The sequence below is a fragment of the Megalobrama amblycephala genome, linkage group LG20, assembly GCF_018812025.1.
Source record: "Megalobrama amblycephala isolate DHTTF-2021 linkage group LG20, ASM1881202v1, whole genome shotgun sequence".
NCBI classification, from domain to species: domain Eukaryota; kingdom Metazoa; phylum Chordata; class Actinopteri; order Cypriniformes; family Xenocyprididae; genus Megalobrama; species Megalobrama amblycephala.
The window spans coordinates 9,673,089-9,744,923 of NC_063063.1; the positions used below are offsets into that span (position 1 = coordinate 9,673,089).

Consider the following 71,835-nt stretch of genomic DNA (forward strand, 5'->3'; position numbering starts at 1 on the left):
AATTGAATCACTCCACATCGACCTTAAAGAGGGGGGTGGGGGAATGAGGTGGATCACACACAGTTTCTGCCAATCTCATGTTAATCTTGAGTACATCTAGAGTAACAATACATCCTTCATATCTCCGAAAAGTCTTTAGTTTTATCATATTTATAAAACATACCTGAAAACTAGTCACTTTTCAGCGAAACTCGTGATCTTTCCTGACGTTCTGTGGCGCGTGACAGTGACTCAGTTTAAGCAAAGCACACAAACCGATCATCTGTTCCACTTTACTAGTTACGACAACCTCTCAAGGTATGTTGAAAGATACAGTACAACTTAACGAAATCCGTATCATGTCTCATGTAGTCACTCAATGAGTGTTTCAACCGCGGAAAGATGTCAATAAAACAGATTGTAAAAAATGGCACATTTACCATCCCGTTTACCTCAGAAAATCCGTTCAGTGTCCAAAAACTCGTTAGTTAGCTTCAAAAATGAACTTGGAAAGGAACATCCCTTGTATTTGTACTTAACATGCTTCAATATTGAATGCATGTTTGAATAAATCTGTTTTATGACTGCTTTTAAATGTTTATATAGCCTAAAAAACGAGTAGAAACATAATTATGTCATAAAAAATGTATTATAGTGTTAGTATAACTACTTCTTTATGGGTAGCCTTATTTATATGCAAGTAGCATACAAATTGATTAATTTTTAACCTTTAATATTATAATGATGTACCAGCTATGGTTCCCTGTATAGTTTACAGCATTAGTTGAGAGAATTTTTTTTTTTTTTTTTTTTTTGAGGAAATTTGCCATGTACTTTACCTTATAGGCCCCAAATTAATCAATATTGAATTGAAGGTAATCAAATTAAAACTAAATTGCAATTGCAAAATCGTGAAATTTGTGTCAATGCCCAGCCCTATAGTGTCGAATAATTTTTTTAAATGTATTTATTTTTTTACTTGAAGCAAATGTTGTTTTTTCCATTTATTTTCTCGTTAGAGTGCACCAAAATGCTTCGTTTACATGTTAAAATCACAAAAATTTTCTTGGGAGGGATGATGCCTCCAGATCCCCCTACAATTATTTAGTTTGTCTCCTTTTTCACATCTTGTGTGTTTGCAGGTCTGATAAAAGATAGATACCCTAAACCGAGTCTTTCTGAAAAAAAGCAGAGCTCCTGGAGGCATGCCTGCCGTCAGTGCCGTGGGCGGAGCTAAAGAGTCACGAGCGCGCGCAGCTTTTGTGTAGAGATTGCATGCTAGCTGCGACATCATTATAAATACAAAGGGAACAAAAACGATTGTGTTGTTTACATTTTATGCACTTGTGTGTCGATTGCCAACAAAACACAGACATCTGAAGCAGTGTTTAGCATGAGAATGCAACTCTTTAACAATGTAAATAAGTCAGAATGCATGAAATAGCATTACACCCCCCCTTTAAAAATGCATTTAGTTGTTGACGACTGTGAAGTGAAACACTGTGATACTAAAACGGTTTAAAAACATTAACCTTCTTTAATTTTGTTTCTGAAATTGCCGTCTGACAAACACAGACACATAAACATTTACAGAAGAGAAGGTATTCAAAGATAATAGTCATCCTTTAACGGCCCACAATTCTTTTTCAAATATTGTCAAGTCTGAGATTTTAGTGTAAATATAAAAATAAAGAAAGCTGAATACAGACAACAAAATTTCATGATGCCTTGCTGATGTATACATAAGGACGAAATACAATGTCTGTCCCAAAACCTAGTGAGCTGCCTCTTCTATATAGGCATAACTTACTATATACTGTAGGCAGCTGCCTTCTAAGGTAGTATTATAACTGCCATGTAACCTCATACATGACCGAATCAGAACACATAGGCAGCAACTCTGCACGCAATACAAATGGGAAGCTCAACTGATTTCAAATGTTATCATATTGCTAAGCTATCGATTCTCAAAGGACGAAACAACACACAACCTACATTTTTCTTGTTCGAGAAGCCATTTGACTTGGATATACGTCACAATATGGAAGAAAATAGTCACAACTTCCATTTCATGATGACTTTAAAGACGTTTTCTTTCATTTTTGCGTGAGCTATCCCTTTAACATCTGACAGGAAGCGTTTTAGATACGTATTGCAGATTAAACCAGATGAAAATGCACACATAAAAAAGACGTCGCCATAATGTACGTGTGCCATTAGGGTAAGCATAAAAATACATTCCACAAGCAAATATTGTGTAAAACAGTTCTTTTTAATTACACTGAATTATTTTAGCAGATACTTTTCAGTAATGAATAAAACAAGATTATTTATAATTGACTTTTACTTGATTCATCCGCCATCTTGAATGGAATCATCCTGCTCAGCACAAAATCTGGCAGCTTACTAGGTTTTGGAACAGAGAAATTATATACATTTCAGATTGTCAGTGAACTACCCAGCACTAAATTCTCAAATCTATTTACAAAAGGCTCATTCTATCATGGTATATTGATGAATAAACAGAGAATGACTTCATATATGGGAAAAAGTGAGAAAAGACATTTCTTGGTCTAAGCTGAGAACAAGATTGGATGATGGGTTGGGTTTGAAAGTGTTCACTATGATTTCTAGAAAGAGTGTGGCTCCAGACACACACTCAGTAAAAGTCTGAGAACCAGCTCATGGGCGAGCATGAGGGAGGTCAAGGGTCAATCTCCTCTGGAATGATTGTGAGGATGACGTCTTCATTGCCGCGTCGTACCACCGCTCTCAGACTCGCGTCTCTCTTGATGGCCGTGCTGACGTCACTGGCTGACGTGATCCTCTGCCCGTTAATGCTGATTATGACATCGCTCTCCTTCAGACCGCCACTAGAAAACAAACAAGAAGAGGTTAAAATTGACCTAATTTTGAGTTGAAACTATCCTAATTGTTCTAACTGTGCTTTTATTGGCTTCACATTATTGGATTCCCATTACAAAACAGTATTAGGTTTTGTTACACTGTTTAAAAGAAGTGCTGGTCATTTAATTTGAATATCGTGAAAAAGTTCATTTTTTTATTGTAAATTATTTTTAAAAATGAAACTTTCATATATTCTAGATTCCCTACATGTAAAGTAAAACATTTCAAAAGTTTTTTTTTTTTTTTTTTTTTAATTTTGATGATTAGAGCGTACAGCTCATGAAAGTCCAAAATCCAGTATCTCCAAATATTAGAATATTTCCTAAGATCAATCAAAAAAATGGATTTTCAAAACAGAAAAGTTCAAGTTCTTTAAGGTATGTTCATTTGTACACTCAATACTTGGTCGGCAGCACGTATTACAGCAAATGACTTGCTCTAGCACAAATTACAGCATCAGTGAAGTGTGGCATGGAAGTGATCAGCCTGTTGGCACTGCTGAGGCACTATTGAGCCTTCAGATCATCTGTATATTGTTGGATCGACTGTTTCTCAACTTTCTCTTGAAAATATCCCATAGATTCAGGGGTCAGGCATGTTGGCTGGCCAATAAAGCACAGTAATATCATGGTCAGCAAACCACTTGGAAGTGGTTTTTTTGCACTGTGGGCAGGTGCTAAAATCCTGCTGGAAAAGGAAATCAGCATCTCCATAAAGCTTGTCAGCAGATGGAAGCATAAAGTGCTCCAAAATCTCCTGGAAGATGGCTGCATTGACTTCGCACTTGATAAAACACAATGGACCAACACCAGCAGACGTCACGGCCCCCCAAATCATTACTAACTTCAGAAACTTCCCACTAGACTTCAAGCAGCTTGGATTCTGTGCCTCTCCAGTCTTCCTTCAGACTCTGGGACCATGATTTCAACATGAAATGCAAAATTTACTTTTATCTGAAAAGAGGACTTTCGACCACTGTTCACTGTCCAGTTCTTTTTCTCCTTAGCCCAGGTAAGATGCTTCTGACGTTGTTTCTGTTTCAGAAGTGGCTTGGTAGTCCTTTTCCTGAAGATGTTTGAGTGTGGTGACTCTTGATGCGCTGACTCCGGCTTTACTCTACTCATTGTGAAGCTCTCCCAAGTGTTTGAATCGGCTTTACTTGACAGTATTCTCAAGCTTGCGGTCATCCCTGTTGCTTGTGCACCTTTGCCTACCCAATTTCTTCCTTCTAGTCAACTTTGCATTTAATATGCTTTGATACATCACTCTGTAAACAGCCACCACATTCACCTTCTGTGACTTACTCTCTTTGTGGAGGGTGTCAATGATTGTCTCCTGGACCATTGCCAAGTCAGCAGTCTTCCCCATCAGTGTGGTTTCAAAGAACAAGAGATACCCGAAATTTATACTGTAGGGATGGTCATTTAATGAAACTCAAATGTAAATATTCTAATATTTTGAGATACTGGATTTTGGACTTTCATGAGCTGTACGCTCTAATCATCAAAATTAAAAAAAAAAAAAAAAAAAAAACTTAAAATGTTTTACTTTACATGTAGGGAATCTAGAATATATGAAAGTTTCATTTTTTAAAATAATTTACAATAAAAAAATGAACTTTTTCACGATATTCTAATTATATGACCAGCACCTGTAGAATAATTTTTTAATTACCAATAATTCTACCTGGATTTACTCAGCTATCTATTCAAATTATATACAGTATACATTGAATATTAATCTGAATTTTGAAGGGTATGCGAATTTGTATGGTGATAATTGCCCTGGTACTTGTTGTGAAAATATGATTTCTTGAAAGTTCTGCAGTAACCTCAAATTTAATGGTATTTTTTAGTTTTTTCTTAGTTCTTCTCTTTAATCCCAAAATGTACCATTTCATGAGAATGGCATTTACACACTGTTTGTAATGGATCTTGTTGAAATTTGATATACATTTAACTGATCATGCTCTAATTCATGGTAATCTTCTGTAAATTCTCTAGCCACAAATTGTAACTCTGTGCATTTATAGAAAAATCCCAAATACTGCAGCATTCAACTCATTTTGCTCTAAACGGGCTACCCACAATGACAGGAAGTGGCCACTTATGCACTGTTCACATCATCTCATTTATGCTAAATTTGTGTGGAATCATATGGCTACTTGTGAGTGAATGTTCACCCACACACAATGAAATTCCAAAAGTTAATTTTAGTTACAAAAAACTTTGTCTAAGGCAAATAAAAAAAAGAGAAAAGACTGCTGCCGCAGCATGATTATGACATTGGGTACACATTTTGCACATGTTTTAGAAAGCCCAAAACTAATATTGGGCTTATATAACTATAACTCAGTAATATGTATTTAAATATGAAACTATTGGACATCATAAAATGGCCAAAATCTTTTATTGTGATCTGATTTGTATGGAAGCTCGTTTCCGCCACGGAATAACAATTACGAGAAAAAAAAAAAAGTCAAAATTGCGGGATATAAATGTACAATTCTGTGAAAAAAGTCAGAATTGAGAGTTTATCTCTGGACTTTTTCTTGCAGTTCCGAGTTTTATCTCACAATTTTGACAGTTTTTCTCAGAATTGTCAGATAAAAACAAGCAATTCTTTGTCCCCCTCACATTTGCGAGTTTATATCTCACACTTCTGACATTTTTTCCTCAGAATAGAAATATAAACGTGCAATTTGGAGAAAAAAAAAAGTAAAAAAATTGCAAGTATATCTCACAATTTTGACATTTTTCAGAATCTTTCAGAATTTTTCACAATTATGAGAAAAACAGAAGTCAGAATTATGTGATAAAATATGGAATCCCAAGTCTGCCAAAATTAAAAATAAATAAATAAACAGATATGGAAATAAATGAATAAATAAATAAATGTGGAAATAAATAAAAATCTAAATGAATCAATGTATAAATAAATAAAAGAAAAAATAACAAATGTAGAAAAAAAAGGTAACACTTTATTTTAGTGCCGTAGTTACACGTTACTACATGTACTTGCTATAGTAATAACAGTAAATTATGCATAATTACAAGTAACTAACCCTAGTAACTAACCCTAAACCTAACCCTGGCCCTAAGTGTAACTCTATAGTAAGTACATGTAGTTAATTAATAATACTCAGTACTTATTTGAGTAATTACAATGTAACTACGGCACTGTAAAATAAAGTGTAACCAATACATATATATACATATATAGGAAATATAATGTATAAATAATATATATTTTTTTTGCTTTTCTATGTTTATTTATTTATTTATTTATTTATTTATTTATACTTTTTTACATTTCTTTGTATATTTATTTAGGTTTTTTTTTTTTTTTTTTTTTTTTAATTTTGGCAGACTTGGGATTCCATAATAAAACATTGCAATTACCTTTTTTAATTCAAATAAGCTTTCATAGGTTTGATTGTCCACATTAATTAACTTTTTTTTTACTAATTGTAAAATTGATCAAATCCCTCCAATCACCTGACTTCATTCTTTCATGTGGCTAACTAGTACGATGGGCTACTTACACTTCAGCTGGTGTTTTTGGGATAACTTCAATGACGTACGCTCCAGAGGTGACATCTGGGAAATCATTCTGTCTCTCCTTCAGCTCCTTAGCAAGTCTATGAGTAACAGATTCATAGGTCAATGTAAAAGATTCATAAATGTCATGTTTGCTGGTATCCAGCTTTTGCTTATGTGTATGTATAATGGATAATACAAAATACAATTTGAAATGATTCATTTAGATGGCTGATTTATTTCATTTAAATGTTCCTCTAGAAACACACAACAGTATTCAGAAAGCACATGCACTGCATTTGTGACTCACATTGGGGTTAATGTCATCATTCTCACACCGATATACTTCTTTTTTGTGGCTGTTTTTCCTGAAAACAAATATTTATTGATTAATACTATGAATCTGAATCACATTTAGGAGTTGGTTAAATAGAGAATATGTTTTTGAATTAGCACATTTTAGTCTATTATTTTGCTCCTGACCTTTAGCCTGTCTATCATGAGACTCAGCCAAGAACTGTCGGATCTTGTCAGAAGGAATGGCGAAGGATATTCCTGCTGTCACCTTCAGCGTGTTGATTCCTATCACTTCACCATCCTACAGCAACAGACACAAGAGTGACACAAATGTAAATGTGAACTCACACAAACATACCGCATATCTGCATGCACAGATGTCTTCCTGTCACAATGTGATGCTTCCGACATTGATCACTTATGAATGCACGCATGTGTTTATGGTCACGGCTGACTTTCTGCCAACAACATATGTTTCCAGGCTCATAAAGACATGCTATAAACATCATCGACTGTGTAAACTTGGTCCTGGCTGCATTCTGCCCATTCCTGTTAATTCGCTATCACGTAAGACTCAAGCTTGATTCATTATTTACATATGAGGAGGACATAATAACAAAGTAAAAATCTTACCAGGTTCACCAGGGGCCCTCCTGAATTACCATACTGAAACACAGAAAGAGTTTGGGTTTAAGAAAAGTGTATGATTATTTTTTACTCTATATAGTAAAGAGCTCTTTGCCACTGTTGGGTCATGTTTATATATTTAAATCATGACAAATCTAGAAGTAGTTTTGGCATCTTAATGAATATGGCAATGTTAATGTATTTGGTCTTGGTGGACTAGATCCTGCTATGTTGCTGATGATTATTGCTGGTGCTCCTGCTGCAGAGCAAGTATGTACTTACTGCCACACTGTGTATTACTATAAATAAATCATAAAAAATGTCCAAAAAGGGAATAAAGTGTCCAATTAAACAGGGGATCTGGTGTCCTTGTCATCCTGGGGAATTGTAAAAGAGGGGCAGTGTTCTGGATGGGTCCAGGTAAGGGGGCAGGGTCTGGCGGACCGTGGGTATGGTGACTCAGTCCATATACCGGTGAGGGAATCTCTGCCATGCTCCCTTTCTTGGACGAAGGAGGACACTGGTGTGCATGCACGAGGTAAGAGACCGAGGAGAGGTGTGCTCTGCATTTAACAGTGGTGGTGAGGCTTCATTCGAATCAGGTGTGCCTCATCATGCGCCACCAGTCCTGCTTACACCTACTCCTGTCAGGAACCTGGTGAAGGGCGGCGACTTACGGGATGGGGTGGCGCTGATAAGGGGGAGGCAGCCGTTCTGTCACAACATACATAAATCTCATAGCAGATCTAGGCAGGTGGAGCTGGGGGAGGTGGAGGGTTTCAGAGGTTTCAGAACTCTGATAGGACACTACAGGACTAGTTTACAGTGAACACTGAACCAGACTATTGAAATGTTGAGCAAGCAAACTCATTGGCTGCAGAATAAGCAGAGGCCAATCAGCTTGTGCCATGTTGCAAATGGAGTGATTGCTTGCAGATTTCATTTAAAGACCTATCTGCGCCATCAAGAGTTACATGACTGAGCTAATAGATATTTCAATCATGACAACTCACAAAGTAGTTTTGGCATGCTAATGAATATGTAAATGTTAATGTATTTGAATTTGGTGGACTAGATATGATTCGCATGCTGTTGCTGCAAAGCAAGTAGATTTGCTACTGCCAACAGATACACAGACATGCCTGTCAGCATGCAGCAGTATTTAAGTCATTGTCTAATTAAAATGTTTCATGTCATTGACCCACTTAGCCAACAAAGACCGTTTATGTAATGTATGATAAAATGTAGTGTTTGAGCTCACATTGATGATGGCATCTGTCTGAATGTAGTCCATGTCAGAGTTACGCAGACCCAGCTCTTTGCCGCCTCTCTGGGTGGTGCTGACGATGCCTGTGGTCACTGTGTTCTGAAGGGAGAACGGACTGCCAATAGCAACCACAAACTCGCCTGGTCTCAGATCAGCTGATCTGCCCAACAACAGCACTGGGAGTTTCATCTGCAATATGAAATAAAATACAGCATGAGGCTTTGACACCATTGTCCTGGGCTATATTCAATCCTTGAATTCAAGTTATAGACAGAATAATTATGATAAGGCCTATAGATTTTCTGCAATTGTTAATTAACAAACACACACACACACACACATACACACATATATATATATATATATATATATATATATATATATATATATATATATATATATATATAGGTGCTATATATCACTAAAAGTGGTTCTTGGCTCGTAATCATAGGGGAACCACTTTTGGTGCTATGTAACACCATTTCTCTAAAGGTGCTCTATGGCAATTTTGTCAAATGCTGCTATGTAGAACCCACAAGAGGTGCCATATCGCATTTTATTTCTTCAGCAAAAATGGTGTTAAACAGCACCAACAGTGGTTCGTGAAGAACCTTTAAAGTGACTTAACGGGTGTTTTGCACGGCAGTGGTACTATATAGCACCTTAACCACCCCAAAGAACCACTGAAGAACCATACAGGGGCTTAACAGGTTCTGTATACAGTAAGGGTGCTATATAGCACCTCAGTCATCCCAAAGAACCGGTGAAGAACCACTGAAGCACCAAGATTTGGTGCTATACAGCACTTAAAGTGGTTCCCCTATAATTACGAGCCAAAGAACCACTTTTAGTACTAAACAGCACCATTTTTTTTAGAGTGTATATATATATATATATATATATATATATATATATATATATATATATATATATATATATATATATATATAAATATACACTCTAAAAAAAATGGTGCCATATATATATCCATATTTCATCCAAACATGGGTTGAAACAAGTTGTACAGCCTATAATTGGGGCACTTTAATATTTAGGCTTTCATTTGATTCTTTATTGTTTGCTTGTGTGTTTGGGTTAACAAAGTCTTTGTATGGTTCGGCTTTTTGATGGAATGCTTTCACATTTTCCTCAAGTGCTCTCTGATATGGCCAGCTGAGCTGACCCTAAGGCAGTAAAACACACCCATAATGCTTTCATCACTATACAAAGCTGGTATGGGGTTCTTCTGGTCAGTAGTTGTTTTACCCCAAACATGAAGCCTGACATTGTGGCTAAACAGCTCCTTTATCTCTACGTGCTAAATTTGATGATCTTGCAGATAATGAAAGGCCTCAAAGAGCCACATGAGGAAGCCACACACCTCAGCTGCTTAGACTAAAGCAGACCACAGCTTTCTGATGTTTACATGAGGATGTGTCCTACATGTTACTCCCTATTGTTAGCCAACTATGGTCTCAAGTTCCGTCTATACCAACATAGTTCAACGATTTGGCATTTCCCGAAACGATAGTTCCATCAGACATTCTCAATCAAACAGCATCGCAAACTTACGTGGTTGGAACAGCTTTCAAGCTGTTATTAGTTTCTGGTTAAATTACGTGGACTTAAATAGATTGTGCTTTTGGTCACAAAAAGCAAGCTAACATGCAGTACATTCTATTCTATATAGCCACATACTGCATGTTAGCGTAATTAAAAAAAAAAAAATACCGGCTTTCTGTTGTTGCTGTAAATCAACTAATAATATGACATGAATCAATTAATTAACAGAAGTTTTTAATATCTGCACATGATGTCATTAATGGCAGTCCTATATTGTACAACCGGTTCAAGTGACAGAGGTGCGATCGCGTTACTACAATTTCAGGAAACATTTGTGACTAGTTAGTTAGTTGAGATGCATCGTACTATGGTGGTTAAGCAGCGAGTTACATCATTGTATGGGAAACACACTCCTGAACATGAATCAGACTGTTGTATTACATTGGTTGTTGTCGATATCGTGGCCGTTCGTTCAGTGAGTCGCACAAACACATTGTACTACCTACAATAAACCCTATTTGAGGTCATAACATAGTATTATACAAGGAACCACATGAAATAAACCAATAATCTGTCCTCGTTATCCTAATTTTTATGAAAAAACTAAAGGTTATTGGTGTTTTACTGCCTCTAATGTTAATTTCAGCTGGAAACTGCAGTGAATTGTATGTGTGTATGTACATTTTTGTAGTTTTGCAGAAATGTAGGTAGAAAATGGACATTTGTGAATCCATTTACTTCTTTCAACTATTCCATCAGATACCATTTTTCCACTATCCACCAAAAAACATGCAAAAGATTGTGGTACTGTATATCATATAAGCAGCTAAGAATACATTGGCTGTATATATACACATTTAATTCAGATGCTTTGATGCCTTTCTACCTCCACATATTGTCTGTATTTTTGTAGATTTCAGACATGGCCTTGATAAAGTTTCACAGCTCTGTTTATTCAGCTGTTATGTTGTTATATTATAATACATGACTACTGCTGAAACAAACTAGCCAAAATCTTATCCCTTGGTTCTGTCAGTGAACAGTTTTTTTTTTCATGAACATTAGAAATAAGCAAATAACTGCAGCTATAGCTCATTCGTTTTTTGTGTGTGTGTGTGTAGTTGTGTGGAATCCTGCTTTTGGACTTTCGGTTGTTTGGAAAAAATAATAAATCAAAGTGCAATCAATGCCTGCGGTGGCCACAGCTGTATAGCTGATACCATTCTGAGTCAGATTAGAGCCTCCCTCTTTCACTCTTGAGATTTCAACACCATTCCCCTTCTGGCAACAGGAAGAGAGGAAATGAAGATAAAAGTTTAGTGAGAAAGCGAAAAGGCTGCTTATGTCATCAAGCTGGGCCTGAACAGAAACATATCTGCTGAAAGAACCGACTACAAACTCAGTTTTTTTTTTTTTTTTTTTGTAATCTGAAATAATAAAAAAAGAATACAAATGAATGAATGCCTGTATTTAAAATAAAAAAAGATCTCATCATTCTGTGCACAGTCTGTGTGTGCACTTGTGTGTTTGTTATGGTATGTACAGCTGTCAGGCTTGTAGCCTAAGGATAATTCCAGATGCTACAATAGAAATGATGGTATTCTTATTAAGGGGAGAATTTCAGAAAAAGCTGGAATGACATTTGGCACACATGTTATCTGTGTGCTAAGTCAAGCATTACTATTACTGTTGCTTAAACAGTTGAGCTCAAAAATTTACATACCCCTTGCAGAATATGCAAAAATGTTAATCATTTTAACAAAATAAGAAGGATCTTGAAAATTGCATGTTATTTTTTATTTAGTACTGTCCTGAATAAGATATTTCACATAACAGATGTTTATATATACTGTAGTCCACAAGACAAATAATAGCTGAATTTATAAAAATTGACCCAGTTCAAAAGTTTACATACCCTTCTTAAAGTGCCCCTATGAAAATTACCTTTCATGTAGTGTGTAACATAGTGAATGAAAACATCCTGCAAAGTTTTAAATCTGAAAGTGCAGTGTATATAAAGTTATTGTCTCTCAAATGTCTCAAGAGTCGACTCTGAGTCAATTAAACGAGTTGTTTGTAAAAACGAATCCCAAGCCGTTTTGTTGTGATGTCAAAACGAAACATTAGCATATTGCCCGCCCACTTATTGCGCACGCAGACACCAGGGAAAACTTGAAACCGCTCAAATACTGCCAATACGGGAAGAATCAGTGGTTAAAGTTCATCTTTACGATGATACCACAGAAGTAGAGCCCTAACCTTGTGCTGTGTTCCCGTCATTTTACTGACGACTGCTTCTTTAACCTAAATGCGTTCAATGAGGGATTTGCAAGCCGGTTGTTATTGAAGGGTGGGTCAGTACCCAGTTTATTTGGACCAGCTACTTCCTCCTCCGAATTACAACTTTGTAAGTATGATTAATAATAATTGCTGTTATGTTCTCTGTAACATGCGCAATACGTATTTAGTTGTGTGTTGTCACAGTAAAATCCCCAGAGTTAAATCAACTCTGTTCAGAGTACATATTGTCCCTCTCTAAATAGTGTTAAAGTAACACTGAAGCAGAGTTAAAGTTAATGAGATAATTAAGCAATTAATAAGGCTGTGACTGAAGTCAGTTGTAGTTCTTGTACTCTCTCTTGTACTCTTGTTTCTCTTTTCTTCAGTGATTCTGCTTGTTAACAGCAGGTGTTCATCACTAATGCACAATCAATTTTTACTCTATGTCCTGCAAATTCTTTGATCTTCCAGCATCTTCTGCATATTTGAACCCTTGCCAACAATGACTGTATGATTTTGAATCCATCTTTTCACACTGAGGACAACTGAGGGACTCAAACAAAACTATTAAAAAAATCTGCAAACATTCACTGATGGTCCAGAAAGAATATGCAGAAGATGCTGGAAAACTGAAGAATTTGCAGGACCTGGAGGATTTTTCTGAAGAACAGAGCTCAGAAAACCCCTTGCTCACAAATATTAAATGCAAATATTGCATAACCATGCCACGGCAGGCCAGACTAAAAACCAACCCAGCTTACCTTGTATGGCTGATGTCTGTAAACAAGTCAGATTCTGCTGGGTTTTGAATTTAAGATGTTGATAATATTGTTGTAATTGTAATTATCTGTTAGTTCTCTTTCAAAAGACAATAGTGTCAAGTTGTTACATCTTTGTCATTGATGCGTTTCTTGTCATAGATAGCAGTTTAGCCATTTTTTGTAATAACATAAAAAGGGCACTGCTAGTTGAAATACTATGGAAGTTTGTTTCCGCCACAGAATAATAAAAAAAGAAGTATAATTGCGACTTTTTATCTCACAATTCTGACTATTTTCCTCACAATTGTGAGTTTACATCTTGCAATTCAGATTTTTTCGAGTTATAAAGTCAGAATTGCGAGATATAAACTCACAATTGCGAGTTATAAAGTCAGAATTGCGAGTTATATTGTCAGAATTGCGAGATATAAACTCACAATTGCGAGTTATAAAGTCAGAATTGCGAGTTATATTGTCAGAATTGCGAGATATAAACTCACAATTGCGAGTTATAAAGTCAGAATTGCGAGTTATATTGTCAGAATTGCAAGATATAAACTCACAATTGTGAGTTATAAAGTCAGAATTGTGAGACTGTATAAAGTTCTGACTATTCTGAGTATATAAAGTTAAAATGTCAGAATTGCAAGACATAAACTCACAATTTTGAGTTATAAAGTCACAGTTGTGAGTTATAAAGTCAGAATTGCGAGACTGTATAAAGTTCTGACTATATAAAGTTATGTCAGAATTACAAGATATAAACTTACAATTGCGAGTTATAAAGTCAGAATTGCAAGTTATAAAGTCACAATTGTGAGTTATAAAGTCAGAATTGCGAGATATAAACTCACAATTGTGAGTTATAAAGTCAGAATTGCGAGACTGTATAAAGTTCTGACTATTCTGAGTATATAAAGTTAAAATGTCAGAATTGCAAGATATAAACTCACAATTTTGAGTTATAAACTCACAATTTTGAGTTATAAAGTCAGAATTGCGAGACTGTATAAAGTTCTGACTATATAAAGTTATGTCAGAATTGCAAGATACAAACTTACAATTGCGAGTTATAGTCAGAATTGCGAGTTATAAAGTCAGAATTGCGAGTTATAATTTCAGAATTGCAAGATATAAACTCACAATTGTGAGTTATAAAGTCAGAATTGCGAGACTGTATAAAGATTCTGACTATTCTGACTATATAAAGTTATGTCAGAATTGCAAGATATAAACTCACTATTGCGAGTTACAAAGTCAGAATTGCGAGTTATAGTCAGAATAGTGATATAAATTCGCAATTTTTCCTAAAAATTGGACTTTATAACTTACATTTGTGAGTTTATATCTTGCAATTGTGAGAAAAAAAGTCAGAATTACGAGATAAAAAGTCGCAATTACTTTTTTTATTTATTTTTTTTATTTAGTGGCAGAAACAAGCTTCCATAGAATCGGGATATTGGCGCGAAGAAGAACATAACATTACTACTTGTGTGACGTAACTGAATAGATGAATGAAGAGATGAATGAAGATTTAGCAGATCCTTATTAATATTAGGACAGAATTCTAATGCATACCAAAGCAAATCACATTTTAAATAATTATTAAATAATTGTTAAACATTAAGAAAATTTTAATTTTTATTTTATTTATTTATTTTTTTAATTTGTGTATGTATTTCCCTGGATCTGACAGGAAGGGCAAGCTGTCAATCTGGGTGGGCCCACAAAAAAGGTCTTAAGGGTTAATTGAAATCCTAACAGAGGGTACAGGAGGACAGATATAAAAAAAAGAAAGAAAAAACAAAACAAAAAAAAAAACAAGCCCATTATTTTTGGAGTGGAGGGAGTATGGGAAAATGCCTGTTAGCATTCCAGGCGGTCTTATTTGCAGATGCACAATCAATGCTTAGCTAAAGATAACAAGCTACTGTTCTACTCCTTCACTCACTCCCACAACCTCTGACTGCATCTGACAACCTACAATCATGCTCTTAAAGCCAACAGGCTGCGTCCTGCACCAGATCTAGCTTTGCTAAATTTAGTCTTCAAATTATATGTGCTTTTGTGTATAAAACAATATGTGATATACTGTATGTACCAACCATCCCTTCATAGTTTCTCTGACACTGCACCTGTTTGTATGGGATTGCAGAGACATGCATAAAGCATCATTTGTGCTCATCCTTTGACCTTCACTTTATTCCACTAGTGCAAAACACAAGAGACAGAAAGACAAATCAGTGGAATTGTCCCCTTCTCTTTAAATACAACTTGCCACGAACTGGCAAAAGTCTTGTAACAATGCTCATACTTCTGATACATCCTTAACTTTTAATACGAAATAGGTCAATGCAGGGGGAAAAAATGCATTCTTCAAATCATTTGATTGGTCTTTTTTTCTCCTCGTTGCTCTTACACAGTCAGGACTAAAAAGAGATGTTGAATTTCTGCATTTGCCTGAAATCTGATATTTTACCCTTGCTGACTATTACACAAAAACCATAGGACAATGACATTTTGTACTAACGGAAGTGCTGAACTGTGCAAACTGGTGAAAGCTGATCAGGTGTACAAACTTGAGTGGATGAGTGACAGTAAATAATTAGCAAGGGCTCCTTGTGAAATTCTGAGATTTGGAATGTTTCATTGACAGAATTTATAGGAATATATACAATACAGAATATATAGGATTATATTAGATATACTCACTGTAAATTATTGTGTAAATATATAGTATTTATTGTTATTATTTGTTTATTATTTTTCATTTATTGTATTGTTTTCATTATTTTTTTAAAATTCAGTATTTATATAGAATGTTAGACTGTATAGGCCTACAACTCTACATAGTTTTACACTAATATATTATTTGAATCAACAATGTTCCAAAATGTTCCTGTCACAGCTCTGGAATCATTCACATTTAGTTTCGTTTTCATGGGCTTTCAGTTTTGTTTTCATCAGTCACATGTGTTCCCACCAGACATCAGTAATCATGGACACTCATTAGATCATCACACCTGTTCGTCATCTCCTCATTATCACTGTGTATTTAAGTTCCTCACTGCCAATTTAACGATTTTGTCATTAGATTTAGCTACTTCCCTGCCCCTTTTGAGACTTTTTTCAAAAGCCTAGGGACAAATCTAGCAACTTCTTGGACAGATTCTTAGATTCCCTAGATTCCCTGACTCGCCCAGTGGACTCGCCAGTATGACACCATCTAGTGACATTTAGCGACCAGTTTTAGCTACTTTCAGCTGAAAGCAATTGGCAACACTGTTCCTCACCTACTGTACTCTCTGTGTTTGTCAGTCGTTATTTGTGTGTGCATGTGACACGCTGTTACTTTGTTCATCCTTGTGGATTATTTGAGTTTGTTTTCATTAAAGAACCCTTTTGTTTATTGAAACCATTTTGAACTCTCCTTCATCTTCATGATCTTCATCTGGTAACAGAACAACCGACCCAAACGATCGGTTGCAGCAAAGTAATTGTGATTGCACAGGAGGGCGTTTTTTTTACTTTTACTGAAAACTTTGTCATCTTACCATCACCGGACCCTTTGGATGACAAGACCCTGAAGTCATTGTCCTGGATCTATGTGATCTATCTACCACTATGGACTGTAATTTGGTTATTTCTTTGGAACCCTCATCGCTGTTTCTAGACAGCACAAAAAAAATTTTTTGACTCTGATTTGTCTGTTTGTTCAGATTTTTCACTTCTGTTTTTAGACAGCACTATAGACTATACTCTACCTTCGAGAGCAGAGTATAGTCTACCTTGAGTCTCCATCTGCCTCCGTCACCACCTTACTCATCTCCTGTGATGCCATGCTGTGACGTCAAGCCGCAAGTCGGGCAACCTCCATCAGCGACTAAGCAAGTGGATCTTGTGGCTCCGCCTCCGGCCTCTGATCACCTCCCTCTATCTCGGCTCAGCCTTGGCTCCTCCCACCTTCGGCTCCACCAGACACTCTCTGCCTCAGTCCTCGGGCACTGTGGCTTCTCCTCAGATGCTCGTCGCCACGGCATCGCCTAGGTCTCCTGTGCCAGCGATGTCGCTCTGTTTGATCGGCTCTCCATCTGCGCCCTGGGATCCATAGGCTCCGCCTTCGTCGGTCGTCCCCCAGTTGATGTCAGCCTCCACGCCACCATGTTTTTCCCCATAATAATACTCCCATAATACCTACAATTCTGCTTGGACTATTCAATTTATTATTGCTTATTCATTATTTTTGTTACATTTATAATATTTTATTAATTAAATAATTAATTATAATTATTTATTAATTATAATATTTTAATAATTAGATTATAAATATTTATAATTATTTAGAGTCGTAGGCCTATATAAAATTCTACATAAACATTATGTTAAATTTTATAAAGGCTTAGTACTCTAAATAGTTTGACACTGATATATTGTTTGAACAAACAATGAATGTTCATTCCTTACTACCATAATAATAGCTACAATTCTGTTAAGAGCATCCAATTTACTTTTTACATTTAATGTATTTTATTCATTTTCATATTTATATAGAATTTTATATAATATAGACAATAAAATTAAATGTTCTAAAAACATTTTTTTCATTCTAAAAATCGTTCTAAAACATTTTTCCATTCTAAAAATGCAAGATGTTTATTTTTCTTATCTCCTATAATAGCTACAATTCTGTCTGGGGTATTGAATTTATCATTGCTTATTTATTTACCTTTAATTTTTGCACATCTGTTTCCTGCAAGTGACTGAACTATACTTTTTTTTTTTTTTTTTTTAAATGTGCAGGATAAAAAAAGCACACTTTGAGCAATAGTGCAATGGGGATAGCACATTGCGTTTATACACAAATTAGATTAAAAATGCAAATACTAATTTTTATTTCAAGATAGTGGCAATGTGGCATATAGCGATATATAATATTTAATGTACATTATGCAGTAAGCAGTACTGTAGCATTCCATTCCAAACACAACTCCAGTTTACCTTATTTTAGAAGAAGCTCAAAGGGAACACAAATAAACAGGGCAGGTTTTGGAATCAACACATTTGAGCTGGTTGGCAAAGTATGGCAAGCAAGTACTGTTGTCTTATACTTCCCTCTAGTTTCTGTTTCCATCAATCAGCTAACAAAACATAATGTTCGTTGATAGTTCTACAGGGCGATTTAATCAGCTTATGTCGTCTGTTAGAGTGGAAGCGGATTTGACGACTATTTCATTAAATCCCTCTAATCTCTTTACAAGTGGATCATTGATGTGAATTTAGAAAGCTCTCTGAGAAGAGAAAATGAACTACCCGTGCCAGACCCGCAGAGATGAATTATCCCAACTGATGAGTCAGATTTTACAGGACCATTTCCACAGGGCAAAACAACTGGCCTGATTTCAGACAACTCAAGCTTGATGTAGGTCCAATCTGAACTGAAGTTTTGACTCTGTTTGTCTCTTGAGTCTTAAAGCTGAAACTTTAGCCTATGACTCAGTGTGTTCAACAACCTCAAGATGTTCCATCGTTCAAGGAAGGGGTTACTGGGAATTGCTAAATCCAAGACTGTTTTCTTTGTACCCTTGAATTATGTTAAAATTCTGGGTACGATCATTATATTATGTTTCAAATGGACCCTATTTGGAAACAATGCAATTTACCAAAAATCACTAAACCTTTAACTTTAATACCTCTCACAGATTAACAAAAAGGTTAACATGAGAACATTTGATTTTTATAACTGTGCTTCACAAGAGGACATTTAACCATTACATTTTTCAGTTAAATTTGCAGGCATGCCTAGTCATACAATTTCAATAAAATCATCCTAGGCTAACCTATATTTCCAACAATTCAAAAATTTGTTACGGGTCAAATTGACCTGGAACATAATATACAGTAAGGGCTAATCTAAGGGGGAATACCATATTGTTGAGCTAACCACTCACATGGATTGGGATTCTGTTAAAGAACAAACACTTTCCCAATTTCCTGTGAAAAACGCAAGTAATTATCTGACCCAAAGCTGAAGATATTTAATATATTTAATATGTTGATTATTAGATATGTAGATATGCTCTTAGCTAATCAAAACCGGTCATGGCTATTAACTATCGTTCTGTGAAACTCACAGGATTAACCCAAATCCCCTGAGAGCAGAACCAGTTACACTAACAGACTAAATGCCACAAAATGCTTGATTTTATGTAGTCCTTAAAGCTATTTACCCTAAACCTTCACTGTATGCTGTCTGAAAACATCCTGGGGATGTTATGTATAGCCTAAAATTTTAAAAACATATAAAACTACAGGAATTCTCTCAGCCCACCCATAAAGATGATGAGAAAAGCATTCACATTCTCCCTGTCTTAGCATGATCTGAGCATCTCAATGAGATTTTAGCATGCCCTCAATTGTTAATTGGTTAAAAATGGCAAAACAGAACTATGCAATATCCTATCCTGATCCAAACATCCATAAACATATCAGATGAGAAAGTTCTTCTGTAAATAATTCAATTGTTTTGAAACGGCTGTTGAGTCAAAGGGCACATGATATGAATACATGCGTGCGTAAAAACCCTAGCGCAAATCAATCCCAGCTGAGCCCTAAACATCCTCTCAAAAACTCTTGTGTTCTGCCAGAAAGAGCAGGAATCTTCGACTGGTTCTTCCTGTTTCGCAGCAACCGTAAATCAGATTCCATTGAGCTGGTGGTGCCAAAGTCACAGTCACCCTGGCGTAGGTCAAACTGACTGTTTATACATTTCTGACTTTGTCTCCATGAATATTGACAGACGGGGACTGTTTATGCCAAGCCTTAGCTTTTAGCATTATTTGTTTTACAACTTAAATCGCAAGGCAGGCAGCTCCCATCACTCTGATGCAGTAGATGTAAATGTCAGAACACAATTCCCTAAATAATCCCTACAGAAATTCATTGAGATATTTCAAAAACATGTCTCTAAATCATCCATTTATCGCTTTTTTTCACAGTTTTTGAACATATTTGTCTTTGCAATAAGGAGTCTGACCCAATTTTGGTGTCTTGCCCCATCATGGAAAAAGGCAATAAGACTGCTTTCTTGGAAGACAAGACCAAACCCTTTCAAATATGTGCTGAAACAACCCAGGATGAATGACGACTGCATGGCTGCCAGACTTCATCTCCTAAATACCCTGAAGAATGCCAAGACTCCTTGTATGTCTTTGAACTGGCATCGATCAGCTTCGAGTACAAAACTGCCAACATGAATGTTTGCGGACTAGTTTTGTGGTATGCATTAAGTATGTACATAAAACAAATTCAATGACAAATCCAGCTGTTGTTTACCCATTAAATATTTACCCTCATTTGTATGAGCAATTGAATGCCAGCAGTGAGACATTGAAGGCCTCTCTTTCTTTGCTCTGATGAGTCAGGAAGATGTGTCTGAGCAAGACTTCTGCATTACATGGACTTCAACCAAAAACAAGCTTAAAAACTGACCCAGTTTTTAGAAAATGTGACCTCAAAGTCAGATTTCCACTAATGGTGCCTGTTTAGAGCAAACTGTGAAGAACATGAGGCAAGTTAAGACAGTGCCAGGATAGCATGTTGGCATTGCAACTGAGCACAGATCATCTTCAAATTATTGTTTCAGTGCATCGACATGAATTCCTTGTTGTTGAGACAGGAATTTTGCCAGCAGGGCTTCCCAAATTACCTTTAAGGGGAATTCCAGACAGAAAAATTGGTCCCAAATTAGGTTGGATCCAGCCAACTAATGTAGACTCATTTTTTAGGCTGTGCATGTAAATGTGCAGTGGCCTCAAAAAAGTATTTAGACACTTTAAATGTCCAAATTTTGTTGTATTATATATCAAGTGACTGATGTCTGCAAACTATGCTAGAACTTCAGAAGTAACTTTTGTTTTCTGCATCATTTTTGCAATGACTTTTAAATAATAGTTGTGGCAGTGATTTTTTTTTTGGATGCATGAAGTCAGTTCATACATCAAACCTACATTGTATGAAATATTTTTCTTGAAAAATTAGCTTAAGTTGTTTGTTTAAAATGAATACATCTTGATTCTATATGATGTACTTAATGCAATCATGTTCAGATTTATAAGTGTCACTGCAAATATGTTTTTTTATGATTAAATCACATCAAACTCAAATGTAACCATACCTACTTAACCCTCTCTGAGAAGGATTTGAACGGGCGACTCTGGCATGGGAGGATTACTAAGAAGGATGCTAAAGACTGGATTCACTAGTGCGGCTCTTGAGGCCAGGGGAGTGAGGTTTACTTGCCACAGCTCTTATTAGCTTGCCTCCTTTACAATCACCCCCCTAAACCTCACTCCAGTCTGAGTCAAGGCACCAAATATAACCAGTCCTACTCAATGTGTTCCGAACAGGATTTGAACCGTCGTCTCCGGCATGAGAGGGGGGCGCGCTAACAAGGACGCTAAAGACAAACGCCAGTCACTAGCGTGCCTCTTCAGGCCAGGGGAGTGAGGTTTACTTGCACGGCTCTTACGAGCTTGCCTCCTTTACACTCACCCCCCTAAACTTCACTCCCATCCGGGTCACGGCACCAAATGTAACTGGTCCTACTCAACCCGCTCCAAGTGGGATTCAAACTGGCGTCTCCAGCATGTTAGGCGGGCACGCTAACAATGATGCTAAAGAAAATTGCCAGTCACTAGCGTACCTCTTGAGGCCAGGGGAGGGAGGTTTACTCACACAGCTCTTACTAGCTTGCCTCCTTTACACTCACCCCCTAAATCTCACTCCTATCCAGGTCATGAAACCAAATGTAACCTGTCCTTACTCAACCCACTCCGAGCGGGATTCGAACTGGCGTCTCCGTCATGGGAGGCAGGAGCGCTAAAGACAAGTGTCAGTCACTAGCTTGCCTCCTTTAAACTCTCCCCTAAGCTTCACTCCCATCCGGGTCACAGCAGGCTGTCATCAAACATCCCATCAGCGTTAAACACAACTGCAGAAGGCTGTACATCTCAGCTGCCGTTTTGGGACTCCTTAATGACAGGGGCTTTCCCAAGACTGTAGTAAATTAAAAAGCACAGAGTACTGTCAGGCTTGTTCTTCTGTTTATGTAGTCTTCTAATAACATGAAGCTACTAATAGCGAACATAACCCACATCAATGAACGCATCCCACAAACTCAAAAATCTGAAAAAACAAAAACAAAAAAAAACAAAGGGCCCAGATAAAAGAGACAAGATTGAACATAGCCTTCTGCTGTGGTCACCCATACATAGTACAAAGAAGAAATGAGTGACTTGTAGCTCAGGGTTTTACTCTAACATAAATACAAAATGTAGTCATTTGATAATTTACTTAATATACTTATATAAGATAATCTTATGAACATGTAAGTGTACTCAACTGTGCTATTTTGAGACATCATGAAATATGAACTAAAATGTGCTTTTAATATATTTTCCCTGTATTTAAAAAATGTATTTATTTACCACTTGTTACCACCATTTTTTTTAAAATACAGAGATAGTATGTTAAAAGCACATTTTAGTTTATATTTCATGGTGTCTCAAAATAGCACAGTTGAGTACACTTATATGTTCTTAAGATTATCTTAAGAAGTACTAAAGAAGAGTTTTTAGTATATTAAGTACAAAATTAGTGTGCGAAAATAGAGCATTTTAAATACATTATAGAAGTATACTTTTTTTCACCTGGGTTTTTATAAAGTAAAACATAAGAGTAACTTATTGTTAGTAATATTTCAGGACAAACATTTACTGGACTGAAGCAACTCAAGCAAGATTTACTTGATTATCTATATATCAATTTTTCTGAAAAATCATGTTAAAATGTGAGTATTTAATATGATACATCAGGCTTTTGAGGAATGTTTATTTATACATCTCTCCATCAGCATTGCTTTATGCCCCCAAAATAAAAGCGACAAAGCTTTGATTATAAAATTAAACATCTTACTAATACATATAGTATTGGGAGATAATTTATATGATTTATATTCATTTTAGTAAGTAGCTGTAAAAAAAAAAAAAAAATCAGAATTGCATCTTACTTTTTGGCCATACAAATATCAGCAACTGACCAAAATACCATATTTTTGCTCAGTTTAAATGAGATTTTTCTGACTATTATTTCATATGTCGGGTTTTACAGGGTTTACAATCTGATATGAAGTATCATTCATGTCCACAGCACAAATGTAGCATGTTTTGCACATAGTCGTGATTCTTGTGCAACCATGCACCTCTGATATTATAGAAATCTGTAAACCAGAACTTCCTGAATGTACATGACTTCACTAACAACCATCTAACAGATCTATTTCATCTTCGAGACAACGTTTTTGGCAGACAAAAGAACAGCTGTGGAAAAAAGACAGCTGTGTGTACTCAGTCCTAGAGTGGAAATACATACAGTACAGACACACAGACCCTCCTGCCAATGTTTGCGTTGTGACCCAGATCTTATAAACATTAGACATACACATGTTTTTAAACACCCACACACATACACTAATCTTTTAGAAGTACCATGACCCAGATTTAAATAATGATCCAGTGTTAGTCATCCTTACCAGTAATTTCTCCTCACCCCTCTTACCCTGATGTGGCCTGTCGAGACCTGTCTATAACATTTATGAGATACAAACTGGAACTCAAAGAGTAACATGCTCTAACATGCTCCACTGGCATCTGTTTTCCTCTGCATCTCTGCAGGGTATGCTTTTCTCATTGAAGGTTAGACCTGTTTCATACATACTGTATCTGTAGCACGGCCGAAATTCTTGGGCCCAGAACAAAACCTTCATCACAGACTCTCTAGCTTCACAAACCAGTCCAGTTGTCCAGTTGCCCCACCTTATGAGGCCCTGTGCTACAGCATGACATGGATGCACATATTATGTATGTGTGGCTGATATGATAATTATTTTTTAATGCTATGGCTGATAACTGATGTATAGTGATAAAAAAAAAAAGTTTCACTGTACTTTTCTAGTACTTTTGGCATAATAATAATTTCTTTTCAATATTTAAAGGTGACATAGAACGTGTTTTCAAAAGATGTAATATAAGTCTAAGGTGTCCCCTGAATGTGTCTGTGAAGTTTCAGCTCAAAATATCCCATAGATTTTTTTTTATTCATTTTTTTAACTGCCTATTTTGGGGCATCATTAAATATGTGGCGATTCAGGCTACGGCCCCTTTACGTTCTCGTGCTCCCCGCCGACGAGCTCACGATAGCCTTAAACATCATAAACAAAGTTCACACAGCTAATATAACCCCAAAAATGGATCTTTACAAAGTGTTCGTCATGCAGCATGTCTAATCGCGTAAGTACAGTATTTATTTGGATGTTTACATTTGATTCTGAATGAGTTTGAGGCTGTTCTCCGTGGCTAACGTGCTAATGCTACACTGTTGGAGAGATTTATAAAGAATGAAGATGTATTTATGAATTATACAGACTGCAAGTATTTAATAATGAAAATAACGACGGCTCTTGTCTCTGTGAATACAGTAAGAAACGATGGTAACTTTAACCAAATTTAACAGTACATTAGCAACATGCTAACGAAACATTTAAAAAGACAATTTACAAATATCACTAAAAATATCATGTTATCATGGATCATGTCAGTTATTATTGCTCCATCTGCCATTTTTCGCTATTGTTCTTGCTTGCTTACCTAGTCTGATGATTCAGCTGTGCACAGATCCAGACATTAATACTGGCTGCCCTTGTCTAATGCCTTAAACATGAGCTGGCATATGCAAATATTGGGGGTGTACATATTAATGATCCCGACTGTTACGTAACAGTCGGTGTTATGTTGAAATTCACCTTTTCTTCGGAGGTCTTTTAAACAAATCAAATTTACATAAGAAGGAGGAAACAATGGTGTTTGAGACTCACTGTATGTCATTTCCATGTACTGAACTCTTGTTATTCAACTATGCCAAGGTAAATTCAATTTTCCATTCTACGGCACCTTTAATGCAAGACACGATGTGTGAATATGGTAATAGGTAAAAATTTGAACAAACAGATATCATCAAACTTTCCCCAGAATATTAAGACAACTGTTTTGTATTAAAGTTTTCTGAAATCTTATGTTTGAAAATGCAAATGAGGTATTATCTAATTAAATATGCACTAATTTCCATACATTTCCAGAAAAGACGTCTGACCATTGGAAAAAGCCAGGTTCAAAAATCTTGTTTCATTTTGTTGTAATATTAGAGTATGACAACAGGCATATATATATATATATATATATACAAAGTAATTTATTCCTGTGATCAAAGCTGAATTTTCAGCATCGTTACTCCAGTCTTCAGTGTCACATGATCCTTCAGAAATCATTCTAATATGCTGATTTGCTGCTCAATAAACATTTATGATTATTTTCAATGTTGAAAACAGTTGTGTACTTTTTTTTTCAGGATTCCTTGATGAATAGAAAGTTCAAAAGAACAGCATTTATCTGAAATACAAAGCTTCTGTAGCATTATACACTACCGTTCAAACGTTTGGGGTCAGTAAGAATTTTTATTTTTATTTTTTTGAAAAGAAATTAAAGAAATGAATACTTTTATTCAGCAAGGATGCATTAAATCAATCAAAAGTGGCAGTAAAGACATTTATAATGTTACAAAAGTTTAGATTTCAGATAAACACTGTTCTTTTGAACTTTCTATTCATCAAATAATCCTGAAAAAAAATATTGTACACAAATATTTTTTGCAATTGTACACATTAAATGTTTCTTGAGCAGCAGATCAGCATATTAGAATGATTTCTGAAGGATCATGTGACACTGAAGACTGGAGTAATGATGCTGAAAATTCAGCTTTGCCATCACAGGAATAAATTATTTTGTGAAATATATTCAAATAGAAAACAGTTATTTTAAATTGTAATAATATTTCACAATATTACTGTTTTTTACTGTATTTTTAATTAAATAAATGTAGCCTTGGTGAGCAGACGAAACTTCTTTTAAAAACATTAAAAATCTTAGTGGTTCCAAACTTTTGGACTGTACTGTATATATATATATATATATATATATATATATATATATATATATATATATATATATATATATATATATATATATATATATATATATATATATATACAAAATTATCTGTCATGTTATGGACTCTTATTTTAAAATTCTGTTTTGTTTCCTTTAGTTCCTGTTTCCCCGCTCTATTTGGTTTCAGTTTTCTTAGTTACTGATTATGTCCTCCTGTGGTTGCTTATGAATTTCACCTGTCTTTCTTTATGTTCACCTTGTATGTATACTCCCTGTTCAGTTCAGTTCCTTGTCGGTTCTCGTTTCTACCGTATAACTGTGAAAACATGGATTGCCAGAAAATTCCATCAATGGCTGGGAAAGAGTTAAGTAGATATGAAGTATAATTCCTACAGGTATGTATACTTCCAGTGTACCAGTGTATCTGTTTGTAGTAACATATCTGTTTTTTATAAATCAAAATTTTCAAACAACGCAAGTTTATAAGACAGTATGCAAAACTGCGAAAAAAGTATTTTAATAGGTTACTCAATCAAAAGATTAAACAACTACAAGCCAAGTATAATTAGAATACTTAATTATACTTGATCAAATATTGATAAATCTCGATCAAAAGATTGAGTACAAGTATAGGCCAAATGTACTTTTCTGTCAGTATAAGTCAAGTGTAATTTTAAGTATATTTCTGAGAAGTACAAAGTACTGAGAAGTACATAAAAAAGTAGACTGAAAGTATACTTATTTTAAAATAAGTATACTAATAGCACACTTGAATAACATGAACTTCTTTTTGTAAGGGTTATAATAAAGACTGTCTACTGTGTGCGTACTTACCGCAATTGTGACAATCAGCTTACATTATTGACCTTCTCAGACTAATACTGACAGCAAAAAAAAAATGCTGATACCAATAAGAATACCGATACTGTGCATCACTCAGCAGTATGTATTTTCAACTAATTTAAACTAAATTTTTCAACTAATTAACTGCTATTTTCAAATAATTAAACTCTATACTTGCAATGCTGCTTTCTGTGATGCTGCTGCACAATGCTTACTGATAAAGCCTGAATGAATACTGTAACGTTAATATGAGCACATAGAAATAAACATTCTACCTATTACTACTTATAATGATGAACGAAATTGACTAATTAATTGAACTAATCGTGCCAATACACAGCACATATATATTAACTGACGTCAATCGCGTGTACTTCCATGTAAATAGTAATCCGCCATGGCGCGAGCGCATCTTGCTCTTAAAGGGAATGGGAGATGACACTCTGATTGGTTTATTGAATGTTACGCCCATTACTCATTAAGAGAATAGGGACAACCCATTTTAAAAATGCGCCCCCGCGCACGGACCGTTTTTCCGTCGTTAAAATAGCAAAAGTGGATTTGGACACGCCCTGAGTGCACCTGCGCCGTGCGCTTTACACTTTGCGTTTAGATCGTTAAAATAGGGCCCCATAACTTTTAAAATCATAAAAGAATGCGTTTTCCCATTTTTTTTGTAAAAAATAGAATCGCTAAAGACACAAGGTGTGTAACAGTGTTTTTTTGCTTTTGTTTTTTCACACAACAATAAGTGAATCTTTGATGACTGAATAAGTGCAATTCACCTTAAGGTGACAATGTCTGATACACAATGATGATGTGATGTTTCACTCATAGTTACAGCAGGCAGAAAACAAAAGAATAGGAAGTATCATCAGCAAAACTTGAAATGGTTCAGCGATTTACTGTAAAGCAAGTACTGAACTGTCATTTAATGGTGGATCTGGTGAAGAAGCTGTCAGTGATCAAAATATTGATTTTGAAGATGTTGTACATCATAGTTTTGAGAATATGTTTGAGATCGCGAACATGAGCCAAATGCTACTGGGAAATGAGCTCTGACAAGGACAGTGATGATGCTCCAAAAGGTAACAAAATATGCTTTATTTTATTCTTCTGTAATTGATACTCTAATATCAGGAGAGTTTTATATTATAGCGATAGGTAGAGATCCATCCGTGTTAGATGTAGATAAAGACCCGAATATGTAATAATAATAATTGGTGAAACATTCATGCATGTAAGGGTTAAAACAAGGTCAACAAGTCTGTTTGGGGGAAGTGAAATGATGTTGACGCAATATTCTCTCTGGTTTGAGGAATTGGCTAATTGGGTGGGAGTAAAAAAACAAGAATCAGATTAGATCAAGAAACACAGAATGAATCCCAGAGAAAGGACAGGTGCAAGTGCAAATAACTACGGCAGATTTGGTTTTCCAGAGAAGGGATCCATTGAGAGACATTGCAAATAATCTGTAATGAGTTTGGAAATGACTTCCGTCCAAAAATAACCAGGAAAACAAGGTGGTCACCGTAACAACCCTGCAGCATATTTAAAAACAGCTTGAATGTTTCCCATGTCTGTTCTGTCAAATCATTTTAAATATGAAGAGGAATTCTGATATGGAATTCTCACTGGCGACAGAAACATGAACCAATCAACTAAGTCTGGCATGAAACTCAAGCTGAAAAGAAAATGAGACTGTTACCCAATATAAATTATTCACAGTATGGGAGTGACTAAGCAGAATCTGAGCCAGAGAGGAAGGGGGAGTTATGCATGAGAATCCTGGGAGGAATGAGACAGAGACGTGGCACTGCTGTCTGCCAAAACAAGGGCCAGTAACTGTTACCAAACCATATCTAACCGTAACACCACTCATATTGTTAAGTAAGTTGAGTGTCACTTGCGGTCATTAGACACTTAAGTACACTTAAGTAGCCTTTAATTTGACTATGAATTTTAATACACTTTTTTAATAATGTCACATTAGAAGTACAAGGTAACACTTTATTTCAATAGGTCCACTTTAGACATTCTGCTAACTGGTATGGTAATGGTTTGCAACTGGTTTGCAACTGGTTTAATATGGTATGGTTTGCAACTACATGTCAGAAACTCTCATTAGAGTATTAGTAGACTGTATGCTTAATATCTGTTGAACACTTTATTTTGATGGTCCCCCAACAGACTTTCTACTGACTATAAGTAACTTTGGAATTACATATCAACTTATTCTACTAACCTGAACCCTAACACCTAACCCTAACCGAATAGTATACTAACAATCTAATGAGAGTTATTTGACATATACAAACCCGATTCCAAAAAAGTTGGTACACTGTACAAATTGTGAATTAAAAAAGGAATGCAATAATTTACAAATCTGATAAACTTATATTTTATTCACAGTAGAATATAGATAACATATCAAATGTTGAAAGTGAGACATTTTGAAATGTCATGCCAAATATTGGCTCATTTTGGATTTCATGAGAGCTACACATTCCAAAAAAGTTGGGACAGGTAGCAATAAGAGGCCGGAAAAGTTAAATGTACATATAAGGAACAGCTGGAGGACCAATTTGCAACTTATTAGGTCAACTTGGCAACATGATTGGGTATAAAAAGAGCCTCTCAGAGTGGCAGTGTCTCTCAGAAGTCAAGATGGGCAGAGGATCACCAATTCCCCCAAAGCTACGGCGAAAAATAGTGGAGCAATATCAGAAAGGAGTTTCTCAGAGAAAAATTGCAAAGATTTTGAAGTTATCATCATCTACAGTGCATAATATCATCCAAAGATTCAGAGAATCTGGAACAATCTCTGTGTGTAAGGGTCAAGGCCGGAAAACCATAGTGGATGCCTGTGATCTTCGGGCCCTTAGACGGCACTGCATCACATACAGGAATGCTACTGTAATGGAAATCACAACATGGGCTCAGGAATACTTCCAGAAAACATTGTTGGTGAACACAATGCACCGTGCCATTCGCCATTGCCGGCTAAAACTCTATAGGTCAAAAAAGAAGCCATATCTAAACATGATCCAGAAGCGCAGGCATTTTCAGGCATTTAAAATGGACTGTGGCAAAGTGGAAAACTGTTCTGTGGTCAGACGAATCAAAATTTGAAGTTCTTTTTTGGAAAACTGGGACGCCATGTCATCCGGACTAAAGAGGACAAGGACAACCCAAGTTGTTATCAGCGCTCAGTTCAGAAGCCTGCATGTCTGATGGTATGGGGTTGCATGAGTGCGTGTGGCATGGACAGCTTACACATCTGGAAAGGCACCATCAATGCTGAAAGGTATATCCAAGCTCTAGAACAACATATGCTCCCATCAAGACGTCGTCTCTTTCAGGGAAGACCTTGAATTTTCCAACATGACAATGCCAGACCACATACTGCATCAATTACAACATCATGGCTGCGTAGAAGAAGGATCCGGGTACTGAAATGGCCAGCCTGCAGTCCAGATCTTTCACCCACAGAAAACATTTGGCGACAAAGAAGACCTAAGTCAGTTGAGCAACTAGAAGCCTGTATTAGACAAGAATGGGACAACTTTCCTATTCCTAAACTTGAGCAACTTGTCTCCTCAGTCCCCAGACATTTGCAGACTGTTAGAAAAAGAAGAGGGGATGCCACACAGTGGTAAGCATGGCCTTGTCCCAACTTTTTTGAGATGTGTTGATGCCATTAAATTTAAAATCAACGTTATTTTTCCCTTAAAATGATACATTTTCTCAGTTTAAACATTTGATATGTCATCTATGTTGTATTCTGGATAAAATATTGAAATTTGAAACTTCCACATCATTGCATTCTGTTTTTATTCACAATTTGTACAGTGTCCCAACTTTTTTGGAATCGGGTTTGTATTTAATTGTAAATAACATGCAATTAAGTGTCTAAAAACATTATATTACATTCACTTCTATTGAAAGTATATTATTTCCATTACTCCATATTCTTTCAATTAAGGAGCTATTTCTACCTAATCTTACCCTTAAATTTACTTTTGTTGGTGTAACCTAATATATTCATGTTGCTTCAGTAATGTTACATAACATTTTTTATTTAAATAAAATAAATTAATTTAGATGTTACCAAATTAATCACATTTTTTAGGTTACCATTTTTTCTCAGTGTACTTTTTTCCTAAATAAATCCTAAGTGTACTTCACGAGGTACACCAAGGAAGGCCACTTAGTTTACATGTCAGATACTATAATTTCTAGTTGGAATGATGGCACTTCAAGAATGTTCTTTATAAAAATATGTATTTCAAAGAAAATTTGCATCCGTAATCATTATTGTGTAGAAGTACTTTTTGTAAAAGCATTAGGGTGCTTGAGACTGCACTGTATTGTAAATACAGCATTGTTGATGTTTTACAGTCAAATTGTAGTATAATCTTTTCACAAATTATATATTTTTTAATTACCAACACATTTATTATATGTTATCCTACTTACCTATTCAAGGTTATATCTCTAAGGAGTATAATGCATTATAACACATGATATACAACGCAAAATTGATGTTGTTCATATGCTGTAATGCACTATGTCTTTGAAGGGATAACCATAAAAAAAGTATTATTTTCTAAAGCATACAACTGATTATACTGTAAACATCTTTATGTGGCTTGTTTTGTAGTCTACTTATACAAACTTTTAGTAACATATTTTCTTTTGATGACAAATGTGCAAAAGCCCATTTTTTATGTTACGTCCCCCAACATAACGTGTTTATTGTGTTGTCAGTGTAATTTAATGTTATATGAGCAACTCTAATCAAATCCTTGTGTCTGGGGTTTAATTATTGTAAGTCAAAATGGTCCCTTCTTGTGTTTCCTGACTCTGCCTGGGTGTGGAGCCAGGCTAGTTTAGTGAACAGCTTATCTGGACCTGTCTCTTTTCCTGATACAGTAGTGCCTCTAAGCCAAGAAAAGCATATCTCTGCCCACTTCTATGCTGGGCAAAAATGGCATGAGATAATACTGATGTAGCCTCTGGTATCAGGTATGATTTTTTTTTTAGAATTCATTTCTGAAGATCCTTTCATCACGGAAACAATCTCAGATGCTAATTAAACAAGACTAGACATGTTATCCATATCTCGAAAGCAAATAACTGAGGCACCGTTCCAAAAGTAGTCCTCTGAGTTAGCATTCTACCTGAAATGGAAACTGTGACTGATCTGGAGTGCTCTACATAGGCAGCAACTGTGTATGTCACACAAATATGGTGTGTTCAAGTCGTGTTGGAAGGATTATATTTGTGATTTGAATGCACATGAATTAGAAAAAAATAGAAAATTTGTGAACGCAACAGATGCAGGATCTGTATTGATGGTAAATGTGTTTATATGAAATTTTATTTTTTTCATTTACAATAAAACTAGCTAAGTCGCATGTACAAAATACGGTAGTATTGCACAACTACGACATAATATATAATGATTCAATGTACAGCACCTTCATGAACTGAGTAAAAACATAAAAAAGCAAAAACATATGCACATTTTTCCCCATAATTTTGTAAGTAGAGTTAAAAAATTTAATTTTTTGTAGAAAAGGTACATCACCATCTTTCGTACCAACCAACCAAGTAACCTGGCATTGTAATTATGACTTCCCAACTTGTAAACATGAACTTTCCAGGAGAACTTGAACGCACCAACAGTCTTCTCACACAAAGCGCATGGTAGAATAGCAATTGATTTCAGTGGAGTCTGGCTTTAGCTTGTTGCTAAGCTACTTATTGTGATATCTTTAAGATTGTAGCACACACAAATATTGGGTAAAACTATCAATTGTTTGTAATAGACTGAACTATTTTAAGCAATATTTTCAGTATTGAATTCTTTTAAATTGACATTTTTTCTTGCGTCATGCACCATCTGAGTGGATTTTTCCACTGAGCTTGTTACCATGCATTATGGAAATGTTTTCTCCTTCTAATGCTGCCTTAGAATTTGGGCAAAAGAAGGTATCTTGCATTAAAGGTGCTACAGAGGATCTTTTCGTCGACTGAGAAACCAAAGACTGTTACTGAGTTTTTGAAATGAGCGCATGCGTAAGAACAACCCCCCTCCTTCACAGCTCATTTCAAGGGAACGCCTCCCAAAACTCGTGCACGAGTATTGGAACACATTCGCTATGTCGTGTTAGTGGATTCATTATGTCGGACTCACCGCAGGTAACTCATAATCTGCAGTTGTTACTCCTGTCTCCTGACAAAAACATTGCATGCGGCGCCTGTGGAGTGTGGAAAGTTACTGGAGCGTGCAGCCGCGCACGTCTCTACATGGAACGTAATGGCAGTGATTGACAAGCCAGAGGGCCAATCCGTGCACGTCTTTCGCAAGGAACGTAATGGCAGTGATTGACAAGGCAGAGGGCCAATCCGCGCACGTCTCTCACAAGGAACGTAATGGCAGTGATTGACAAGCCAGAGGGCCAATCGTTTACGCGATGATCGCGTAAACGATTGGCTGATGTTTTTAAGGCCCTACCTCGTGCACAGATGATGTATATTAATATTATTCCTTTCAGTGCACCTAATAAATAGTCTTTTATCAGTTAGTAAATTCAGTTTCAAGTAATATTGCAAAAATGTATAAAACGAAACATCCTCTGTAGCACCTTTAAGTATCTTCTTTAGCACAGGAAGCAATGCCATAAAATCCTACCTATTTAGGCAGCTCACTAGGTTTTGGAACAGACCGAGAGTCTTAATATATATGTGGTATCCAAAAGTCCTGAGTGTGACATACTATATGAGCAGGTATGGACAGGTACTCACCGGAGCGTCTATCTTGATGAGGGCAATATCTGCTTTCTCATCCACGTCTTTGATTTTGGCGTCATAGGTGGCGCCAGTCTTCAGCTCGACCTTCACCCGATGCTTGTTGGCTACCACGTGAGCATTGGTTACAATCAGACCATCTTCAGACACCACGAAACCAGAGCCGCTTGCCACCGCCACTTCCCGCTTGGAGAACACCATTCTAAAAAAAGAAAATTGAAGAGGTTTTTGAAGATCACTTTTGATGAGAATCCCTCTTATAGTATGTCCACTTTCCATAGAGTAACAGAAAAGAATGATGGTCAATCAACATCATTGATTTGACTGTTTTCCAGCTAGACTTGAGACCAAGGATGAATTTCCTCTGACAAATGATTTGTGGAAAACATGATGGTTGTTCTCCAGATTTTTCACCACAGTGCATGATTTCAGCAGCCTAAAATTGAGGTTGGCTGTATTCTACAGTCTTATGCAATGATGAAGATATCATTATGTTTAAGAAAGAGATCCAATCTGTCTACAATGAAGTGGAAAAAAAAAAAATCTAATCAGATACTTCTACAATAATATACAGAATAACAATGTTATTCAGTATATTGAGTATATATGATTTAGCCATGAGGAAAATTTTTCTGGAACAACATCCTTGTTAATTAATCTTAGGTCAACCCCCCAACCTACTCCACAAATAAGAGAGAAATAATTGGTTAATGAGAATGTTGTAATCACGCTTACTTGGAAAAAGTCATCTAATATTGATGATAGAGGGCTATCAAAAGACAAAAATAAAGAGGGAGTATCTATTTTTCCCAGTGTTGAATCATAAAGGCAGAGAAAGATTAAGAAGAGCCACAAAATTGCTCATGTTCAGTATTAAAAATAAAGGTTCCAAGAACCACTTCTGTTTTCCCCAAAGAACCTTTCAAAGAAACAAAAATAACCATTTTTCTTAGGGCGAAGAACATTTTAATAATCTAAAGAATCGTTTTCTACTATAAAGGACCTTTTGTGCAATGGAAAGTTTCTTCAATGATGAAAGGATCTTCATTGAGCCACAGATGCCAGTGAATAACCTTTGTGTTAAAGCAAGGGTGTCCAAACCCTGCCCTAGGGGGCCACTGTCCTGCTGAGTTCAGCTCCAACTTGCCTCAACACACCTGTCTGGAAGTTTCTAGTATGCTTAGTTGGACCTTGATTAGCTGGTTCAGGTGTGTTTAATTGGGGTTGGAGCTTAACTCTGCAGGACAGTGGCCCTCCAGGAGCAGGACTGGACAGCCCTGTGTTAAAGGGTGTGTTCACACTTGGCAGGTTTCGTTAAATTAAAACAAACTCTGGTGCAATTGCTTTGTTAGTGTGGTTTAATTAAACAAGTGTCCAAACTCTGGTGGCCACCAAAGAAGTGGCTTCCAAACGATCTCTGGTGTGGTTTGACTGAAATGTAAATGCAACACAGACCAAAGACATCTAAACAAAACAAAAACAGAATGTGATATCACAAGATGCGACATAGGCATTACCTGTTTTTTCTCATTAAAAGAGCTACATTGCCCATTACAGTTCAGAACAGGTGTTGGAAATGCCATCTTCTGGCAGCAGATCTTCATTTGTGTGTAATGGAGGATGTGTTGTTTTGACTCCTTTACACATTTTTATCATCTCTTTGTGATTTCTAAGCTGGTAAAATACCATCATGTATGTACATACAACGAGTGCATTTAGCCCAGCACACAGCATTGTGTTGGATGTTCAGTAAGATCCGTCGCAAAATATGCATCATAAAAGCTTTGTATCTTTAGGATCGGTGTTAAAATTGACAGCGTGAACTCTAAACGAACCACAACTAAATGTATCATTTTCTTTTTGATCAAAAGCACCAAGAAAATCAACTGCAAGTTTGAACAAAGATAGTCCTGATAAAGATGTCTTCTAGGAGACATGAGATCATTGATCAATGGAGTATGTGATTCAAGATACATACTTGCGGAAGAGCTCAATGTGAACCACGGCCGGAGCGATCTTCTCCACCACATCAGCGATGAAGTTATATTTGTGCCGGAGACTATCTGGATTGTCCTCGTGGCCTGGAGAACACATGGCAAACAAAGAGTCAGATTATACCAGTATGGTACATCAAATAAACTGTGTTAAATTTAACCCAATTATTTTTTTAATAGAATTCAAGATAATTCTAATTCTAATTCTAATCATTATTTATTCTATAAGACTGGATAATGGATTGGGCCAGTGGTGTCAGGAAGTTGTACACCAAGGTCCTCAGTGCACAGAGCTTCAGGGCGTACCTGGGGCATGGGGCAGGGCCAAGTGCAAGTTAGGGGAAGAGTATGGGGCAGAGTATGGGGTCCGTGGCCCATGCTTAAATTTGCACCACCCTAAGGATGGCACTGTGGAGCTATAATGTGCCTACCAAAACCACACGCTTTTTGCCAATTCTCCATTTTTTCTTCTTCAAGAAGCCGTTTCATTTGGATATTCATCACAATAGGGAAGAAAAGACTATCATAACTTCCATTTCATGCAACTTTCCATTTCAACACGACAGCGAATGGAAAAAAAGCAGATTTTGGTCATTCAAGTAGATAGGTTTATTAACATTTTTCACTTAATGATATGTTGTAAAACATACAGGCATCCTGTAATACCAGAAACACCGTCTGGCATTTCTGGCAACCACAGCTGCCAGCTTTTCACTGTAAATTAACGGGATATGTTTTACGGTGTACAGTATTTATACAATAATTAAATAAATGGATGTGAAATATTGATTTGAATTGAAATTGTTTCTTTATATAAGAGGAAAGAGAGATTAGTGTGCTGTGAAAAACATAAAACTAGCACAGCTATGTAGGAATGTCTTGCTAGGAGACAACAGTCAGTGTCATTATACAAAAATATTTGACCACAGACCTCAACAGATCTCAAACAGGAACTGGAGAGGACTATTAAACCAGAATTATTCCATAAAACACCAGCAGACCTAAAACTGCTTATAAAAAAGCAAAATGAATGAGATGAATGTGATTTTTTGGGAAACAGAGGTTGACTTGTCTAGGCAATGATGCATCCTTAAAGTCACAGGAAGTCAGCAAGTGCTTATAAAACTTGGGTCTGAGTCAAAACATTTTATAACTTTGCACATGTAACATTATCTTTTACCTTGTATAACCCTCCTTTCACAACATCTGCAGGCAAGCACATCTGCACTGCTCCCTTGTCCATGTTAGGTAGCGTGCTATTTGTTTCTTCCCTAAGGGTCTATGTACAGCTCTATGTATCCACTGTTTGAAATACTCAGTGATAAATAGCACCTTGACCCAAAACACCAAAACTTTTATGACCTTTTTTTTTTTCATTTCTGGGAGATGCTTTACTATTTGGGTTATAAAAGAGAGTAATTACTATAACGCAACACAGATGGGTAAAACACCATTGCACGCTTGCCAAATCAAACACCGTCTACAACATTAGTGTGGAATTAACAAATCATATATACTCTGTTGTCTTGTCTGCTATTATGAATTATATCAGATGCTAACCTCATGGGAAATGTATTTTCTTAATGATACTTGACAACCTCTGGGAGATTGAGTCTTTTAAGTTGAAAATTGGTTGTAAATAGGAATTACATTTTACTATTGTAGAAGCACGCTGCTAAAAAAAAAAAAAAAAAAAAAAAAAAAAATTTAGGCTTATATAACTGATTGCCATTCCCTGTAGCACATCCCATCATGACTCTGGAATCTTGATAATGGAATTGTTTTTCCTCCCTCATAATATGGCTCCACATCTGTAGAGGGTTTTAGCACGTTTAAAGCGAGAGAACATTTTGTTTGTTATGTCATAGCTGGCACAAAATGTAACATTTATGCAACCCACATAAGAGTCATGTTTTATGTGAAAAGTACAAAATAATGATTCTATATGCTTCAGGGACATGGGGAAAAAGGTCAGGAAATGTCCGCATGGACATCTGCTCTTTGTAAGTGACACATTAACAAACTGAAAAGAAAATATTGCAGCTTTCATAACATTTTATTAAAAGCCGGTAGTGGGCATTAGGAGTTCAAACTCTTTTACAAATTTGCTCTGTTCAAAATCCTCTCCTGTGGCCTCATGGGATATTAAAGTGTCCATCATATGCAATGCATATTTCAGAATCTCATCAGAAGTATAGTAGGTCAACCGGGTACTTTTTTTACCTACTCTTTTATGAGTACTGTGAATTCAGACATGCTGTCACATAATGTTTTTCGTCCACTATATAGTAGGGAAGTATGCAATTTCGGATGCAGCCAATGCATCTTAGAATGTGAAAATCATTGCCTTTTAATGCTGTTTACGTAGACGGCTCACTGTCACTATCATTGTAATGTATTTTATGCTGTTATATGATGTCTTTCCTTGTGAAAAAAAAAGTACACTTAAGCATACTTTTAAAAAGAGTACTTATTATGGAAAAAAAATAATAATTTAAAGGAACATGAATGTAAACTGAATGTTTTTGTATACTTAATTGCATGTTATTTACAGTTTCAAATAGTTGAACTTAAGAGTGTTTTTTAAGTACCCACTTAAGTAAGACTTATTTATGTAATTTCATAATTATCTCTATTTTGTCTTTGAAATATGGTTTAAAGTGTACTGTTGAATGTACTGACAATCGTTTATGATAAACTAAAATAGGCAAGTGTCATTTCTAATGAGACTTATCACGTATTTAAATATATTTTTAATTACACATTTGAAATTGTGAAGTTGCAATTTAGTACATTTAAAAACTTTTTTTAAATGTCATGTCAAATAACACATTACAGTTAAAATTATTATCATGTGTTATCATGTGCTTTAGTATGACACATCAAAATAAGAACTTGTAATTTTAAATGTAGGCTGCTTTTAAACGTTTCATTTGACATTATTACAAAGTGCAATTTAAGTGTACCTAAGTGTGTTAAAGGGATAGCTCACCCCAAAATGAAAATTCTGTCATCATTTACTCACCTTCAAGTTGTTCCAAACCTGTATGAATTTCTTTCATCTTCTGAACACAAAAGAAGATACTTTGAAGAAATACTATGGAAGTCCATACTATGGAAGTCATTGGGGCCCTGGGCTTGTTTGGTTACCCATATTCTTCAGAATATCTTCTTTTGTGTTCTTTTGTGTTCTTTTGTGTTCAGCAGAAGATAGAAACTCATACAGGTTTGGAACAACTTGAGGAATTTTAAGAATCTTTAAGAATCATAGTCATAAAAGTGTAATCTCCTTAAAGGATTAGTCCACTTTTAAATACACTTTTCCTGATAAATTTACTCACCCCCATGTCATCCAAGATGTTCATGTCTTTCTTTCGTCAGTCAAAAAGAAATGAAGTTTTTTGAGGAAAACATTCCAGGATTATTCTCCTTACAGTGGATTTCAATGGCTACCAACAGATTGAAGGTCAAAATTACAGTTTCAGTGCAGCTTCAAGGGCTTTAAACGATACCAGATGAGTACACAATATATCGCATTGAAAACAAAATATCGCACTGAACGTACTTTCCGCTTCCGTATTCTTCATAACGCTTACGCTGAATGTTCTACGCCTTCCCTATTCAAGTTACGGAAAAAAACGAAACTGGCGCCGCGTTCGTTCCGTAAGTAGAATAGGGAAGGCGTAGAACATTCAGCGTAAGTGTTATGAAGAATGCGGAAGCGGAAAATACATTCAATGCGATATTTTGTTTATAAAGCACAAACGGTTGTATTTTTTTCGAAAATGACCGATCGATTCGCTAGATAAGACCCTTATTACTCATCTGGTATCGTTTAAAGCCCTTGAAGCTGCACTGAAACTGTAATTTTGACCTTCAATCTGTTGGTAGCCATTGAAATCCACTGTAAGGAGAATAATCCTGGAATGTTTTCCTCAAAAACCTTCATTTCTTTTCGACTGACGAAAGAAAGACATGAACATCTTGGATGACATGGGGGTGAGTAAATTTATCAGGAAAAGTGTATTTAAAAGTGGACTAATCCTTTAAGTACACTTAAGTGTTTTTTTATTATTTCTTTAGTATTATATTACCTGCAAGTACAGTTTTTAAAATATACTTTTAAAATATACTTTTAAGATTTGAGTACACAACAAGTGCACATTCATTACAATTAATTGCATTTCTTTTTAACAAGGTGTATGCATTATGTGCCCTTCAAGTGGAGTCGGAAATATCATAATTCCAGGAATGAATGACCAAGAGAAGTTGTATTTACAAGTGGGAAACGAATTATGATACAAGAGTTGTGATGTTGGAAGGGGTGTGTTGACTTGAAACATGGTGGAAACACTGATCTAATATAGATAATATAATTAAATATTTCTACAATATTTATAAATGAGATCAGTGAGTGGAAAACAAATCTGTAGTGAATGAGGTAAAGTTAACATATGAAAACTTCTCAACCATCAGAGATAAATGCCTCCTGATCTCTCAATCTTCTGCTCTGTTGACCTTGATTACCCATCTAGAGGAAAACTTCTCATCTTGCATAAAAAAAGCATATTTTCCGGACACAGAGCCACAGAATTTCTGAAATGAAAATGACTGTGGGAATATCCGAAGAGACTCCTCTTTCAGTACACTATTGATTACACTGTTATGAAAACAGCTGGACGCATCTGTGCTACTAGATTTTCATATTATTTCAAAATGAAACATAATTTTGCATCGTAATGACATCATAATCCTCACAAATTTAACCTGTGTTATCTTGTTGTGAAAGAAGAGCTAGTATCCCGGCACAAATGTTTATTCTACATTTAGAAACTAATCCCAGTCGACTCTAGTTGAATTCAGTTATGTTATTATGTTTTGTTTGTCATATCATGATTGGTATATGATGGCTATCAGACTCTGTTTGAACATGTTTTTTAGATTACAGCTTGCAAGTTATGAATCATGTGGAAACTCAGAATTCAGATATTCCAGGTGAAATTTGGGCCAGTTCTTTATATGAATGGGAAAACTGTCATAGATGCACTATGCAAATGTCATTAGCCCTTATGTGAACTGCCTGTGCCTGTGTCATCACTGCCTGTGCCAGCTATAGTAGGAAGGCTTGCAAATAGACTTAGAGAGAGTTGTGATGTAATGTCGTTTATGTGCTATTAGTAGGTCACATCCTATTGGCTTAAACAGAGAGATGATTCCTTACCAGCAGGAGCATGAGTGCAGACACATCTTTCAAGAGCACAGTCTTAAAGATTATGATTATAAGTGAAATATTTCTAGAAGCTAATATGTTATGGGGGTGCAGAAGATGTCACGCATATGAGCCAAACCAGGACGTGCTAGGGGCCCCATTCACAACTTTAAATGAGTTTTTAATTAATTGTTCTTTTTTAAATGTAAAGGCACAGTATGTTTTTTTCACCACTAGGGGTCGCTAAACTCTTCAAAACAATAGAGTGCCCCAGGGATGACGCGTTTTTGTAGGCCAACCCGGAAGTTAGTGGCGCACAAGGTTCCCTCGGTTGAAAGCCTATGCATTTTTCCCATAGACTTTTGGAAAATCGTAGAAAATAAGCTCTGTGTTTAACAAAGGGTTATGACACTTACACGTTTTGTCTATCAAGATAATCTTTACAAGTTAACACAACATTTATAGATTTTGAAGCCTAAATAAAGTCATCAGATATAAAAGGCTAACAGTAGGCTATAAACGGACTACAGCCATAGACAGTAAAAGAAATGGACACAGCGACCCCATTGGAACTCAATTGAGACAAGTGAAGCCCATTTTTAGCGATTTTTAGCACTTCCGTTTCTGACGCGCAGACTCAAACTAAGCTTGATGACGTCAGCAACCTGTCTGACAGATGTAAATCTTCTAGTAGCTGTGCGTGCAAACTGCCATCGTTAATCTTGCAGAGACGGTGAGCTTGAGCGGGGAGTTCTTTGGCGTGAGTGAGCAGGAGTAAGTATTCTGATTAATTATTTTGTATAGTATTTTAAAATGTAACGCCAGTACGCCATATTAAGTTAATGCATACTATTGCCTGCGAGCTTCTCCTCCTGTCTGTACGGTAATTTCTCTACTGTGCGACAGAGAGTCGAGTGTTTATGACGCAATCGTTAGCCTATTTTTACAAAAACTGTTTCTACGGGGCCATAATGTAACATAGAAGGTAATGGAGCCCTTTATACATTGTCGTGTATCTTTAGAAATAAATAATGGACAAATGGAGTCTTTAAACGCCTCAGATGTAAAGTTATTCGCTGTCAAAGTGACGCCAAAATGAATGGGAGTCAATGTGATGCTAACGCAAGTGAAGTTCTGCTACAAGATGGCGGCACGCGGCCGACTTCAACTTCCGGTCGACTTCCTTGGGCACTGAGTACAGCACACCATAGTCGCGGATCAAACTTTATTTAGAAAACAACTTTATTTAAAAACATGCTCGCTGATTATGATCTGCGCTGTTATTATCCACTTTTTCATGAGAAATGCTGTCCAAATGTCCCATTTTTAATGATGACGTCTAAAGTCCCCGCCAAAGGAAGTAGCAATTTTAGCAATTTGTTAGCAACTGCCGATTTTAAGACACAGTAAAAGTTTAAAAAATCACAAGTGGGTTATAACTGGTGTGTTTTATGTCATAGATCAAAACGTGAAAGTAGCCTATTTAGAGGCTTTGTTAACCACAGACCTTATTTCAGGCGATTTAGCAAAAACCCATTCAAAAAACCCATAGACTTGATGGCGTTGGAACCGGAAGTCCTAAAATGCTAACTCGCTTCTGGATTTTGCCTACAAAAATGCATCATCCCTGAGGTACTCTATAACAAAGGCGTAGATTGATGACGCAGTGAATGAGCATGGACTCATGGAACATGTCGTCATTCCGATGGATCTAATAATGTTAATGAGGGAAATAATGTTTATGGATGAGTGAATGCATTCATGTTTTTAACATGACTGTGGTATAAAGCAGGGCGTGGCCGAGAATCACAGGTGCGATTGCTAATGAGAGACAGATATCAGTGCCACATGCGAGTCCCAGGGGATATAAAGGAATGAGGACATTTCATTCTACTGAACTACTCACAAAGCTGAAATATTTCTCATACAGTTCAGTTTATTTGACAAATTAAAATTGTGAGGTAACGCAGCACTGTTTCACTTGGTCTCACGTTAAGGCGGAACACACTAAGCCGACGCCAATGAACTAGTGGCGACGAAAGCAGACTGTGGGGTTGGCTCACGTCGGCAGCGTCTGTGTTCAAAGTTGCCCTGACACACCAAACCAATGCTAGACAGCCGATGGCCAAGTAGCACGTTAGTTCTGCGCCTGCGTGAGATGAAATGCCTTTCTGAACCAGCAGGTGGCAGTATCTGAACAGCCAATCAGAATTATCAGATGGCCAGACGGACCGACGAGCTCCGGACGCCGATTCAACATTTCGAATCGGCCGAAAAATGCCGACGAGGACCAACTTCAGCCGACGGTGCGGAACACACTGAGAAAACTTAGTCGGCCGACGTGTGCAGAAAGAAGTGGGAGAGTCTGGGACACATCTAAAGGAGAGGCCGTGCCCCTCTCATGACGCGAATTCGCGTCTGTTGTGAAGTGAATTTCACGTGCGAATGAAGCGAGTAAACTCAAAATGTTCAAGCGTCCAACTACGGGCGAATAGCACGATTTATTAGCGCGTTCCGGCCGGAAAGTGAATTTCTCTGAATTTACAAATTATTGGAAACATTTAGGGAAATGTAAGTAGCCTACACCACTGAATGAAATATATAACACTGTGCATGTGTTTTTTGGATATTTTAATATAAAAATCTTGCATATTGCGCCTTTAACAACTAATAATGTAGTAGAATAAAATTAAAATTAAATTAGAATAAAACAAGTGACATTAACAATGCTTTTAAGAACAAAGAGGCACTCGCCCAAAATCAAAAGTGGTGACACGAAGACCATGTTCGTTTTTGTTCTTCCAGCTATGTAAAGAATGAGGTTTGTCTAGATAGTGTGCAGTATATGCTTAAAATTGCAGCTCTGCAGCTATAAGTTATTTTATTATTATATAGTTATTATTTTAGTGCTTAGGAGTTTATTGCAAATGTATACATTATAATGTCTTCTTGAAAATAGGAAGGTTTTGCAGGAATATGGAATTGTTAAGATCACTAACCCTTAACACGAACAATAGCAATAGTGATGCTTGACTTAAATTGTCTTAACTTGGGGCATTGAATTTACTATGAAAGTGATTAAAGGCCCACTGAAGAGCAATGGAAAGCACAGCATTATTCATTGTGTTGACGTAATTTCAACTGAAACAGGAATACAGGGTGATATATTGAACAGCCAATAGCGTTTTATTCATGTTACAGCTCGGCCAGAGCCGTTAGACTCTGTAAAACCTCTGTTTCCTTCTAATCTCTAACCGTTTCTCCTCATAATGTCCTTTATATCGCTTATATACAGCATTCTATGCAGAATTCAAATGGGTCCGATACCTTTTGTAAAATTCTGTCATTTATTACTCACCCTCATGCCGTTCCACACCCGTAAAACCTTTGTTAATCTTCGGAACACAAATTAAGATATTTTGTTGATGGCTTTGTGAGGCCTCCATAGGGAGCAATGACATTTCCTCTCTCAAGATCCATAAAGGTACTAAAACAATATTTAAATCAGTTCATGTGAGTGCAGTGGTTCAATATTAATATTATAAAGCGACGAGAATATTTTTGGTGCACCAAAAAAAATAAAATAACGACTTATATAGTGATGACCGATTTCAAAACACTGCTTCATGAAGCTTCGGAGCGTTATGAATCAGCGTGTCGAAGTGTTTCGGAGCGCCAAAGTCACGTGATTTCAGCCGTTGGCGGTTTGACACGCGATCCGAATCATGATTCGACACAGAAGAATCATAACGCTCCAAAGCTTCCTGAAGCAGTGTTTTGAAAAAATCGGCCATCACTAAATAAGTCGTTATTTTGTTTTTTTGGTGCACCAAAAATATTCTCGTCGCTTTATAATATTAATATTGAACCACTGTACTCACATGAACTGATTTAAATATGTTTTTAGTACATTAATGGATCTTGAGAGAGGAAATGTCATTGCTGGCTATGGAGGCCTCACTGAGCCATCGGATTTCAACAAAAAATATCTTAATTTGTGTCTTCCGAAGATTAACGAAGGACTTACGGGTGTGGAACGGCATGAGGGTGAGTAATAAATGACATTATTTTCATTTTTGGGTGAACTAACCCTTTAAGGCTAACATATTCATACTAAAAGCTAAAAAACTTAAATTTTGATTTCAGGGGGACTTTAAAATGATATCTATTAATCATGGAATATCTGGCAACCATAAGTTCAAAGTCTTGGCTCATTGGTCCCATTAGGTAAATCATTCCTAAAACATATCTGCCCTTTTCCACATCAGTGGCAATTTGCCTGATCCCAGAACTGCACTGTCGACATAAGATTCTTCAACTTTCCTCTCAGTTCTTATACTCCGCATGCCACCATCTGAGATCGGTTTGTGGTATGCATTTCCTCCACTGATGCAAACTCAGCACTTGGGGAAAACCAAAGAGAGTGTGTGTTGGCTTTATGCAGCATAACACACTTACTTCTACTTCAGTTTGAGACAGACACTCTCTTTTTACTGTCATTTCTGCAATAAAAACTCCATGTACACTCTAAAAATGCTGGGTTGTTTCAACCAATGTTTGGGTCAGATATGGACAAACCATTTTGACAAACCAAATTTTAAACTCAACGGTTGGGTTTGTCCATATTTGACCCAAATATGGGTTGAAACAACCCAGCATTTTTTAGAGTGTAGTCAGAGAAAATCCACACCACTGATCCACTTGCTCATTAAATCACCCATTAACTCAAAATTTGATGTCTGTCAGCAATTAAAGCCAAATGCACTATTTGTTCAGTTCGGGGAAATTTTCTAAACATGATATCACACATATGTCCTTCATGGATCATTTGGGTGTACAACAATGTAAGTGTTTGGGCAAGACCACTAGTCCTCTCATCACAGGGGCGTTGACACCATGTAAGGGTGTTTCTTCAACTATGGGCACTTTTATGTGCCAAAAGTTGGTTATGTAATGTGTTGTTATATAAAGGATTTTGAAAATTGTTTTACCATTCTATTGCCATTTATTTACCAGGCTACTTTTCAAATGCCCCTTGTGTATAGGTTTTATTGTTCCTTATCCACTATGTTATCCTAATCCAAAAAAGTTAGTATACTTTTCTAACTAGTACACAATATGTCAGTGAATAGCATTATATGAAAAATGAGGAATGTAATGCATAAAAAAACAAAGGTAAGTATCACAGAACAAAATATTTCAATAGTCCATAATTTTTGTCAAATTATACAGAATTACACAAAAAGTTTGAGAATACAAGTTTGTGTGTAGGATACAATGTAATTCCCACCACAGGATAATATCAAAATAATAATAATAATAATCACGATAATGTACATTTTTTTAAGATTAATAATAAAAATGACAAAAATGACATAATTCTTTTGGATATTCTTAGCGGACAGTAAACTATTGAGAGTGTGAAAAGTGTGTTTTAAAAGTGCTGTATGTCATTGTTTTGACTGTACTAAAGCATGAAAATATGTTAAATACTAAAAATAGAAAAATACTAAGTTTGCATACTTGTTTCTCATAAAAACAATGCTACTGCCAGTTATTCTAATTTGAAATGTGCATTCCATTTTTGTTTTGATCTGTGTATTATCCAATATATTTTGTCAGTTAGTGAAAAACACAGAGTATTGTAGCCATGGAAGCTAGCAAACGAACTAAACTCATAAACTTACACTGTAAGGCTTATCACCTTCCATTGTCAATTGTGCTCATTCCTGTTGCGTGTCCTCAAACTGGCAACCTGCGTGAGCTTCGAGTCTGAGGAGGAGTGGTTGGGGGAAACAACTCTCTCCAATAATTTGAATTTGGATGGCAGTACCCATTTCAACCACTAGCTGTCAATATTACATACTGCACCTTTAAGAGAGTTTGTTTTTCTAAGTTCACAAGGCAATCAGTGCTGGATAGATTACAAATTGTAGTTGGTTATTGATTCCAAATTAAATGACAAAAATTGTAGCTAGTAATGTAATTCACTACATTACACATTTAAGGTAATGTAATCTGACTACTTTTTGATTGCCTAACTCCTTTATCATATTGATTTGAATAGGAAAATCTTGTACCATATTGTTATAAAAATACATAGAGGAAAGAAAATATATTCCATTTTTTGTTATCAACAACATGAAGCGCATTAACCCTTAAATGCATACCTCGGGTCTTTAGTGACCCGAGACGTCATTCACTACCCTCCTCCTCGTTCATTTTTTAAAGTTAGACATCAACCTTCTTGGTATTCCTCAATCAATTCATTATAAAGAATATAACAAGAAAAAAATCATAAAATTATAAAAGAATGCCTATTTTTGTAATAATTTTTTGTAAAAATTGTATAGGGACGCTAACGACCCGAGGTGTGTATAAGTGTACGTATATTTTTTTTCTGCACAACAATAATTGAATCTTAGATGATGGAATAAGTGCAATTCACCTTTATTCCACAAGGTGGCAATGTCTGATACACAATGATGAAGTGACAACTCATTTAGACAGAAAACAATATAATAAGAAAAAGTACTGAACGCAATCAAATATGACTGTCACTGTTACTGGATGAATCTGGTGAAGCTGTTAGCGATCAAAATATTGATTTTGAAGATTGGGCTAATATTCGTGACCTCAAACATAAAACTAGCCCATTATTTGCTGAATTTACTGGGAAATGAGCTCTGACGAGGACAGTGATGATGGCATAAAACATCTGCTCAAACTGAGCCCTTTCAAACTCCAAAAGGTAACAAATATGCTTTATTTTATTCTTCTGTAACTGTTACTCTAATATCAGAAGAGTTTTATATTATCGCGTCAGGTAGAGATCCTTCCGTGTTAGATATAGATCCGGGTCGATAAAGACCCGAATATGTAAGAATGATTGGCAAAACAGTCATGCATTTAAGGGTTAAATATTATATAAAGCTAAAGCTAAAAGCTATTAAGTAATTAAATCATAAAATGTTTTAATTAAAATAAATAATTTTCAAATAAAACCATCAAAATAAAACATTTACTAAAAGAGATTAAAAATGTATTTATTTATGTGCATGTCATGTGACCAAATGTCCACTTAATCTTTAATAATGGCCACTTCTTTACAATAGAAATGCTACAGCCACTTCATTTATTGACAAGATCTTTTCACACCCCTATCATTGCCTTACTTTTATTATTGACCTAACTTATTAACTTCAAATCTGAGTGGGGTACTTCAAGTAAATATATTAGGTCAAAGAGGTTCGTCAGGAGCTGATTAGATCTGGAAGAACTTCTGAACATATAGACCTTATGCCCCAGAGAAACAAGTGTGCAGCCATCTTAAGAATTTTGTTTTTGAACTTCCATCTTTGCAGTAGCTCTGTATATTTCTATGGCACTGCTGTCGAAGAGTAGTTAGCTGGTGAAGTAGATTTACTTACTGTAGAGTTAAAGAAAGACATCATGAGCATTGTAATGTTTGAAGCAGATGTTATAACAAATGTCAGTAAACTGGGAAGATTTTAAAACGAGCGGTTCATTCATAAATCCGTAAGATCTTACCTTCACGCTGTGGAAATACAAACCGGAAGACAGAACACAACGAGCACAGGGCTAAAAAGGGGCTGGGCTACATAAGGTCTATATAAGCAGTAGATTTTTTTTTTAAGAAAGGAAAATTTAAAAGATAAAAAAGAAGCACAGTAGTAGGGAGAATACATGTAATCAATAAAGTTGTCTGATTACGAATGCTTTGTAAAACATAACAATCTAATTACAAGTACTTAATTTTTGGAATCTGATTACATATTCCAGATTACATGTAATCAGTTACAACCCAGCACTGAAGGCATAAGCCCATAAGTGCATGTCTTCTGAAAATGTGGGTAAGGAAAAACAGCTCAAAGACTGTAAAATTTGACCTAGATCTGGATCCTCAGAGAATAGGTTTCTGAGATAATGTCCAGCCTCAAGAACTCCAGATGTAGATGACATCATGTGATGGGAGATGTCTTGCTGTAATAGCTTTGACTTAGTAAAAACAGAGATTTTGGCTGTAGATCTTAGATGAAGCAGAACTCGGGTGCACTAGGCGTACAGTATAACGCTATTTTTGGCCAGTCAAATGGTGACCGGAACAAAGGTTGAGGTGATAACTTAATAAGCCAAAGGGAAGACGCAGAAAGCCGGGTTACGTGGATTGGTGCAGACAGCGCCAGGCTTGATTTGGAAATCATTATGTCCAAAAAGGCCTGGTAACACCTAATTAATCACATTGGAAGAGGCTTGTTCAAGTGTGTTCAGAAGAAGTTCAAACAAGTTTAGTACATTACAGATCTGTTACAAAACCTAGTGCTGTCTGCTGCCTAACTTAAAAGGGTCAAGTTGTGTTGCCAGAGATCTAATTTGACATTTTCCTGCTTGATTTCAAAGTACCTCAGATCTTTTCTCAAACACATAACAGATTTTATTCATCAGAGCTTTCTGTAGTATGTAGGCACCCTTAGAAACTCACCAAAATGGCCTTAGATGGTAGCATAATGTTGCTGAATACCTTTCGAATGTTTCTAAACACTGTGTAGGCTTTAGAAATGTGCTAAAGACTTTGATTGCATTTATGCTTTGATTATGAATAACAATATGGGGTAAAACGCCTCCTTTGAAATGTTTGGTGTTTGAAATGTCTCCATTCTTATACACTGAACAACTGAGTTATGATGGGCCAGATCTCTTTGAAGCACTGGATTTATGGAGACCACACGGTCTGTTCTGAAACACTAACTTTTTTCGAAATTTACTTTTCCTTCTACAATTCCAAGAGAATCTGGATGAACTACGAACTCACTCTTCTTGCTGGTAAGGGTGCAGAACTCTTCCTTGTGTGGTTATCTGCTGTGGATGTGTTTTTGCACTATATTCCAGTATGTTTCCTGTGCCAAGAATAAATCCCTGTAATGGGGCTTTAGACGAACTGGCAACATCTAATAAGCTTCTGTGTTTACTGTCTTGAGAAGGAGCCAGTTTAAATCACGCAATTCCAGATCCTGAGAATCTGACAGCACTTTAATTTTTTAATTAGGGGAAAATAAAGGTAAATCAAACAAATTATTTAGTAGACGAAGTCAACAAATAAAGGGTTAGTTCCCCCAAATATGAAAATAATGTTATTTATTGCTCACCCTCATGTCGTTCTACACCTGTAAGACCTTTGTTCGTCTTTGGAACACAAATTAAAATATTTTGATGAAATCCGATGGCTCCGTGAGGCCTTCAGACAGCAATGGTACTTCCTCTCTCAAGAGCCATAAAGGTACTAAAAACATATTTAAATCAGGTCATGTGAGTACTGCGGTTGTACCTTAATATTATAAAGTGACAAGAATATTTTTGCGCACCAAAAAAAAAGCAAAATAACGACTTTTTAACAATATCTAGTGATGGCCGATTTCAAAACACTGCTTTGGAGCGTTACGAATCATTAGTGTCGAATCAGTGATTCAGATTACGTATCAAACCGCCAAACTGCTGAAATCCCATGACTTTGGCGCTCCGAACCAATGATTCGATTCGTAAAGGTCCGAAGCTTCATGAAACAGTGTTCTGAAATCGGCCATCATTAGATATTGTTAAAAAGTCGTTATTTTGCTTTTTTGGCACACAAAAAAATATTCTTGTCGCTTTATAATATTAAGGTAGAACCACTGGACTCACATGGACTGATTTAAATATGTTTTTAGTAGCTTTCTGGATCTTGAGAGAGGAAGTACCATTGCTGTCTATGCAGGCCTCACTGAACCATCGGATTTCATCAAAAATATCTTAATTTGTGTTCCGAAGATGAACGAATGTCTTACGGGTGTAAGACGACATGAGGGTGAGTAATAAATTACATTATTTTCATTTCTGGGTGAACTAACCCTTTAAAGTCATACATTTTAAAGTATTATTTAAATTTATTAGAATATTATAAGAGAGGGTCTATGTGGATAATGGAATATAAGCATTAGGGGATGTCAGACAGATTTCTTAGACTTCATGGAATGGAGTGAATTTGATATTCTGTCTGAAATGCTCTTGTGTGGTTTGGCTATAGCTTTGACTTTTCTGCAGACTAAATCACTGCATCATTAAACTAATGCAATGTGATTTATAGTGCACTTATCAAAAGAAAAGTGAACTTTTTTTTTTATTCCTCAGAGAACTTTTCATTCTCTTGATGTTTATAATTGTCTAAACACTGTCGCTCTAAAGAATCCTAGAACCCAAAATGCTGATCTGAATAACTTTTTGTATCTCCTAAAATCCATAAATAAACCCAATAATAGGCTACTATAGCCTACAGTAGAAAAATATGTTGATAAGAAGAGGGTTTCTAATAACCTTAAAGAGAACAATTAATGAAGCTGTTTTAAGAAGTTGCGAACTCACAATATTAGGAAGCTTAGCTTATGTTTTGACATAATAAGACTCAAAAATGCTGCAGGCAGCTTAATTATGGATATACCATCAAAAACTAGATAATGTCAAAATGTTTTGAAACTCCAATGCCCTAAAACTCTAAAGGTAGGAAAAATCTAGATAATGTCAAAATGTTTTGAAACTCCAATGCCCTAAAACTCTAAAGGTAGGAAGGCAACATTCGTTTTGAGCGCCAGTCTTACCTTTCCCGCAGGCTCCTCTCTGGATGAAGATGATGGGCGGCTGCTGGAGTTTCTGCGCCCGGTTACTGACTCTCTTGAGTTCGCAGATGTTCCTGTAGGACACCCCATCACTCCCGCAAACGGGATCAGGGCTCTTACACACGCATACGCCGGTCTTTCCTCTCCTCCTCACGGTGGTCGTTTGTCCGACCCCCTCGGACACATCGCACTCCAAACCCTCTCCACACTCCGGGTCTCCCAGTTTCCCTGTACCGCCGCAGGGCTCATCCTCGCCGGACGCGCACACTGGGCAGCAGTCGCACTGGTCCAGGATGTCTCCGGCCAGACAGTCGGCAGGTATGGGCGGACACAGACTCTTATCGCAGCGCTCCGGACAGCCGATCACATAACGCTTAGAGATACGCGCATCGCACAGCAGAGGTACCAGAATAACACACACGCATAGAACCCACAGACGCATTTTAATATTAATCTAATAACAAACCTTTCAAGTAGAATCTCTTCAAGTAGGCTAATCTAACTACGTTTTGGAATACGTCACTGGACGAATAAAATAATGCACGTAAACTTGACAGAGTTTGATGTGCTGTCAAATGCCCGTTATCCTGCGCTTCAATGACAGACTTTATAAAGCTTGGGAAGCATAAACAGCAACGTTGATTGGTTAGTTGTGTATGACGTCAACGGTGTGGTGGGACGGGCCGCAATGGTAAACAAAGAGGCCACGCCTCAAGCATGTGTCTAAATATTGTGGTAACAAATCCCATGCACACCTGTTGAGGAGATACAGTCTTATATAATGTCAAAGAAACTATTTAATCCAAGGAAGAATAAGAAAAACCCACCCAAAATTTCTCTCAAGTTAGAGTTGCATATATATTAGTAAAAGTTATATGAAATAAGAGGAACGTGTGTATGTTACTTATATTTGTAATTAATAACATTGTATTACATTTCATTATATTAGTTAACCAATTTGCATTAAGGGGCATATAACGGCTGAGGAGAGAGAATGAGCAAGAGGGAGATTTGAAAATAAGAAGAAAAAAACTGCAGAAAGAGAGATGAAACAATACAAAAGAGCTCAAAAGAATATCACTGGAATGAAGGTTTATGACTGAGCAAGCGCTTTAGGACCTGCGTTTATATTAGAAAAGCGCTGGAGAGAACTAAGTGGGAAGGCCTGTAAACAGACGCGGGGGCTGCTTTGATTCCTTCTCATGTAAGGCAACACTGGATTTGAGTGCCTGGAGCTGCTGTGCTGTTTGCGACTAACAACGAACTCGTGTTTGTATTTAATCTTGTGTACTGTACGTTAATTTTTTGTGCTTCCTTGTAGTTCATTCATGAAATGCACTTTATTTTTCGTGAAGCATTTTGTTGCGCGTCAGCTGTGATAAACAGACATCCACTCGCATAGCGTGTGTAACGGTGGCCAGATATTGAGAGTTTTGCAGGTAAACCACTGCACACTGATGACCACTAGAGAATGAGGTGTTTAGCGTTATTGTTAGTGCACTCGCCTTCCTTGCTTGCCAGCAGTGGACGGGGCGGGGTTCGAGACTGACTCGGAGCAGGGTGGTTAGGATTGGAGTGAGTTTTGGAGGCGGAGCAATGAAGAGAGGGGTGGGTTTGTTTGGATTGATTTCAAATATCAACAATGTCCAACAGTGTTGTTCAAAATACTGATCCCACCTTTAATATATATTGTATAAATCTAGGGTATAGTAGGCCTATTATATTTAACAGTAAATAAAGCAGAAGAATGGGTAACATAATATAATATAACATTTATATAATGCATATATATAATATAACATTTATATATTAATTAAAGCATATTCATTTAAAAATTATAATAATTTAGCCCTCTTTAGAGCTTAGCAATATAAATCCCCACTTTATCACAGGAATTCTGCATAACATCTCTATTTGTGACTTGAGGGTGAATAAATGACAACATCATTTTAACTATTTCTTTGAGCATGGGAACTCTCTTCATGTTTTGTTTGTTTGTTTGTTTGTTTGTTTGATTTACGGGCGCAAGTTGTAATCTAAGGTGCTATCATTAAGCCAAGGCTCATTCTGGATACTCTACACTGGTTAATAAAACTGTAAGATAGTCATTTTAGGCCAAACACTGATCCAAACTCATGAACTTGTGTTTAGCATTGTGGTCAGATGCAGTACAGAATTTTTAGAAGTGTTTGTCATACAGAGTTGCAGGCCCAAGCTGTCCTCCCAGCTATCTGAAGGGAGTTGCTTGACCATTATGGGAGTGGATGTCCTTCATATGCTTACTGATCCTAAGCAACATGTAAATATTTGTGCCTATCTCAGTATTCTGGAATTTGAAGCCATGACTTCTTCATGGGGTCAAAATACAAAATTAATAGAAATCAAATGTGTCTGGTTAAAGGAATTTGCTAACAATTTTTTTTTTTAAACCAAACAGATCTCACCCCCCCCCCCCCCCCCCCATTGACTACCATAGTAGGAAATAAAAATACTATGGCAGTCAATGGGGAGTGAGATCTGTTTGGTTACAAACATTCTTCCAAATACCCTCTTTTGTCTACAGCAGAACAAATAAATTATACAGGTTTGGAACAACTTGTGGGGGAGTAAATGATGACAGAATTTTCATTTTTGGGTGAACCATCCCTTTAATGATTGAGTCACTGAATCATTCATTCAACTGATTCATTCAAAACAGCTGATTCATTGAGGTACGAAGCAAGTTGCTGTCTTTATGAATGGATCATTGAATTATTCACTCAACCTATTCTTTCAACATCTCAGATTCATTCAATTCAACAACAACACAGCCACTGTGTGTTGCTTAGAGACATGCAATTGTTCTGCTATGTGTGTGCAAAATAGAGCAAAAATGACAATGTTGGCAATATTGTGTCTAAAATGTAAGTCACATTAATATATTCTTTGAACTGTTGTATTAAATCAATATCACATGTGGAATTGTGCTGATATTGGGGACAATTGCTTGATATAAATGTTATAAAGGTAAACTTACACATATCCAAAAATTTTTTTGCCTCAAGTCCTCGTTAAAGGATTAGTTCACTTTCAAATTAAAAGTTCCTGATAATTTACTCACCCCCATGTCATCCAAGATGTTCATGTCTTTCTTTCTTCAGTCGAAAAGAAATTAAGGTTTTTGATGAAAACATTCCAGGATTTTTCTCCATATAGTGGACTTCAATGGAGCCCAAACAGTTGAAGCTCAGAATTACAGTTTACAGCAATCCCAGACAAGAAATAAGGGTCTTATCTAGAAAAACCATCACTCATTTTCTAAAACAAAATTAAAATGTTTTTAACCATAAATGCTCATCTTGAACTAGGTTTCTTCTTCTTCTCTATTAGAATTCCGGCAGTGTAGACACTGCTAAGTGTATTACTGCCATCCACAGGTCAAAGTTTGAACTAAATTGTCATACAATATGCTAGTGCAAGTATATAGCAATTAGTTCAAACTTTAACTTGTGGAGGGCAGTAATACACTTAGCAGTGTCTACACTGCCATAATTCTAATAGAGAAGAAGAGAGCTAGTTCAAGATGAGCATTTATTGTTAAAACTTATATAATTTTTTTTTTTTTAGAAAATGAGTGATGGTTTCTCTGGATAAGACACTTATTCCTCGTCTGGGATCGTGTAGAACGCTTTGAAGCTGCAATGAAACTCTAATTTTGACCTTGGGCTCCAAGTCCACTATATGGAGAAAAATCCTGGAATGTTTTCATCAAAAACCTTAATTTCTTTTCGACTGAAGAAAGAAAGACATGAACATCTTGGATGACATGGGGGTGAGTAAATTATCAGGAACTTTTAATTTGAAAGTGAACTAATCCTTTAACTTCCCGACCCTGCTGAATAACTACCCACAACATTCTAGAATTGTGGTGGTGAGATTACATGGACAAGCAGCACTCACATTTTCTTCGCAAACCCAGCAGTTTTAATACTGAAGTGTAATACAAGACAATACACTTGCAAAAAACATCCTGGCTCTACATTCATGATCTTCATTGGCCATCATTCTCCTCGATGGCACCATTCCTGTGAAAGCCTGTGTTTGTTGAAGTTACTGTTACCAGCATCACCTCACTAAGGGTGTATTTTAAGGGGAGATCAAGGGTGGGAATGATATTATGATGTCATCTGATTGTATCAAATCCAGAAACACGCTTTTCACGGAACATTACGGCACAGCTGCGTGCCTGCGTCTACTACAAGGACTAGATCTAATTAGCAATAATACTTTGTGAAGGAATACCATTACATTTCAAAACAACATATTGTATGTAGTTAGTCTGCAATATATGACCTGTATAATAATGTTGACTTATGTTATACAAAGTGATAAAGTGAGTAATATTTAGTGCTTAGTGTAACAGCATCTTACACTGGATATGGCTGAGGTCCCTCCTATAATGTAGGTGTTCATGGGATTTTTCAGCTACTTTATCGTCTACCAGGCGAAGTTAGGCCGACCATTGAGGGAGTATCATTCATGTCTGTAAGTACAAATGGTTTCTAGATGAGTTAAATGCTGAGCTTAGGGTAGATACTGTATGTCTTGTGCTTACCAAGGCTGCATTTATTATGTGTCCTTGCATGCTGAATATAAGTATTAATTTATTTAAAAAATGATTTTGAATTGTAGTGTATTGTTTTATTTCTAAAAAGACATTGATTTAGTCTAATAGAAGCACACAAAACACTTTGAGGAGAGTCTAAGCAAGTGGAGGGATAAAGTTGTTGCAGATAAAACTATAAAAATAATAGGATGCTTTATAAATTGCAAGCTTCCTTTCAGTCAAGGTGGTTACAATCTTCATTTGTTTCTGTTTAAACAATAATCTCTCCAGGATGTATCACAGCTGCATATTGTTTTCAGAGTAGTAGTTCTTCAACACTTTTCATCATAAGGAGCTGAGTAAAAAGTTGGCAGTTTTACACACTGTAAACAGACTGACTCACACATCTGGACAGATGTGGACTCACACACGCATGTGCGATAAGATGGCAGTAACATGAATCATAGTGTGCAAAACTACAGCTAAACACAGATTTGTCTGATGTGCTGTCCTGCATTGTGCTTCAGTAACCACATATTCCCTGCATCCATTCATCAGGCTGTTCACTTCCCACTTTATTATGTGAGAGTATCAAGCTGGGCTCATGTCAGATAGAGCACAGCATTCCGGGAAAGCTAGCCTACCTCCTCCCAGAGTTTCCTGAAACAATCCCCAGGACAAGTGAGTCACTTTTTCACATAAGAGAGCATATTTCACTCAAGCAACTTTCAATTATGGCACATCATTTGATTTTGCTGTTTTAATATAATAATGAATCAATTTCCAAAGTCAAACCATATGGAAGCTTGTTTCTGCCACTGAATAAAAAAAATAAAGATAATTGCTAAAAGACTCTTTTTCCTCGCAATTAAGAGTATATAGCTCGCAATTCTGACATAATAACTCACAATTGCGAGTTTATATCTCACAATTCTGATGTTTTTTTCTCAGAATTGTGGGATATAAACTCGCAATTGTTAGTTTTAAAGTCAGAATTGTGATATTTAAATTTGCAATTGCGAGAAAATGTCAGAATTGTGAGCTGACTTTTCCCTCAGAATTGGACTTTATAACTCGCAATTGTGAATTCGGAGAAAAAAAATCTGAATTGTGAAATATAAACTAGCAAGAGTTTATGTTTCACATTTCTGACTCTAAAACTCGCAGTTGTAGCCTATGGAAGAGGATTAGGGCCAAGCAATAATAAAAAAATTAAACCATCTCGAGATTGAAGTTGTTAAATTTTGAGAAAAAACTTGTTAAATTTCGAGAAAAAAGTCAAGATAAAATGTTGAGAATAAAGTCATTAAATTACGAGAAAAAACTCGTTAAATTTCAAGAAAAAAGTTGAGATAAATTGTTGAGAATAAACTCGTTAAATTACGAGAAAAAACGTGTTAAATTTCGAGAAAAAAGTCGAGATAAAATGTTGAGAATAAACTCGTTAAATTTCGAGAAAAAAGTCGAGATAAAATGTTGAGAATAAAGTCATTAAATTACGAGAAAAAACTTGTTAAATTTCAAGAAAAAAGTTGAGATAAATTGTTGAGAATAAACTCGTTAAATTACGAGAAAAAACGTGTTAAATTTCGAGAAAAAAGTTGAGATAAAATGTTGAGAATAAACTCGTTAAATTTCGAGAAAAAAGTCGAGATAAAATGTTGAGAATAAAGTCATTAAATTACGAGAAAAAAGTCGTTAAATTACGAGAACAAATTCGTTAAATTATGAGAAAAATGTTGTTAAATTTCGAGAAAAAAGTCGAGATAAAATGTTGAGAATAAAGTCATTAAATTATGAGAATAAAGTCATTAAATTAAATTATGAGAAAAAAGTCGTTAAATTACGAGAACAAATTCGTTAAATTACGAATTTGTTCTCATAATTTAACAACGTTTTTCTCATAATTTAATGACTTTATTCTCATAATTTAATGACTTTATTCTCAACATTTTATCTCGACTTTTTTCTCGAAATTTAACAACATTTTTCTCATAATTTAACGAATTTTTTCAACATTTTATCTCAACTTTTTTCTTGAAATTTAACACGTTTTTTCTCGTAATTTAATGAGTTTATTCTCGACATTTTATTTCGACTTTTTTCTCGAAATTTAACAACTTTAATCTCGAGATGGTTTTATTTTTTTATTATTGCTTGGCCCTAATCCTCTTCCGTACAGTTGTGAGTTTACATATTGCAATTCTGAGAAAAAAAGTCAAATTTGTTAGATGTAAACTAGCAATTGTGAGAAAAATGTCATAATTACATTTGTATTTTTTTAATCTGTGGCAAAAACAAGCTTCCATAGAGAGAGAAACTGAAATAAAAATAAATAAAAATTTGGAAACGCCCTGCATAAAACTGAATTTAATAATCATGTTGTCTAAACAAAGGCATCATACTGATTTACTATTTAAGCTTCTTTTTTCTTTTCTTTTTTTCTGAGACCACAATTTATGCGGGCTAGAGCTTTCAAGCTATGGCCACCAAACCCAGCACAGACCTTCTGGCTTTTCTAACTGTGTGCTATTTTTCGAACTGATTGGATGGAATTACATAGGGGTGAATACGGGTGATTGGGACACATTTTGCCATTGAGATGACTTGGGAAAAGTGTCCCAATCAACCTGAATTGACCCTATCAGGTCCCAAATTGCATTGAAATGTATTATAGTTTAAAATTAGCAATAAGCAACGTTAAAAGAAAAATGCTAGAAATGAGCTAAAACATGTGAGGGACATGGTAGCAACATGCTAAATATGCAGTGTGTTAAAACATGCTTTGAACGTGCAAAAATGCTAGCAACATGGTATTAATGTGTTAAAATATGTTAACATGTTAAAAATGTTAACGTTAGCAGGTGTGCACAATCAAAACTGATTTCAGACAGACTTATGAAGCAGCATAATGGTTTAATGATCTACAATAAAATAGGGAGCTTTGGTGATAATAAGCAGATATTTACTACAATACTAAATTCTCGCTAGAAATGACATGAAAAGTGTAAAACATATCAAAAACATACATTTACTCACAATCTGAACACTAAATGCAACTTTCAGATGCCATATTTATTTTGTAGCTGTCACAGACTGGATTGCTAGCTGGTATATCATAGACTGTGAAAGATAGGGGAGAGCGGGGCACAACCTAAAGCTTTTTGACTTTCTGTGTTTGTGTAAATCTACTTAGGGTTCAGAGAATATATTTTGTTCCATATTAATTTCATACTTGTCTGGTTCAATTATGTGCCTTTGTTTAATTAATACAGAGTATACTTTTTTTTTTATTATTTACCCCAAAAGAAGGGAAGTGAAATGTGACAACATGCCCCATAGGTGGGGCACATTGTAACATGTGATGGGGCATGTTGTAACATGACCGTATGACAGCTAAAAATGTTATCCGATTTAATTAAAAAACTGAGTACATGAGCAAACTCCAAATATTTTGCAGCTAAAAGACAATCATTAATTTTTTCATATAAAATAATAGCATTTTTTTATAAATTCAAATTTAAATAATTTGACAATAAACACTCTGTAAAACACAGCTCTACAGCACTGGTCAAAACAATACATGCAAACAGATGAAGAAAGATATCCAGACATTCAGAAATACACAGAGCTGAACAAAAACACTCCCCTACCTCCACTCACAGTAAGAAAATTACTTTTGCTATTGTTAAATAAATGTTCAGTGATATCTTCCAAAGATTTTAGAATTTTGGCGGAATTTTTTCTCTATATGTTGTCGATATGACAACTAGTAAATACGCTAATTTTTTTCATGCTAGCGTGTGTGGAAGTATTTAAACCATGTGTCTTACAACTAACCCCACGTTAGTTTATGCACTGCGCTCCCCTACATCTATGCTGCCTTCAAAAATCGATCCAATATGGTATCTCAGAAGACTAACATTGAAGCTAACATTGAGCCTTCGGATGCTAAAAAACATGCTAGCAACATGCTAAAACATTAGCTATGTGCAAAAACATGCTAAAATACACTAATATTCTAGCAATGTGCTATAAAATGCCAACCTATATATAAAAACGTGCTAGCAAAAATAGTAAAGTTTTTTTTTATTGTAACATCTAGTACTTTAGAGTATTATTATGTACCCTTAAGGTTTTTCATTTTAGTGGTAAATATGGTACAAAGATATGTCCCTTCAAAGGTACGACCCTAAAGGTTCAATTTTTACACTTGTTTTCTGAAAGAAAAAAATCCATTAAATCCATTTTCTGATTTAAGATAATTATAAAAATAAAAGAGTTGATTTGACTGATGTAATTGATAAATGGTAGGAGTTAATTAGATTAATGCTATTATATAAATGCTGGCAAAAGGGCTCATGCATATTTGAAAAATCCCCTCTTAAAATCCATGAATATTTGTCATAAGAAGGTTTTGGCTATTGCTAAGGTGATGGCTGAAGAACACATCAAATTCTCTCTACTCTCTACTTTCCCTTGTGAAAAAGAAAACTTTAGCAAAAAGTTAAACTTATTATGAAGATAATAAGGAATATACTTTTTTGTGAACTGAATGTAATGTTTTCCGACACTTAATTGATAGAAAGAAATGTATTATAGTTTAAAATTATAATAAACACAGTTAGTTAAACTTGAGAGTGTTTTTAATTAGGACTTAAGTACATATTTACACCAATCAGGCATAACATTATGACCTCTGTCCTCAAAGTTGATGTTTTAGAAGCAAGAAAAAAATGGGCAAGCGTAAGGATTGAGCGAGATTGCAAGGGCCAAATTGTGATGGCTAGACGCTGAGTCAGAGCATCTCCAAAACTGCAGCTCTTGTGTGGTGTTCCTGGTCTGCAGTGGTCAGACTATCAGTGGTCAGGAAGGAACAGTGGTGAACCGATGACAATATCATGGGTGGCCAAAGCCATTGATGCCTGTGGCCCGTGTTGTCCGATGCAACGCGAGCACTGAAGCTCAAATTGCTCAAGAAGTTAATGCTGGTTCTGAAAAGTGTCGAATACACAGTGCACGCAGTGTTGCGTAGGGGCATCAGAACAGGGTGCCCATGCTGACCAAGGCCAAAAGTCGGCACGTGAGCATCAGAACTGGACCAGGCGCAATGGAAGAAGCTGGCCTGATCTGATGAATCATGTTTTCTTTTACATCACATGGATGGCCGGGTGGAACACATGGCACCAGGATGCATTATGGGAAGAAGGCAAACCAGGGGAAGCAGTGTGATGCTTTCGGCAATGTTCTGCTGGGAAACCTTGGGTCCTGCCATCCATGTGGATGTTACTTTACCTACACTCTAAAATCTAATTCAGGGGACCTTTGGTCATCACTTAAATATATATATTGTTGTGAAATAAAAAAATCAAGTTCTGAAATGCTGTTAGACTTTTTACTTGTAATTGTTATTTTATTGAGCTTGGATGACACACAAATTATGCCTATTGATTCGATATACTATCATGACTTGTCATAGTTTAACATTTTTTAGTTAATCAAAAATGTATTTAATTTTAAGTTCTGTTAATGTAAAATACAATCTGATGACGTGTGAACGTGTTTCATTGTTTTGAGTTGAACACTTCATGAACACTTCTTTTAATTTAGATGAACTTAAGTTAAGTGAAACTGGGCTGGGATTTATATTTCCCATCATGCTTTGCCCATGGCACTTGAAAGGGAGAGTAAATGCTAAAATTAACTGTTATACAATGTTTTTTGCACAAGATTAATGGTAAGGGAGATTTAGCAGTAATTTGTGTTTTGTTATGCTAATTTAGAAGAGTTTCTGTTAATGTGGGTTTTTGGAGAAGGTGCTTGGTAAGTTCATGTTACTTAGAAATACATTTTATTGTGTCCAAAAAGAAGTCTTCCACTTACTTAAAACATTATGTTGGATCAACTTAAATAGTTGCATTCATGTTGACAATTTTTAAGTTCATTAAGTTTAATTATTAAGTTTATCAAGTTATTAAATTACTTAGAAATGTGGTTTTATTGTGGCAAAAAAAACGTCTTCACCTTACTTAAAACATTATGTTGGATCAACTCAAAATATTGCTTTGAATTAATGTAATTCTCCCAATTGGCTTAAGTTAAAAATTCTAGTGGAAAACATTAACATATTTTTTTTTGTTTTTTGTTGAACTAATGTTTTATTTTTTAGAGTGTAAGCATTGTTGCAGACCATGTACACCCTTTCATGGAAACGGTATTTCCTGGTGGCTGTGGCGTCTTTCAGCAGGATAATGCGCCCTGCCACAAAAGCAAAAATGGTTCAGGAATGGTTTGAGGAGCTCAACAACAAGTTTCACTTGGCCTCCAATTCCCCAGATCTCAATCCAATCGAGCATCTGTGGGATGTGCTGAACAAACAAGTCCGATCCATGGAGGCCCCACCTCGAAACTTACAGGACTTAAAGGATCTGCGGTAACACTTTATTTTACAGTGTCCTTGTTACACGTTACATGTAGTTACTGTAGCTATAAATTATGCATAATTACAGGCAACTAACCCTAAACCAACCCCTATTCCCAACTCTAACCCTATAGTACATGCAGTTAATTATTGTTGCTCAGTACTTAAATCTATAAATTACACTGTAATACGGACACCTTAAAATAAAGTGTAACCGGATCTGCTGCTAACATCTTGGTGCCAGATACCACAGCACACCTTCAGGGGTCTAGTGGAGTCCATGCCTCTATGGGTGTTTTTCGGAGCAAAAGGGGGACCAACACAATATTAACTGGTCATAATGGAAGGTGGTCATATTGTTAGGCCTGATCAGTGTATATGTTTTTTCATATACTTATATCGCCTTCTATTGGTTGAAGTGTACTGCTGATGTACTAACAAGAATTTATGGTAAACTATAATATAAATTTTAACTAACTTGTATGTCATGCATTTAAACATATTTGTAATTACACATTTATAATGATAAAATACATCTATATATTTTATCTGTACTACCAAATAGCACACTACAGTTAAAATTACAATCAAGTACTTTACATGCACTTTAGTTTATTTAACACATCAAAATAAGTGTACTTCTTTAAAGCATGACAAAATATTATAAAAACTAAAATGTACTTTATAGTAAAACTTTTAATTTGACATTATTGCAATGTGCACTTTTCAAAAGTGTACTTAACTGTGTTAAGAAACAGTCATGAGAATTCTGTCATCATTTACTCACCATCACCTGGGGTCACAAAATTTATTTGATATTGAGATAATTTGCTCATGAGATGCCAGATTTTTAATGTGCACAACAGATGCCTCATAGTTTTAAAATTTGGTATTGCAGTACAGCTAATATTGTTGGCTCCTGTATGATAAATTGCTTGCGTTTTTCCTCATATTGTAAGGCACTTGGGATAAAAGCATCTGCTTTGTCAGTGCTTCTCAGCGTTATAACTTGGAATCCGGTATTTCACATTTTGGATGTGTCCTTTATTCAACACACCCAATTTATATCATCAGATCCTCTAGAATCACTGTGCAAAATGATTGAATGTAAAATATTTCAGAAAGGGAAGATTATGCACCGACTGATCAACAAAGAGTGAATAGTCGTCTCAGAGCATTTGCAACTAAGGGAGTTACTACAGTTCAGTTTAGAAGTGATCAATGATATCAGGAACTCAAATTACCTTGACTTCAGCTCTAATTCCCAAAAGCATTGACAGCTCATTCACAGGTCTGCGTCATAAGACACAGCTGGTTATGGATAATCAGGACCACCTTCAGTTACACTTTATTTTAATGGTGACGTAGTTACGTTGTACTTACTCAAATAAGTATTGAGTACTATAAGAGTTATGTTTAGGATTAGGTTTTGGGTTAGTTACTTGTAATTTTTAATAAATGACTGTTATTACTATAGTAAGTACATGTAGTAAAGTGTAACTACGTCACCTTAAAATTCCAGAGTTTAGCATTAGCATGTTGCTTAAGCTAATGACACCCAACACAAACAGCAGGTAAAACAGTTTATTTTAGGAATGAAACATGAATATATTTGTGGTCAGTATTGCTTTCTGCATTACTCCATCTGCTTTCCTGGATGATTTTTATTCATTTTTTCATTGAACTTGAGAATTATGGGATTTCCTTGCATTGATATATAGGCCTACTGATAGGCACACCAATGATGCCTTATAATACTGTCAAGGTAGGCATCTCACTTATTTTATCAGCCTCCTAATATGTACATTTGTGGTAGGCTACTTTTATGTGACGACATTGCTAATAAAAAAAACTGTACAGTATCACGAGCAAGCCAGCAGAGGGCACTATATGAACATCATAAGAAGGCTAAACAGGTCTGAAGAACTGAAGCGTCAATCCTCAACTATTTAATACCAGGTAACTATGACACATGCGTTATGCTAAAGGAATATTCATATTGTTAATGTTAAAGTGGATTCTGTATTTTGAGTTCAGATGTCCATGACATGAATAAACAGAGAAAGATTTTATTTGTCAAGTGTTTTTTTTTTTTTTTACATGAATATGGAACGACAGTACAGTAGGGAGGCATATGCATATGTTGAACTAACTTCTGCAATCTATTGCAATACTATTTGGATATTTAATGACAAAATACTTGTTGTTTTCTTTTTTGAAATAAAATGAAATAGGAGTTTTATAATCAGCCCAACCCCTACATTTAAACATAAATATAATTTTGATTATAATATGATTTCCTTGTTTTCTATTAGGGTTACAACAGCTCTGATGTGTCGAGGCATGGACTCAACAAGACTTCTGAATGTGTCCTGAGGTATCTGGAAACAAGACCTGCGAGGTGGGGCCTCCATGGATCGGATTTGTTGGTCCAGCACATCCCATGGATTCTCATTCGGATTGAGATATGGGAAATTTGGAGGCCAAGGCAACACCTTGAACTCTTTGTTGTGCTCCTCAAACCATTCCGGAGCAATTTTTGCAAGTGTGGCAGGAAGCATTATCCTGCTGAAAGAAGCCACTGCCATTAGGGAACATCGTTGCCTTGAAGGGGTGTACGTGCTTTGCAACTGTCTTTAGGCGTGTGGTACTTTTAAAGTAACATCCACATGAATGCCAGAACCCAAGGTTTCCCAGCAGAACATTGCCTCTGCCCGCCTGCCTTCGTTCTTCAGAAGTTTAATAGTTAGGGTAGGCCATTTTTTTTTTTTTCATAAACACTTTTTGTTATACATTGTTGAAACTCTCTTCAAATCCTGATAGCAATCAATATTAGAAGTGGTCTAAATTTTAAAATGTTTTTTTACAGTACACATCTTCTGTGGAAGTCTTAGGACTTAAAAAAAAAAAAAAAAAAAAAAAAACCTTGGGTGCGTTTTGTTGTAAAAACCTGACAACCCTGCCTTATACACACGCATCAATGAGTCTTAGGCTGCCCGTGACCCTAATCTTGTCCTTTTTTGCACTATGTAGGTACTAACAACTGCATAGAGCATCACACAAGGCTTGTCGTTTTGCAGATGCTTTAACTCAGTCATCTGGCCATCACCCAATTACTCAAATCTCTGCATGAACTGGAATATGAATGAGCTGAATGAGTGTTTAGTAACATCAGGCTTCACAAAGCTCTATTGCAATAAACGGTCATGAACTACAGTAAATTCATTCCACAGTAAACAGGAGTGAAATTTGGTTACTAAACTGATAGGATTCTGAGGTATGTGTTTGTAACACATAGCTTGGGCTCAACCAATGATTTATAATAAAGAACTGGATTGCTGATGTTGTCTTAACATTAAAGTCACTACGCTGCCGTATTGAAAATATTACTCATAATCAGTTTAAATTGGAAGTCTGTCTATACAGAGGTATAAAGCAAACTTCCTACGCAGGCCTGCTTGAGTATTTATTTAGTGTCATGAATTTTACCTGCTTATTGAAAGGGCAACTACAGTAGCAAACATCAGATCAGCTGCTTGACAAGGCACCTTAATATATGCACTACAAAATGTCAAAGTGTTCGTTCAGAATACAGATTCATACATGAGGCTCATATTATAGTATTCCGTTGTATTCAAATCAATATCTGCTAATAATGCCCATGTTTAATATTTCCTGCATAATTCCCTAGTACATTTCAAAAATATTGTAAAACAGTATTATTAAATCTTAAAAGAACTGGTTTTCAATTTTAATATATTTTAAAATGTAATTTAGTTCTGTAATTTATCAGCAGTCAATTCTCCAGTCTTTAGTGTCACATGAACCTTTGAAATCATTCTAATATGCTGATTTGGTGATCAAGACATTGATTTTATATTAGGTTAATGACATTTTTCTATGGCTTAACCCAACCCCTACCCCTAAACCTAAACCTACCTACCCATCACAGAAATGTGCAAAACACTACATTTAAATTAAAACATGTTTTGGCTGATTTATAAGCCTTTTCTGAGGACTAGTAAAATGTCCCCAATAGTTGGTCATAATATTGCAATGATCATAATATTTCACTATAAAAGTGAGGACATTTGGTGAGGACATCACAAGTATAGCCCCCCCCCACACACACACCCACAGGTTTGTTTTGCTATCAAAGTGAGGACATTCCATAGGCGTAATGGTTTTTATACTGTACAAACTGTACATTCTATCCTCCAAAACTACCCCTACTCCTAAACCTACCCATTACAGAAAACATTCTGCATTTTTAAATTTTTAATAAAACATTGTTTAGTATGTTTTTAAAGCTATTTTAAATATGAGGACTCATGAAATGTCCTCATATTTCATGTTTACATCGTTACACCAGTGTAATACCCATGTCATTATACAAATTTGTGTCCTTTTATGTTATACCTGTACACACACACACACACACACACACACACACTAATCTCAATATTTCTTTTGTTTTTATATAAAGCTGATTCATTATTTATAGAGTTACCATGACTCAAACCCTAACCCTAAAAGAGAAGCAAAAACATTATTTTGACTCATTTAAAAAGTGAATAACTTTTCCAGCCAAATACAAGAAAAATACATATATTACAGAGAGAGAGAGAGAGAGAGAGAGAGAGAGAGAGAGAGAAACAACAACAACATGGTGCATGCGTATCAATGCACAATCAAACCACATACAGTATTTATCATTGGGGTCATTGAATCTGTTTGAATTCACACTAATACTAACATATGAACCCTTTTCACATTTCCAAGGTTCTCAGTTCGCTCAAATAGTAAAATAATAATTTAAAAAATCCATTATAGTGTTTCTGTCTTTCCAAAAAAGTAAAAGCCATCACTCCCTCAGTCAGTGTATTTAGAAACTTAGAAACATTCACGCAGCAGCGTTAATTAGTTTTCTGTAATTTATTGCCAAGGTAGCAAAAAGTATAATAGATGACCAACAAAAAAATAAAAAAAAAACTTTACAAGATTTACAATGTTAAAAACTATGAAAATGCATGATGAGTCTGTGAAAAGGGTCCATACAGCTGCATTTTGCGGATGCCTGTGCTTTGTTCATAGTTGAGGTTCAATTTGTTAACATTATTTAATGCATTAGGTGTAATGAACTAACAATAAAAAAATACTCACAGCATGTATTAATGTTCTACTAATTCCACCTAAACAAATACATTTCAAATTAAAACTCAAAGACATTTCAAGTACAAACATGAACTGAAAAATGTATAAATAATATTTATCTTGATTGTGGAAAATGACCATTCATCATTAGTACATGATAGCCTGTGTAAGGCATTAACCAATGTTAACAAACTGAACCTTTTTGCCTAAATGGTTTATCAAACATCTCTGGAGTGATTCTCTGTGTAGAAATATAGAGTCATGCGTTCACATCCATCTGATAAACATAAGTGCTACTAAAAAGAGTCTTGCTCTCAAAAGAAAGCTTTAACCCACCATAAGAGTGGCAGTATGTTACTCTGAAATATAACAACACCACAAACACATTCTCTACAGCATTATGAAACATATCAGTAGAAGCTATTACTATGTTGTTGTGGTCAAACACTACCACAAAGTCCAATTCAATTTTTATATAAAGCATTCATAACAGAAAATGAAATTCAACTGACAATAAACACAATTCCACCAATGATCAATGGCCTCTGAAGAAGGAATATGTTACTGTAGGGAAAAAAAAAAAAAACTTGTACCCCAAGAAAAATGATGTAAAAGCACCAGAATATTTCAAACGAAACCAACCAGACTTATGACATGTTGATCCTAGGATGCTGGATAATCAGTGGCCTTATTGGTATAAGCAAAATATAGCATTTTTTTATTTTTTTTTTATTAATTTATCAGTATCAGTATCAGCCTGATTAGGTCAATACTGAAAACAAGTATTAATTAATAATATATTAAATAATATTAATAATTAAGTTCTTTATATTGCATTTATTTATAAAAAAAATAAATACCTTATTTTATTTAAACAATATATTTTCCAATTTAAACCATATAGCCTTGCAAAAGTACTAAACATCCACATTTAATAGGAATAGATTAATAATATCAGCCATAATATTGCTTATTGGCCATAACAGGAAAATAATTATGTGCTGCTGTTATCAACGATTTGTCTTAAAGGGGTTATATGTAGAATTCAGAAACCCTTGTTATTTGCAACATCGGAGAACTGCAGCCAGCAACTTGTTGCTCGTGCTTGCACTCGTGCACATATAACATACAAGAGACCTAAAGGGATGATTCATCCAAAAATGAAAATTCTGTCATCATTTACTTCCCCTCATGTTCCAAACCTGTATAAATTTCTTTGTTCTGCTTTACACAAAGGAATATATTTGGAAGTAACCAAGCAGATCTCGCCCCCCATTGACTACCATAGTAGGGAAAAAAATACTATGGCAGTCAATGGGGGGTGAGATCTGCTTGGTAACAAACATTCTTCCAAATATCTTCCTTTGTGTACAGCAAAACAAAGAAATTTATACAGGTTTGGAACAACTTAAGGGAGAGTAAATGATGACAGAATTTTCATTTCTGGGTGAACTATCGCTTTAACGTGATTCAATGCCCTGATATACTCATGGCAAAGTTCTTTTTCGTTCTAGCGATGTGGATATGTTTGCACAAGTTCTGCAATTCACCAGCATCATGTGGACAGATGAGGTAATTAATAATTAATAAATCATGATAGTTTGATTATAAAATAGGCCTATATTTGAGACTATAGACTATATACAGATTCTATGTGAGACTATAGTTTGAATGAATAGTTAATTTTTTTTTCTTGTATGACACATATTACAGTACAGAATAGCTCTTTCGGCATTTTCCTAAACATTGTATAAGCATTTATTTCACGTGTCACTGAAAAGACGCGTATACGCATATACTCGCAATGTGTGCACGAGCATGAAGGGGTGTGGGCGGTCGTGCTCGTGACCCCATTTCGCGCGGTGGCGTGCAGGGCATATTTTTGTAACTTTGCACCTGTGTGTTTGTAACTTTGCGGCAAAATAATTTTTGGAACTTTTTTTTTGTAATATGCACAACTTCGAGGTGATTCTGTCCGAGCAGGTACGTCTGTACCATACGGAAGAGGATTAGGGTCAAGCAATAATAAAAAAATAAAACCAGAATAAACTCATTAAATTACGAGAATAAACTTGTTAAATTTCAAGAAAAAAGTTGAGATAAAATGTTGAGAATAAAGTCATTAAATTACGAGAATAAACTCGTTAAATTTCAAGAAAAAAGTCGTTAAATTTCGAGAAAAAAGTCAAGATAAAATGTTGAGAATAAAGTCATTAAATTACGAGAAAAAAGTCGTTAGATTATGAGAACAAATTCCTTAAATTAAGAGAAAAAAAGTCATTAAATTTTGAGAAAAAAAGTCGAGATAAAATGTTGAGAATAAAGTCATTAAATTACGAGAAAAAGTCGTTAAATTATAAGAACAAATTCATAAGTTTGTTCTCGTAATTTAATGACTTTATTCTCAACATTTTATCTCAACTTTTTTTTCGTAATTTAACGAGTTTATTCTCAACATTTTATCTTGACTTTTTTCTTGAAATTTAACGAGTTTTTTCTCGTAATTTAATGACTTTATTCTCAACATTTTATCTCGACCTTTTTCTCGAAATTTAACGACTTTTTTCTCGTAATTTAACGAGTTTAATCTCAACATTTTATTTCAACTTTTTTCTAGAAATTTAACGAGTTTTTTCTCGAAATTTAACAACTTTAATCTCGAGATGGATTTATTTTTTTATTATTGCTTGGCCCTAATCCTCTTCCGTAGCACCGGCACGGCACCTAGTTTGCGCTTATCTAAAATTTTTACTTACATTTACAAAATTAGCCTACACGAACAGAAATAAGCCCTTTTAATGAAAATAAAGGTCCATGGTTTATAAAAATGTTCATGAAATTAAATAAAAATGTTTCATTAAATTAGAAAATATTTAAGAGATTGTTGTTTAATTTAGTTTTTATATGTTCTCATATCCATATATTTTTTTCTAATGTCACAAGTAATAATCCCAAGGTTTAGTTCTAAGGTTTGTAGTGTGGGTTTGGTGAAGTGTAATAAAAACAAACATCACATGTGTACCTTACTTCTCACCGCTGCTTCCTGATGGTTTAAAGGACAATTACTCCTAGTCGGCCCTGTCGTTTCAAAGAATAATACAATGTCAAGTATAAACGCCTCGTCCACTTAGAGAGGTGCATGCACAGTCAGCGGAGGCTCGCGGTGTGGGGCCAGGTGAAAGTATAAATAAGGCTTAAAGGCCCAGGTATACTTCATTTTCCGTGTTCAACACAGTTGAGTGTTTGAGCCTTTCAAAGTATATTCCTTTGGCCGTGAGTGTGGAAAGACATGTTCGGCATTTGTTTTCAAGCGCTTGAGTCACTAGCACATGCGCTGTTGTACGCGCACCACGCACAAAAAATTGGGCTGCACGTAGACAGTGTGTACGGATGTCCGCGGACCCTACTGATGACGAAAATTACATAACATGGAGTGCACACTTTGAGTGCGCCGACCATCGCAGAACAGGGACGGCCTAAAGCCCAAAGTATACTTTGGCCGCCCGCATCCACGCAACATTTTCATCATCAGGAGGGTGCACGGACATCCGCGCACCATGTTCCCATACAGCCCAATTTTTGAGACCACGCGGACGGTCCGTGTACAACAGCGCATGTGCGAATGACTTGAGTGCTTGAAAACAAAATCCACTAGATCTACCAAACGTGTTTTTTCATGCTCACGGCCAAAGGAGTATACTTTGAAAGGCTTGCAAACTCAACTGTGCGTGAGATACAGAGCAAAATGCGAAAAATGAATTATTCCTAGGCCTTAAAGGTGCTCTAAGCGATCCTGGGCGGAGTAACTTCCTGTTGACGTTCGAAGTGTTGTCAAACAAAACAGAGGCTAGCTAGACCCTCCCTCCTC

At 35.8% G+C, this 71,835-nt stretch overlaps 1 protein-coding gene across 1 annotated transcript; it reads right to left on the minus strand.

Annotated features, from left to right (window-relative positions):
- Positions 1-1,496: 1,496 nt before the first annotated feature.
- On the minus strand, positions 1,497-52,407 carry htra1b (HtrA serine peptidase 1b). Its single transcript, XM_048170622.1, has 9 exons — positions 51,790-52,407; positions 35,916-36,018; positions 33,935-34,139; positions 8,611-8,805; positions 7,356-7,388; positions 6,909-7,023; positions 6,736-6,793; positions 6,431-6,526; positions 1,497-2,852 (listed from the first exon to the last, which is right to left on the minus strand). The coding sequence occupies exons 1-9, from the start codon at positions 52,247-52,249 to the stop codon at positions 2,684-2,686; spliced, it is 1,434 nt and encodes a 477-aa protein (XP_048026579.1). The 5' UTR covers positions 52,250-52,407; the 3' UTR covers positions 1,497-2,683.
- Positions 52,408-71,835: the final 19,428 nt, after the last annotated feature.

What these genes read in the sequence shown, in the direction of transcription:
- htra1b (XM_048170622.1), bottom strand. Translation starts at nt 52,249, where the DNA reads ATGCGTCTGTGGGTTCTATGCGTGTGTGTTATTCTGGTACCTCTGCTG. An exon ending in TCATCAAGATAGACGCTCCG is followed by an intron (nt 8,806 to 33,934) that starts GTGAGTACCTGT and finishes TTCATATTGCAG; the next exon opens with ATGAAACTCCCAGTGCTGTT. An exon ending in TCATGATAGACAGGCTAAAG is followed by an intron (nt 6,794 to 6,908) that starts GTCAGGAGCAAA and finishes ATTTGTTTTCAG; the next exon opens with GAAAAACAGCCACAAAAAAG.